This window comes from Erinaceus europaeus, chromosome 2 (genome assembly GCF_950295315.1).
Source record: "Erinaceus europaeus chromosome 2, mEriEur2.1, whole genome shotgun sequence".
Lineage (NCBI taxonomy): Eukaryota > Metazoa > Chordata > Mammalia > Eulipotyphla > Erinaceidae > Erinaceus > Erinaceus europaeus.
The window spans coordinates 118,081,495-118,151,792 of record NC_080163.1 but is presented as its reverse complement, the minus strand read 5'-3'; the positions used below and the strand labels follow the sequence as shown (position 1 = coordinate 118,151,792).

Here is a 70,298-nt window from a genome sequence, read left to right as displayed (position 1 = left end):
CATGTGGCGCAAAGCGCAGGGACCGGCGTAGGGATCCCGGTTCGAGCCCCCGGCTCCCCACCTGCAGGGGAGTCGCTTCACAGGTGGTGAAGCAGGTCTGCAGATGTCTATCTTTCTCTCCCCCTCTCTGTCTTCCCCTCCTCTCTCCATTTCTCTCTGTCCTATCCAACAACGAACAACATCAACAATGGCAATAATAATAACCATAACGAGGCTACAAGGGCAACAAAAAGGGGGGGGGGATGGCCTCCAGGAGCGGTGGATTCATGGTGCAGGCATCGAGCCCAGCAATAACCCTGGAGGAAAAAAAAAATCTACAAATCCCACACCCACTAGCCTTATGGTATTGTGAAGGAGCTGGCAAAATAGCTCACCGAATAGTGTGCTGTGGGGGCTGGGCAGTGGCACACCCAGTTAAGCGCACCTAGTATGAAGCGCAAAGATCCTGGTTTGAGCCATCTGCAGGAACAACAACCCGCAAGCAATGAAGCAGGTCTACAGCTGTCTATCTTTCTATTTCCCCCTCCCCTCTCAATCCACCTCTGTCCTATTTAATAAAATGGAAAAAAGAAAATGGCCTCCAGAAGCAGTGGATTCACAGTGCGGGCACCAAGCCAAAGCAATAACCATGGAGGCAAATATATATATGAATGAATTCTTCAGGAGTTAGGCGGTAGCGCAGCGGGTTAAGCGCTCGTGGTGCAAAGCGCAAGGACTGGCTTAAGGATCCAGGTTCAAGCCCCCGGCTCCCCACCTGCAGGGGAGTCACTTCACAGGCGGTGAAGCAGGTCTGCAGGTGTCTATCTTTCTCTCCCCCTCTGTCTTCCCCTCCTCTTTCCATTTCTCTCTGTCCTATCTAACAACAGCCACATTAATAACAATAACTACAGCAACAATAAAAGACAACAAGGGCAACAACAAGGAAAATAAAAAAGAAATTAATTCTTCATTATTTCCAAAACAGAAATTTATGATTTCAAAATCTTACACAGTTCCTGAATGAGAAGAGAGGAAACGATTTCCTACTAAAAACCTTTAGCAGGGCCAGACAGTGGTACAACTGGGTAAGTGCACATGCTACAGTGCACAGGAACCCAGGTTCAAAACCTGGTCCCTACCTACAGGGGGAAAGCTTCATGAGTGGTGAAGCAGAGCTGCATCTCTCTCTCTCTCTCTCTCCCTTCCTTCTCAATTTCTCTCTGTCTCTATCCAATAATTAATTAATTAATTAATTAAATACATAAAAACTTTAGGTCAGAAACCAGCTTTACCACAATTGAAAAATGAATAAGTCTATCCAAGCTTTCTGCAGGGCTGTATATTTGCTGGAAGTCATCCTAATATTACCAAATGCTTGGTAGGCCAGATCCTTTAAAACTGTGGGACTTAGCAGCAGGTGAACTCACCAGCATCATGATTATGAGAACAGCAATTACATTATGCAACATTTCAAAGGCTTTGAAGACCCAGGGGCATGTGGAAGCAATAACACTTTTAAAAAGTGTAAGAAACGGGAGTTGGGGGCTAAGCACACATAATGCAAAGTGCAAGGACCAGCTCAAGGATCCTGCCTCAAGTCCCCAGTTCCCCACCTGAAGGGGAGTTGCTTCACAGGCGGTGGGTGAAGCATGTCTGGAGGTGTCTGTCTTTCTCTCCCCCTCTCTTGTCTTCCCCTCCTTTCTCCATTTCTCTCTGTCCTATCCAACAACGACGACATCAACAACAATAATAACTACAACAATAAAAACAAGGGTGGGGCCAGGTGGTGGCACACCTGGTTGAGCACACATTATAGTGCTCAAGGACCCAGGTTCGAGCTCCAGTCCCCACCTGCAGGGGAAAAGCTTCACAAGTTGTGAAGCAGTGCTGCAGGTGTCTCTCTGTCTCCTCTCTCTATCTCCCCCTTCCTCTCAATTTCTGGCTCTTTATATCAAATAAATAAAGATTTTTTTTAAATTTAAAAAAAGATACACCTCTTAAACAACAACAACAACAACAAGGGCAACAAAAAGAAAATAAATAAAATATTTTTTTAAAAAGTTTAAGAAACAAATAGGGGTCAGGAGATGACTCATTGAGTAGAGTCACACCTTACTATGCCTCAGGCCCTGGGTTTGATCCCAGCACCACATGGGAGTACCATGATTCTGAAGTAATGTTTTGGTGTTTCTCCTTCTCTCTCTCTCTCCTTCAAAACCCTTTTCTCTACCTCTCACTCTCAAAATAGGGGGTGAGGAGGATGCAGCAGTTTGGGAAATGGTTAATTGGCAAAATATCAGACTTTCATGCCCGAGGTTCTTCATTCAGCTGTGATTGGAGAGATGGCTCTCTCATTCAAATGCTCCCTTTGCTATGTACCAGGACCTACTTCAAGTCTCAAATCACTACATGGAATCATCACTCAAAGAAGAAACTTTGTAAGTGATGAAGCAATGCTGTGTTGTCTCTCTTATCTCTCTCCCTCTCTGTCTTTCACCTCTATCTTAAAACAAACCAAAATCACTGGGAGCAGTGTAATTGTGTGTGTGCAGAGCCTTAGCAATATCAGGAATAAGCCCTGCAGGGCAGAGGAGATAGCAGAATGGTTGTGTAAAAAGAGGCACCCGAGGCATCAAAATTCCCAGGTTCACTCCCCACCACCACCACTAGAGCTTCCATCTTCCTACTCCCTCTCTCCTTTTTTTTAAAATTATCTCTTTATTATTATTATTATTGCATAGAAACAGTCAGAAATCGAGAGGGAAGTGGATGATAGAGAGGAAGAGAGAGAGAGACAATGGTCCAGGAGGTGATGCAGTGGATGCAGCACTGGACTCTCAAGCATGAGGTCCTGAGTTCAATCCATGGCAGCACATGTGCCAGAGTGACGGCTGGTACTTTCTATCCTCCTATCTTCATGAATAAGTACATAAAATCTTAAAAGAGGAAGAAAGGAAGAAACAAAGAAAGAAAGAAAGAAAGAAAGAAAGAAAGAAAGAAAGAAAGAAAGAGAGAGAGAGAGAAGGGGTTGGGTGGTAGCACAGCGGGTTCCAGCCCCCAGCTCCCCTGCTGCAGGGGAGTCGCTTCACAGGCGGTGAAGCAGGTCTGCAGGTGTCTATGTTTCTCTCCCCCTCTCTGTCTTCCCCTCCTCTCTCCATTTCTCTCTGTCCTATCCAACAATGAATGACATCAACAACAACAATAATGACCACAACAAGGCTACAACAACAGGGCAACAAAAGGGGGGGGAAATGGCCTCCAGGAGCAGTGGATTCATGTGCAGGCACTGAGCCCCAGCTATAACCCTGAAGGCAAAAAAAAAAAAAAAAAAAAAAGGCCACCTGCAGGGGAGTCGCTTCACAGGTGGTGATGCAGATCTGTAGGTGTCTATCTTTCTCTTCCCCTCCTCTCTCAATTTCTCTCTGTTCTATCCAACAACGATGGCAACAATGATAACTACAACAATAAAACAAGGGCAATAAAAGGGAATAAATAAATAAATATTAAAAAAGAGAAGTTCAGATTAAAAAAAAAAAAGAGGGAGAGAGACACCTGCAACGCTGCTTTACTACTTGCAAAGCTTTCCCCTGAAGGTGGGGGGTGGGGACTTGAACTCAGGTCCTTGTGTATCATGATGTGCACTCAATCAGGTGTGCCACCACCCTGCCCCTTCATCTTTTTCTTCTTCCCTCTTCTACTTCTACTTCTGCTCCTCCTCCTCCATCTTTCTTTTTTCCTTAGAGCACTGCTCAGTTTAGGCTTATGTGGGTGCTGGGGATTGAACCTGGGACCTCAGATTCTTGGATATTAAAGTCTCAAGTAACTACTGTTCCTCTAGCCTGAAATTAAAAAAAAAAAATTTAAATAGCAGGGGCTGGGTGGTGGCACACCTGTTTGAGCATACATGTTACAGTGTTCAAGGATCCGGGTTCAAGCCCCTGGTCCCCACCTGCAATGAGAAAGCTTTGTGAGTGGTCAAGCAGGGCTGCAGGTGTCTCTCTGTCTCTCTCCCTTCCTATCACCCTCATCCCTCTCAATTTATGGCTGTCTCTTTCCAATAAATGAATAAATATTAAAAAAAATTTTAAGTTAAATAGTTGAAGAGTTGGCAAGATAGTATATTGGTTATGCAGAAGACTTTCATGCCTAAAGCACTGAGACCCCAGGTTCAATCCCAAACACCACCATAAGCCAGAGCAGTGCTATGGTCTCTCTCTCTCTCTTTTAATTAAAAAAAAATTCAAATACTTTTACTTATTTATTTTGGATAGATATAGACATTGTGAGCAAAGGGGAATATAGAGGAGAGAAAGATACCTGCTTCACTGCTTGACAAACTTCCCTCTGCCTTGCAGGGGTTTGAACCTGGGTCTTTACATACTATGATATGTACACTCAACTAGGTGCACCACTACCTGGCCCCTTTTATTTATTTTTTTTTTCCAGAGCACAACTCAGCTCTAATTTATGGTGGTATATGGAGGACTAAACCAGGGACTTCGAAGCCTCAGGAACAAGAATCCTTTTGCATAACCATTATGCTATATCCTCACTCTCTGTGTATCTCTCTCATTAAAATAAAATTTTAAAAGAAATAAAAATATGGAGTCCGGTGGTGGCGCAGCAGGTTAAGCGCATGTGATGCAAAGCATAAGGACCGGCAGAAGGATCCTGGTTTGAGCCCCCGGCTCCCCACCTGCAGGGGAGTCACTTCACAAGCGGTGAAGTAGGTCTGCAGGTGTCTATCTTTCTCTCCCCTTCTCTGTCTTCCCCTCCTCTCTCCATTTCTCTCTGTCCTATCCAACAACAATGACACCAATAACCACAACAATGTTAAACAAGGGCAACAAAAAAAGCAAAAATAAATAAATATAAAAAATTTTAAAAAAGAAATAAAAAGTTAAGTAACAGTTGATCTGAGAGGTGGCTCAGTTAATAAAACATTAGACTCTCAAGCATGAAGTTTTGAGTTCAGTTCTCAGTATTGCATATGCCAGAGTGAAGCTCTTGATATATATATAACACCTTTAGATGTTTAGATCTTAGTAAGTTAGTTTGTTAAGGATCAAATAATTATTTTGTTTGATATTAATAAGGAAGTCTACATCTTTTTATTTATTTATTTATTCATGGGAGAGAGAGCCAGAGCATCACTCTGGAAAATGCAACGTAGGGATTAAATTGGGGACCTCATGCTTCAGAGGCCAATACATTATCCACTGTACTACCTCCCATGCTGCTAGATCTTTTTTTTTTAATCCACTGCTCCTAACATCCATTTTTTCCTTTTCCAAGATTTTATTTATTTTTTGCCTCGAGGGTTATCGCTGGGGCTCATTGCCTACACTACGAATCCACTGCTCCTGGAGGCCATTTTTCCCATTTTGTTGCTCTTGTTGTTACCCTTGTTATTGTTTTTGTTGTTGTTTTTGTTGTTGCCGGATTTCACAGAGAAATCGAGAGAGGAAGGGAGACAGAGAGGAGTGAGAGAAAGATAGATACCTGCAGACCTGTTTCACTGCCTGTGAAGTGACTCTCCTGCAGGTGGGGAGCCGGAGGCTTGAACCAGGATCCTTACGCCAGTCTTTGTGCTTTGCGCCATGTGCGTTTAACCCGCTGTGCTACTGCCCGATTCCCAGATTTTATTTATTTATTAATGAGAAAGATAGGTGGAGAGAGAGAGAGAGAACTAGGTATCACTCTGGTACATGTGCTTCTGGGGATTGAACGCAGGATCTCATGCTTGAGAGTCTAATGCTTTATCTACAGTGTCACCTCCCAGACCACTTCCTTTTTATTTTATTTGATAGGACATAGAGAAATTGGGGGGGGGAGATAGAGAGACACCTGCAGACCTGCTTCACCTCTTATGAAACATCCCCCTTGCAGGTAGGGAGCAGGGGCTACAACCCAGGTCCTTGTGCATGGCACTATGTGCAATCAACCAGGTGAGCTGCCACCTGACCCTACTAGATCTTTTTTTAAAAGATTATTTATTAATGAGAGAAAGAGGACCAAAGCATCACTATGATATATGGTGCCAAGAATCAAACTTGGGACCTCATGCATACAGGTCCTATGCTGTACTGCAGTGCAGCCTCCCTGGCCACAGCAAATCTAAATCCTAGAACCAAAAAGACAGGCTGGAAAAAAAATATCTTACTTGGATAGTGTGCTGCTTTGCAAGCTCACAAACTAGGTTTGAGACCAGCCCCTACTGCACTGAAGAAAGGCTTGGTGTTATTCTTTCTGCCTCTGTCTGGGGAAAAAAATTGTTTAAGAGTCAGTTTCTTTTTCTTTTTTGCCTCCAGGGTTATCGCTGAGGATCAGTGCCAGCACTAGGAATCTACTGCTCCTGCTGCCATTTTTTTTTTCCAGTTTTGGATAGGACAGAGAGAAATTGGAGCGGGGGGGAGATAGAGAGGGAGAGGGAAAGAGAAATGCCTACAGACCTGCTTTACTGCTTGTGAAGCATCCCCCGTGCAGGTGGTGGTGGGGAGGTCTGGAACTTGGATCCTTGCACAGGACCTTGTGCTTCATACTATGTGGGCTTAACCAGGGCACCACTGCCTGGCTCCCAGAATCAAGTTCTTTCTATAGTAATAGCTCCTGCTGCAGTTTACAGACAAGGTGACTGAGAGGCATTCAAACAGCACTTTTCCTGATGTCTCTCAGCTGGCAGTGAGTAGAAGAACTCAGGATTCCTTCACATTAGGGAACAAAGGTGGACCCAGAAATGAGAGCTCATTATCTCACTCGGCAACTAACACCTCCTGGGTGTCATGAATCTAGAAAGGTTGACTCCTGGTGTCAGGGTAGCAATGCAGAGATGCATGCCATGCAATGACCAAACCAGGAGTTCATTGTGACATTGCCTCTGAGAGAACTGATTGTTAATGGAAGGAAGCCTGGAGCTAAAAACCCTGATTACAGAGATCAGTGTGCAGAGGAAGTACTCAAGAGAAGTGAAGAAGTCAAGTAAAGGACTATGGCAGAGGAGGGGAATGACCTAGAGGGCCAGGAAAAATCCTGATCGGAAGGAGCCCCCCTCCCCCCCAAAAAAATGTGATGGAGAGGAACCTTCTGTAACCAGCTCTTCTAGAATCATCTTCTGGGGGTCCAAGCCATAGATATCTGATCTTCAAGGCCACATGTATTCTTGCTCTGTCACCATAAATGTGGGAACAAAGTCAGCCTGGCTCAGGGTCACCACTCACCTCTCACCTGAGGCCTGGGACACAGCCAGCCTTCAAAGCACAATACTGCATCTAAATAAATGTGTCAAGTCTGTTTTCCCAGGACTTCACTTTCCATGAAGTTCTAGTAATAACTCCTGGGTAGAAATGGCTTCTCATTCAAAAGTGAATTTCACATGCTTCATCACATTTTATCTTTACAATACTGTGGGAAACCCAAGGCTGATATTAGCCTCACTTTGCAGATAATTATCCCTGTTTTACGATGAGAAGATTGAGGCTTGGAGAAGTTAAGAACTTGGCTCCAGGTCACAGGCTAAGTGTGTAAGCTGGCGTTCTTTCCCCAGAAGATGGCTCCTCATCATAACCCTGAACTGCTTCAGACAACAACAACACTTTTATTTCAAACAATAGGGTTACATCTTATTCTGTTCCCAAAACACATTCAAATATATTAGAGTCCTTGAGTCACATAATGTCTGAATGAGATGAGGAGGGAACACAGGGATAAGGGTGGGGGGCTTGGTCACTTCCCGTCACAGTTGTTACACAAGGTCACAGTTGTTACACAAGTTTCTTTTTTTTTTTTAATCTTTATTTATTGAATAGAGACAGCCAGAAATCAAGAGGGTGATAGAGAGGGAGAAAGACAGAGAGACATCTGCAGCACTACTTCACCACTCGCAAAGCTTTTCTCCTGCAGGTGGGGACCGGGGGCTCGAACCTGGGTCCTTGCGCATTGTAACATGTGCGCTCAACCAGGTGCGCCACCATTTGGCCCCTACCACAAATTTCTATAAGGTGTAAAAAAAATCTCATTTTGTGGTCTAGGAGATGGCTCAGTGGATAAAGCACTGAGCTCTCAAGCATGAGGTCCTGAGTTCAAGCCCCAGCAGCACACGTACCAGGGTGATATCTGGTTCTTTCCCTCTCCTCCTATCTTTCTCATTAATAAACAAAATCTTAAAAAAAAAATCTTATTCAGACACAGTCACAGGACTGGGCTGGAGAGACAGAGGGTAGGATCCAGCAAAGTAGTGGGGACAAAGTGGGCAAGACTATTTGACCAGGGAAAGAGAACAGCATAGATGGAAGATAGGAAGGATGAATAGAGTGTGAAGTAAAATTGAGAACATGAGGGAAAAAAGGAAAGGCAATCAGCATAGCAATCACTGGCAGCATTATTTTGGAACTGTTCCCTTCACAAACCAGCCCCAAGCTCCCCCCCAAAAAAAAAAAAACACATAGAATCTCTGCAGAAGCACCCAGTTGCCTCAGAGCTGAGAACACATTACTAGAACCAATAAAAAAAAAACTTAATTATTTATTCATGAGAAAGATAGGAGTAGAGAAAGAACCAGACATCACTCTGGCACATGTGCTTCGGGGACTGAACTTGGGACCTCATGCTTTAGAGTCCAATACTTTTTCCACTGCGCTACCTCCCGGATCATACAAGAACCAATTAAAAAAAAAAAAAAGCATTCCCAAAACTTTGTTTGGCAGGGAGAAGGGCTGTACAAATTATTCCTGGGTAAAGCCCCACCACCCAGTTCTGAAATACTGTGCCATTTTTTTTTTTTTGCCTCTAGGGTTATTGCCAGGGCTCAGTGCCTGCACCACGAATCCACTGCTCCTGGAGACCATTTTTTCCCCTTTTGTTGCCCTTGTTGTTTTTATTGTTGTTGTTGCTGTCGTTGGATAGGACAGAGAGAAATCGAGACAGGAGGGGAAGACAGAGAGGGGGAGAGAAAGATAGACACCTCCAGACCTGCTTCACCACCTGTGAAGCGACTTCCCTGCAGGTGGGGAGCCGGGGGCTCGAACCGGGATCCTTACTCCCGTCCTTGTGCTTTGAGCCACATGCGCTTAACCCACTGCGCCACCACCCGACCCCCAATCAATGCCATTTAAAAAAAAATTATTTTCCCTTTTGTTGCTCTTGCTTTATTGTTGTTGGATATGACAGAAATGGAGAAAGAATGGGAAGACAGAGAGGGGGAGAGAAAGATAGACACATGCAGACCTGCTTCACCGCCTGTGAGGTGACTTCCCTGCAGGTGGGGAGCCAGGGGCGCAAACCGGGATCCTTCTGCCAGTCCTTGTGCTTCGCGCCATATGCGCTTAACCTGCAGCACTACTGCCCGACCCCATTGCCATTGTTTTTGTTTTTTTTTAATTGCGGAATTAATGTTTTACATTCAACAGTAAGTACAATAGTTTGTACATGCATAAAATTCCCCAGATTCCCATATAACAATACAACCCCCACTAGCTCCTCTGAATCCTTCTTGGACCTGTATTCTCCCCACCCCAGAGTCTTTTACTTTGGTGCGATCCATTGTTTTTTTTAATTGCCACTAGGGTTATCACTGGGGGTTAGAGCTGGCACTATGAATCCATCAGTTCCACTGGCCATTTTTGTCTTTTTTTCATTTTCCTAATTTTTTCTTCTTCTTTTTTTTTTTTTTTTTTACAAATATATTTTATTTTTATCAACAAAGATGGGATGCTTGGGATCAGTCTTCAAGCCTTAAGACTACGGCCATTGTAGTCCTGGCCACTTTCCCTTCTCAGCTTGGTTCCTTTTGGTTCTCCTTTTCTGTATTGCAGAGTACATCCTAGGAGCAGATGAAGATTGCTTTACTGGTAACAGATCTTTCTAAAAAGCAAAACTCTAGCAATTGCTAGCAATTGGCCTGTCACAATCTTCAGTATTGACACTGCCAGGAAACCTGTTGAAGAAGTTCAAATTTCTTACACTCACTCCACCCGAAACTGGTGAAAATCCAAGAGAAAGTTATCAAAGCATATGTTGTGAAATATAGGAAAGTTGAGTGGCAGCTACAGGTATTATGCTGACCTGTGCTGTCAAAGTCTCTCCAGGTTATTCTTGCATGCAGTTGTTTTCTTCTTTTTTTAATTAGGACAGAGAGAAGTTGAGAGAGGAACGGAAGATGGAGAGAAAGGCCTGCAGACCTGCTTCATAGCTCCTGAATGGGACCCCCTGTAGGTGTGGAGCAGGGGCTCAAACCCTGGTCCCTGTGCTTGGGAATATGTCTGCCTCGCCCCCATCAGTTATTATTATTATTTTTAAATCGAAGCACTGCTCACTATGACTTTAAGTGGTGCTGGGAGGGGCGGTGAAGCAGCTCACTTGGACACTGCGCTGCTTTGTCAATCCTGGTTCCAGCCTGGCTCCCACCAACTGAAGGAAGCTTCCATACTGAGGCCTCACTTTCTCCCTCTCTCTAAAAAAATGGTAAAACAGGGAGTCGGGCGGTAGCGCAGCAGGTTAAGCGCACGTGGCGCAAAGCACAAGGACCTGAGTAAGGATCCTGGTTCGAGCCCCCGGCTCCCCACCTGCAGGGGAGTTGCTTTACAGGCGGTGGAGCAGGTCTGCAGGTGTCTTTCACTCTCTCTCTCTGTCTTCCCCTCCTCTCTCCATTTCTCTCTGTCCTGTCCAACAATGATGACATCAAGAATAATAACTACAACAATAAGAAAAACAACAAGGGCAACAAAAAGGAAATAAATAAATATTTTTTAAAAAAGTAAAATAAAAGTGAAGCTCGCTATTGAACCTAAGAGTTCAGAGCCATCAGCATGAAAGTCAATTTAAAAAATTTTTAAAAAATATTTATTTTCCCTTTTGTTGTGCTTTTTTTTTTATTGTTGTTATAGTTATCATTGTAGTTGTTATTGATGTTGTCATTGTTAGATAGGAAAAAGAGAAATGGAGAGAGGAGGGGAAGACAGAAACTGGGAGAGAAAGACAAGATACCTGCAGACCTGCTTCACCGCCTGTGAACAACTCCCCTTAAGGTGGAGAGCCCGGGGCTCGAACAGAATTCTTAGCCGGTCCCTGCACTTAGCGCCATGTACGCTTAACCCGATGCGCTACCTCCCGACTCCCGAAAGTCAACTTTTTATTTATTTATTTATTTATTTATTTATTTATTTATTTATTTATTTATTTATCTGTATTTGTTAGATACAGCAGAAATTGAGAGGGAAGGGAGGGACTGAGAGGGAGAGAGAGACAGAGAGACACCTGCAGCCCTGCTTCACCACTCATGAAGCTTTTCCCCTGCAGGTGGGGATCGGGGGCTCAAACCTGGGTCCTTGAGCGTTGTAACATTGCACTCAACCAGGTGCGCCACCACTCGGCCCAAAAGTCAATTTTCATAACCATATTCTGTGCTCTTGGGCTTTCTAGACAAAGAGAGCATAATGGCTATGCAAAAAGGCTCTCATGACTTAGATAGCATAATGATGCAAAAGATTTCCAAGCCTGAAACTGAAGTATCAGGTTCAGTCGCCACAACCACAATATGCCAGAGCTGAGCAGTGCTCTGGTAGAAATAATAACATTAGGGGCCAGGTGGTAGCCAGCAGGTTAAGTGCACATGGCACTAAATGCAAGGACCAGAGCAAGGATCCGGGTTGGAGCCCCCAGCTCTCTACATGCAGGGGGGTCGCTTCACAAGCACTGAAGCAGGTCTGCAGATGTCTTTCTCTCCCCCTCTGTCTCCCCCTCCTCTCTCCATTTCTCTCTGTCCTATCCAACAATGACAACAATAACAATAACAACAAAGATGTTGAAAAAAAGGCCGGGAGTCCGGTGTTAACACAACGGGTTAAGCGCATGTGGCGCAAAGCACAAGAACCGGCGTAAGGATCCCAGTTCGAGGCCCCGGCTCCCCACCTGCAGGGGAGTCGCTTCACAAGTGGTGAAGCAGGTCTGCAGGTGTCTGTCTTTTTCTCCCCCTCTCTGTCTTCCCCTCCTCTCTCCATTTCTCTCTGTCCTATCCAACAACGACATCAGTAACAGCAATAATAACTACAACAATAAAACAAGGGCAACAAAAGGGAATAAAAAAAAGAACAAAATAAAAAAAAAAAGACTATTATCACTTTACCATTCCTTAGATTGTGGTATAAATACAAGTCCCCATAACCCATTTCTGTCATACATCCACCCAGACTATGTGTTTTGTTTCTCTTCACAAGCTTTTCAGTAGTGAGCAGCGCAATCCGAGAGAGCACCAGACCCCAGAAAGGCCTGGAGACAGAACTAAGACCCCACCCCACCCCCAACTCCTAGGTCTGCCTTGCCACCTCATCACTTCCCAAGATAGCCACTGCATGTCCCTAGATCAAGGTCCCTATCACCAGGGTGGAATGCCACAGATGAGTCAGTGCCTCTGGGAGAAAAGTGCTGTTTGGAATTTAACATCTACTGGACCGGTCCAAGGTGCTGAGCTCCCTCCTCCAAACAGGCGGTGTGCAGGACCTCTGGACTCCCGCCTTCTGCCTTGCGCAGCTAGGACTCAGCTAGTGCAAAGACTGCGAAGTCTGGGCTGGGTCGGGGTCCAATGCAAGACTGGGCCAGAGTTTGTGTCGAGCCAGGACCGGGTTCGGCTTGGCTCCGTATCGAGGTTAGGGCGGTCTGGGTCGGGCGTGAACCAGAGACGGCGGACAGTCTTACACTCTTGCGCCCCTCAGCCGGGCGTGGCCCCTGCGTGAACCGCATAAACCCACTGTGTCGATCGCGGTTTTTCTCACGAAAGCAATTTAACAAACTATGGAGAAGGCAATCGGACCGAAAGTGTCGGCAAAACGTGGAGTCCACAAGCAAAGTACTGGGAGCTGAGCCTTGGCGGCTCCAAACGCGCAGGCGTAGGAGGAGGCACAGACTACGCAGGCGCCGCCCGTCATCTCGTTATCCCAAGCTAAATCGCGCATGCGCTTGAGAAAGTCCAAGCGCGCACGCGCAGCTGCCGGGCCGACATGGCGGCCTCTATGTTGTTGCTTCGCGCCTTGCTTCGGGGCACCGGGCCTGGGCGGCTACGGGGCCAGTGCTTCCGCTGGAGCCCAAGCCTCTCTGCCGAGGCATGCAGAAGGTGGCTGTCCTTAGTCCACACACCTTCCAAAGGTCCCGCTGGGGCTGGAGGCCGAGCCCTACAGGTAACCCCCTGGCCGGCGTCCGGACACTTGCAGTGCAGTCCATTCTACGGGGACCCCCAGCAGCCTCACTGCACTTCTGTAGGACCCCTGCATCTGTAACTTAGATAGAAACTCACTGGCCTCTTGCGTGAAAACTGTTCTACTCTGCTGATGGTAGCCATTTAATCTGACCGTAGTTCTGGGCCTTATAGCTGATTCTTCCTCCCTCCTCCCCCCCCCCCCCCTTAGAAGCTCAACCCTTGAAATTTAGGCGATAATATTACCTTTTACTGTAACTTTAAAGCCAATTAGTATTATACACCTACTCTAGATTACTGGACACCTAGCCAGACCATGAGAACAACTATTACACTTATTTTCTTCTTATTTATTTATTATTTTAGAGAAAAACCAGAGCACTGCTCAGCTCTGGTGTATAGTGGAGCCTCAGACATAAAAATCTTTTGCATAACCATTATTCTGTCTCCACAGCCCAGCAACTATTACACTTCGCAAAAAATTTTTTTAATTATGCTTTATTTATTTATTTTGGCTTTTTAGTTGTACATAAAAGGAAAGGGTATTGAGTAAGGTGGCACGTTTTCCCCACAGCAACAGCAGAACAGGTGCGCTAAGGAAATAATTAAAAACAAGTGAAGAAATTGCCAACATAGGTAGAAACAATTAAATTAGACATTGACTTTAAAAACATAAGATGATCAAGTTGAAAGACGCTCATCTCATCTGAAGGTGGAACTTTGGAAATACAGACTACTAACTTCTATAGTTCCTGGGAGTATCTCACTAGCAGGAGCAGAGGACCCTGCAGCACTGCAGTCTGTAGTCTGTGGGAAGTGATGTGCTTGTTTCCTGAAGGAGAAATATGAACCTTGGAGCATGTAATAAGGACAAGTCAGCCTTTGACTTTTTTTCTTTTCTTGTTAGCCTTTGACTTTTTTTTTTAATGTTTTTTAAATATTTATTTCCTTTTTGTTGCCCTTGTTTTTATTATTGTTGTTGATGTCGGCGTTTATTGGATAGGACAGAGAGAAATGGAGAGAGGAGGGGAACACAGAGGGGGAGAGAAAGATAGACACCTACAGACTTGCTTCACTACCTGTGAAGCGAACCCCCTACACTTATGGAGCCAGGGGCTCGAACTGGGGCGCCGGTCCTTGCGCTTTGCGCCAAGTGCGCTTAACCTGCTGTGCTACTGCCCGACTCCCTTAAATATTTTAAATATTTGTTTATTCCCTTTTGTTGCCCTTGTTTTATTGTTGTGGTCATTATTATTGTTATTGATGTCGTTGGATAGGACAGAAAGAAATGGAGAGAGGAGGGGAAGACAGAGAGGGAGAGAAAGAAAGACACCTGCAGACCTGCTTCACTGCTTGTGAAGCGACTCCCCTGAGTTGCGGGACTGGGGGCTCGAACCGGGATCCTTATGCCGGTCCTTGAGCTTTGCCACTTGCGCTTAACCCGCCGCGCTACCGCCCGACTCCTTAGCCTTTGACGTTCTAACTTGCATTAGTGTTTTGATATTATGTTAAAGGGTTGCAGTGATGTTCAGACTACTACAACAAATTTTAAGACACTGCCATCAGTCTGTGTGGCATTCATGTGCTATGGCATCCAAGTGACTGATGCTTCATGTTGTCCTTTGTGTTTCAGAGTTTGCAGTTGCGACTGCTAACCCCTACCTTTGAAGGCCTCAGCGGACTTTTGTTGAAACAACATCTAGTCCAGAATCCAGTCAGACTGTGGAAACTTCTAGGTGTGTAATTACTGACAGAGTGAAGGCAGGGCCTAGGGTGTTTGTGACAAATTAGTGTAATGAAGGGGCCGGGTGGTGGTGCACCTGGTTGAGTGTACACATTGTCATGCACAAAGACCCTGGGTTCAAGCCCCGGGTCCCTATCTGCAGAAGGAAAGCTTCATGAGCAGTGAAGCAGTGCTGCAGGTGTCTCTCTCCTCTATCTTCCTCTCCCTTCTTGATTTCTGTCTATCCAATAAATAAGTAAAAATATACGTATATATATGGTAATGATGCTAGTTTGACACTGAAAGAAAAATAATTTAGTAAGAGGATCTTTGACTTCTATTGTGAGTTCTTGAAGTTCTAAGTTCCTTATTCTGAGTCATTTTAAAAAATCAAGTATACAGGGAGTCGGGTGGTGGCGCAGTGGGTTAAGCGCACGTGGCACAAAGCGCAGGGACCGGCGTAAGGATCCCGGTTCAAGCCCCCGGCTCCCCACCTGCAGGGGAGTCGCTTCACGGCGGTGAAGCAGGTCTGCAGGTGTCTGTCTATCTTTCTCTCCTCTCTCTCTCTGTCTTCCCCTCCTCTCTCCATTTCTCTCTGTCCTATCCAACAACAAAGCAACGTCAACAATGGCAATAATAACCGCAACGAGGCTGCAACAACTAGGGCAACAAAAAGGGGGAAAAATGACCTCCAGGAGCAGTGGATTCATGGTGCAGGCACCGAGCCCAGCAATAACCCTGGAGAAAAAAAAAAAAAAATCAAGTATACAGCAATAATCAGACTGCTTAACAAACTTTTTTTGGGGGGTGTCTGGCGGTGATGCACTGAATTTAGCTCACATAGTACAAAGTGCAAGGACATGTGCAAGAATCCTCCTTCAAGCCCCCAGCTCCCAGTTCAAGCCTCCAGCTCCCGACCTGCAAGGGGGTTGCTGCACAAGGGGTGAAGCAGGCCTTCAGGTGCTTCTCTTTCTCTCTTCCTCTCTATCTTCCCCTCTTCACCTCCTCTCAATTTCTCTCTGTCCTAGTCTATTAAAAAAAAAAAAAGATGGAAAAAGTGGACTCCAGGAGCAGTAGATTCTTTTTTCTTTTTTTTTTTTGTGGGAGAACACACACCAATTTTATTGGGGGGGAGGAGTATTTACAGGGGAGTCAGACTGAATGGGAGAAGGGAAGAGTCCAGGGACAAGGCAGGCGAGGGGGTACAGGACCCCGGCCCCTACCCAAGCTGGAAGGGTGGGAGAGCAGCTGGGCCCTGAAGACGGCTGGGAAGGATGGCAAAGGGTCTGAGCCCCTGGGCTGGGGAGCTCAGGGGCTTGTAAACATTAACCACTCTCAGAAGGGGATGGGGGGTGGGAGAGGGCTCCTCTATATTTCTTCACAGGGTTAAGGCCTCTCTAGGCTCAAGGGGCCCCAAGTTCATCAGTCTCTTTAGCTGGGGGGAGGGGAGACAGGGCAGAGCATCCCACTCCCCTGCATTGGCTGCGGCAGGAGTGGGGGCATTACAGTCAGGGACAACAGTGTCCCCCCGCCTCCAGTGCCCAGGAGCAGTGGATTCATAGTTCCAGCACCTAGCCTTAGCAATAACCGTAGCAGCAAAAGAAAAAGAAAGAAAGAAAGAAACCTTTTTCAATGTTATTAGCCAAGTCCAACAATTTTTTTTTTCCTTTTTTAAATAATTTTTGAAGGATCCCGGCTCAAGGCCCCGGCTCCCCACCTGCAGGGGAGTCGCTTCACAAGCTGTGAAGCAAGTCTGCAAGTGTCTGTCTTTCTCTCCCCATCTCTCCCTCCTTTCTCCATTTTTCTCAGCCCTATCTGGCAACAACATCATTAACAACAATAATAATAACCATAACAATGATAAAAACAAGGACAAGAAAAAAGGAAAATAAATAGATAAATAAAATATTTAAAAAATTGGGGGGGACCAGGTAGTGGTGCACCTACCTGATTGAGCACACATGCTACCATGCACAAGGACCTGTGTTCAGGCCCAGTCCCCACCTACAGGGGGAAGCTTTATGAGTGGTGAAGCAGTGCTGTAGGTATCACTCTGTCTCTCTCCTTTTCTCTCCCCTTTCCTCTTGATTTCTGGCTATCTCTATCCAATAAATAAGGATAATAGGATGGGGGGTAGATAGCATAATGGGTATGCAAAGAGACTCTCATACTAAGGCTCTGAAGTCCCAGGTTCAATCCACTGCACCACCTTAAGCCAGAGCTGATCAGTGCTCTAGTAAAAATAAGTAAATAACATTTTAAAACTCAGAGTTCCTTTAAAATTAATAAATTTTAATATTCATCTTATTTGGATAGAGACAGAAAGAAACTAAGATGGAAAGGGAAGATAGGGTGTGGTCCAGGAGATGGTACAGTGGATAAAGCATTAGACTTTCAAGCACGAAGCCCTGAGTTCAATCCCCGGCAGCACATGTTTGATGTTTGGTTGTTTCTCTCCCCTCCTATCTTTCTTTTTTTTTTTTTTTTTTTTTTATGGTAGGAGGGGTACAACTCCACAGAATTCCCGCCACCCAATCTCCATAACCCACCCCCTCCCCTGATAGCTTTCCCATTTTCTATCTCTCTGGGAGCATGGACCCAGGGTCATTGAGGGTTGCAGAAGGTAGAAGGTCTGGCTTCTGTAATTGCTTCCTCGCTGAACATGGGCGTTGACTGGTCGGTCCATACTCCCAGAGTGACTCTCTCTTTCCCTAGTAGGATGGGTCTCTGGGGAAGCTGAGCTCCAGGACACATTGGTGGTGTCTTCAATCCAGGGAAGTCTGGCCGGCATCCTGATGACACCTGGAACCTGGTGACTGAAAAGAGAGTTAACATACAAAGCCAAACAAATTGTTGAGCAATCATGGACCCAAAGCTTGGAAAAGTGGAGAGGAAGTATTAGGGAGGTACTCACTGCAAACTCTAGTATACTTCTGCTTTCTTACTTTGGTGCCATACTCCAAACTCAGTCAATTTCTGCTTTGCGTTTCTACTTCTTTTTTTTTTTTTACATGCATAAGATTCCCCAGATTCCCATTTAGCAATACAACCCCCACTATTTCATTCATCATTTTTCATGGACCTGTATTCTCCCCACCCACCCATCCACCCCAGAGTCTTTTACTTTGGTGTAATATTCCAATTCCATTTCAGGTTCGACTTGTGTTTTCTTTTCTAATCTTGTTTTTCAACTTCGGCCTGAGAGTGAGATCATCCCATATTCATCCTTCTGTTTCTGACTTATTTCACTCAACATGATTTTTTCAAGGTCCATCCAAGATGGGCTGAAAACGGTGAAGTCACCATTTTTTACAGCTGAGTAGTATTCCATTGTGTATATATACCACAACTTGCTCAGCCACTCATCTGTTGTTGGACACCTGTGTTGCTTCCAGGTTTTGGCTATTACAAATTGTGCTGCCAAGAACATATGTGTACACAGATCTTTTTGGATGGATGTGTTGAGTTCCTTAGGATATATCCCCAGGAGGGGAATTGCAGGGTCATAGGGTAGGTCCATTTCTAGCCTTCTGAGAGTTCTCCAGACTGTTCTCCACAGAGGTTGGACCAATTGACATTCTCACCAGCAGTGCAGGAGGGTTCCTTTGACCCCACACCCTCTCCAGCATTTGCTGCTGTTACCTTTTCTGATGTGTGACATTCTCACAGGAGTGAAGTGATATCTCATTGTTGTCTTGATTTGCATTTCTCTGACAATCAGAGACTTGGAGCATTTTTTCATGTGTTTCTCGGCCTTTTGGATCTCTTCTGTGGTGAATATTCTGTCCAATTCCTCCCCCCATTTTTGGATGGGGTTATTTGTTGTCTTGTTGTTGAGTCTGGTAAGCTCTATATATGTTGGTTATTAAACTCTTATCTGATGTATGGCATGTAAAGATCTTCTCCCATTCTGTGAGGGGTCTCTTGATTTGGGTAGTGGTTTCTTTTGCTGTGAAGAAGCTTTTTAATTTGATGTAGTCCCATAGGTTTATACTTGCCTTAGTCTTCCTTGTAATTGGATTCGTTTCATTGAAAATGTCTTTAAAATTTATGCGGAAAAAAGTTCTTCCAATATTTTCCTCTAAGTATCTGATAGTTTCTGGTCTAACATCCAAGTCCTTGATCCCCTTGGAATTTACTTTTGTATTTGGTGAAATACAGTGATTCAGCTTCATTCTTCTGCTTGTTTCAACCCATTGTTTCCAACACCATTTGTTGAAGAGACTCTGCTTTCCCCATTGAATAGTCTGGGCCCCTTTGTCAAAGATTAGATGTCCATAGGTGTGGGGCCTCATTTCTGGGCTCTCAATTCTATTCCACTGGTCAGTGTGTCTGTTCATGTTCCAGTACCAAGCAGTTTTGATGACAATGGCCCTATAATATAGTTTGAGATCTGGCAGTGTGATGCCTCCGGTTCTGTTCTTTTTTCTCAAGATTATTTTGGCAATTCTAGGTCTTTTCTGGTTCCAGATAAACATTTGTAGCATTTGTTCTATTCTCCTAAAAAATGTGCTTGGGATCTTGATGGGGATAGCATTAAATTTGTAGATGGCTCTGGGTACCCTCCTATCTTTCTAACTAATAAAATATATATATAAAAAGGGGAAGCTAGGGAAGGAGAGACACCTGCAACACTGCTTCACTGCTTCTGAAATTTTCCTCCCACTGCAGGTGGGAACCAAAGGCTTGAACTCAGTTGTTTGGGCATGGTGACATGTACTCAACCAGGTGTGCCCACTATCCAGTCCTTTTTTTCAATGGACTGGGACCATGATTTCACTGCTCCAGGATGCTTTTTGATGTTGATAGACAAAGACATATGCACTGGAGCTGCCCCGGCACTCTAGCACTTCCATGTAGTGTTAGGACTCAAGCCTGAGCTGCACATGGCAAGGCAGATACTCTAATCAGAAAACTATTCCTGGCCCCTGTCAACATTGTTTTGCAAACACCTACAAAGTGGCTCTCTACGTTTTATTTATTTATATATTTATTTATTTGCCTCTAGGGTTATCAGTGGGGCTCAATGCCTGCACTAGGAATCCACTGCTCCTTGTGGCCATCTTTTTTCCATTGTTGTTGCTGCTGCTGCTGAATAGGACAGACACAGAGAGGAGGCAGAGACGGAGGAGAGAAAGATAGACACCTGCAGACCTGCTTCACTACTTGTGAAGCGACCCCCTGCAGGTGGGGAGCTGGGAGCTCGAACCGGGATTCTTCAGCTTCACACTATATACGCACTTAACCTGGTGCGCCACTGCCCAACCCCCCTACATTTTATATCCAGACACTAAAGTCTCTGATATGATGCACACAGAGAGTAGAAACCTGTGACACCCGATTGTTCCTCTCAACCTTAGGTCAAAGATCTTGAGATTGAATGAGTATCTTCACCCAGCAGGGACAGGGTAGAGGAAGATCTTCCCATTCAGCATGCACATACAGCTAGGTGGGCACCCATTCAGGGTTAGAAAGAGCTCAGATTTGGTAACAGCTACTTCTGTCATCTGTACTTGCCCTTCTGAACTCACCATCCACCAGCAGCCTCCATGTGCCCATTATGGTGTTTTTGTTATTATTCTGTGAATGTCTGAAGAAAGGTGCAGCTGGGTGAAGGTCATGGGACTCATTCCCCCCACTTTTTCTTTTTTTCCTCCTCCAGGGTTATTGCTGGGCTCGGTGCCTGCGCCATGAATCCACCGCTCCTGGAGGCCATTTTTCCCCCCTTTTGTTGCCCTTGTTGTAGCCTCGTTGTGGTTATTATTATTGCCCTTGTTGACGCAATTCGTTGTTGGATAGGACAGAGAGAAATGGAGAGAGGAGGGTAAGACAGAGAGAGAGGGGAGAGAAAGATAGACACCTGCAGACCTGCTTCACCGCCTGTGAAGCGACTCCCCTGCAGGTGGGGAGCCGGGGGCTCGAACCGGGATCATTACACCGGTCCCTGCGCTTTGCGCCACATGTGCCCAACCCACTGCGCCATCGCCCTCCCCCCTCCCCCCACTTTAAACACTGATTTGTTCAGACTTTGGACAAGAGCCTTTTTATAAGGGGTGTTCTAGTGATGGTGGCTGGATGGCTGCCAAAGCCACGTGTGCTATTTAATTGTTGAGATTCAAGTGAGTATGTATTATAGAGCTAGTTCTTCAAGAAACTCAGGATACTTTTTGAACTCTATGTTCATAACTGATCTTTATTCCCTCTCATTAGGTAATTTAAATTACAATTATATTTAATTTGTAAGTTGAAGTAGTTTTTGACTATAATTAGTAAGTAGTAAACATTTCAAAGTTGTGAGTCTTCATGACTGTGGATTTTCAGACAGTTTCTGTAGTGGTTTGGCTGTATGTAGGAGGACTATTTATTATTATTATTATTATTATTATTATTATTTTGACATCAGGGTTATTGCTGGGGCTCTGTGCTGGCACTATGAATCTACTGCTCCTGGCAGCCATTCATTTTATCCTCTTTTTTTCTTTTTTAAGATTTTATTTATTTATTCAAGAAGAAGATAGGCAGAGAGAGAGAAAGAATCAGACATCACTCTGGTACATGTGCTGCCAGGGATTGAATTTGGGACCTCTTGCTTGAGAGTCCAGTGCTTTATCCACTGCACCACCTCCCAGACCACCCTTTCTATTTTTTTTTTTTAATTTATATTTTGAACTGCTTAAATAATTTAAGTTCAAGGTATGACTTCAATCAGTTTACAAATTTTACACATTACATGCTTAGTCTAAAGAAATATATACTCAGATTAAAATGTAAGCGGTTACAGAACTTGAAGTATTTTTTTCACCCTTTCTATTTTTATTAGATAAAACAGAGAAATTGAGAGGAGACAAGATATATAGAGAGGGTTGGAGTAGATAGCATAATGGTTGTGCAAAGAGATTGTCATGTCTGAGGCTCCAGAGTCCCAGGTTCAATCCCCTTCACCACCATAAGGCAGAGCTGAGCATCGCTGTGGTAAAATAAATAAATAAAAAATAAATAAATAAAGTTCCGGGAGATGGTGCAGTCATAAAGCATTGGACTCTCAGGCAGGAGGTCACAAGTTCAGTCCCTAGCAGCACATGTACCAAAGTGATGTCTGGTTCTTTCTCTTTCTCATTAATAAATAAATAAAGTATTAAAAATAAATAAAAAAAATACCTACAAATTTGCTTCACCATTTGAGAATCATCCCCCCTGCAGGTGGGGAGCAGGGGCTTGAACCCAGGTCCTTACACATATTAACATGTGCTCAACTGGGTGCACTACTGCTCACCCTCCTGTGAGGATAAACTCCTATCTACCTGCTAATCAATGTTCTTCTTCCTTGTAGGCGGTACTTACTATTTTAAAACCTCGCAGACGCAGCAGAAAACTAAGGGTAATGATCAGTCTAAAGGGAGGCCTCCTGAAGATGATGAAGGTATACCTATTTGATTTCATTTTTTGAGTTTTTGTGTTTGCTTGTTTTCACCAATGCATTGCTCAGCTGTGGTTTATGGTGGTGTGGGGAGGACTTACGGTGCTTCAGGCATGAAAGTCATTTGCACTTAACTATTGTGTTATCTTCCCCACATCTCTGTCCTCAGTCTTAAAGTTGTATTTATTCTGGTACATAGGTGCCAGGGAATGAATTTAGGACTTCATGCTTGAAGAGTACAGTGCTTTAATCCACTAAGGCACCTCCTAGGCAGCACTAGATTTGTTCTGTTTGTTTTTGTTTTTCTTAATGTCATGTCAGGGTCTGAATGGACAATCTTAGACATACACAGTATCACTGAGCGGCCTCACCAGCCCAACTTACTTCTTCTATAGAAAGGAGGGAGCGGGGGTCGGGCGGTGGCGCAGTGGGTTAAGCACACGTGGCGCAAAGCGCAGGGACTGGCGTAAGGATCCCGGTTCGAGCCCCAGGCTCCCCACCTGCAGGGGAGTCGCTTCACAGGCGGTGAAGCAGGTCTGCAGGTGTGTCTATCTTTCTCTCCCCTCTCTCTCTGTCTTCCCCTCCTCTCTCCATTTCTCTCTGTCCTATCCAACAACAAATTGCGTCAACAAGGGCAATAATAATAACCACAACGAAGCTACAACAAGGGCAACAAAAGGGGGAAAAAAAATGGCCTCCAGGAGCGGTGGATTCATGGTGCAGGCACCGAGCCCAGCAATAACCCTGTAGGAGGAAAAAAAAAAAAAAAAAGAAAGGAGGGAGAGGGAGGGAGTTGGGCGGTAGTGCAGCAGGTTAAGCTCAAGGACCAGCGTAAGGATCCTGGTTTGAGCTCCTGGATCCCCACCTGCAAGGGAGTCGTTTCACAAGTAGTGAAGCAGGTCTGCAGGTGTCTCTCTTTCTCTCCCCCTCTCTTTCTTCCTCTCCTCTCTCTATTTCTCTCTGTCCTATTCAACAACGACATCAGTAACAACGACAATAATAACTATAATCAATAAAGCAACAAGGGAAACAAAAGGGTATAAATAAAGAAATATTTAAAAAAGAAAGAAAGAAAGAAAGAGTGGTCTGGGAGGTGACGCAGTGGATAAAGCATCAGACTCTCAAGCATGAGGTCCTGAGTTCAATCTCTGGCAGCATGTGTACCAGAGTGATGTCTGGCTCTTTCTTTCTCCTCCTATGTTTCTCATTAATAAATAAATAAAATTAAAAAGGGAGAGGGAGGAAAAACATCAAAGTAATACTCTGTCATCCACGGAGCCATTTAAGAAATATTTATTTATTTATTTATATTTATTAACATAATAATCGTTGTTGGATAGGACAGAGAGAAATGGAGAGAGGAGGGGGAGAGAAAGATAGACACCTGCAGACCTGCTTAACCACTTGTGAAACCCGCTGCACTACTGCCCGACTCCCATCCACAGAGCCTTTTCTTGCTCACTTTCTTCTTCTTCTTTTTTTTTTTTTTTAATTACTTTCTTCTTAAAGTTGGCAGGCAAACAGACGCTCCCCCAACCCTGTCCACTAAAAGAGGACATGAGGGGCCAGGTCGTAGCTCACTTGGTTGAGAGCACAATACAGTGCACAAGGTCCCAGATTCAAGCCCCTGGTCTCCACCTGCAGGGGGAAAGCTTTGCGAGTGGTGAAGCAGTGTTGCAGGTGTCTCTTTCTCTCTCCCTTTCTATCTTCCCCACCCCTTTCAATTTCTCTCTGTCTCTACCCAATAAATACATAAGGATAATAAAATTTTTTTAATATTTATTTGTTGCCCTTGTTGTTTTATTGTTGTAGTTATTATTGTTGTTGTTGTTGTTGGATAGGACAGAGAGAAATGGAGAGAGGAGGGGAAGACAGAGAGGAGGAGAGAAAGATAGACACCTGCAGACCTGCTTCACTGCCTGCGAAGTGACTCCCCTGCAGGTGGGGAGCCGGGGTTCAAACCGGGATCCTTATGCCGGTCCTTGTGCTTTGCGCCACCTGTGTTTAACCCGCTGCGCTACAGCCTGACTCCCCAAAAAATTTTTTAAGTAAATAAGAGGACAAGATAGTTTCCTGACCAGAATTTTTATTTTATTTATTTATTAGATAGAGACAGGCAGTGAAGCAGAAAGAGAGTAAAAGAGACCATAGCACTGGGGCCAGGCAGTCGCGCACCTGGCAGGGTGCACATGTTACAATGCACAAGGACCCAGGTTCAAGCCTCTGGTCCCCACCTGTAGGGGGAAAGCTTAGCAAGTGAAGCAGGGCTGCAGGTGTCTCTCTGTCTCTCTCCCTCTCTCTTTCTCCTTTTCTCTCCATTTCTGATCGTTTTTTTTTTTAATTTTTTTTTATATTTATTTTATTTTTTCCCTTTTGTTGCCCTTGTTGTTTTATTGTTGTAGTTATTATTGTTATTGATGTTGTTGGATAGGACAGAGAGAAATGGAGAGAGGAGGGGAAGACAGAGAGGAGGAGAGGAAGATACACCTGCAGACCTGCTTCACCGCCTATGAAGCGACTCCCCTGCAGGTGGGGAGCCGGGGTTGGAACCAGGATCCTTATGCCGGTCTTTATGCTTTGCGCCACCTGCGCTTAGCCCGCTGTACTACAGCCCGACTCCCCTTCTGATCGTTTCTATGCAATAAATAAAGATAATAAAAAATTAGAAAATAAATAAAAGAGGGACCATAGCACCAAAACTCCCTCCAGCATAGCAGATACCAGGCTACAACCTGGGCCATGCACATGGCACAAACAGCTCACTGTCCAAGGGAGCGATTTCACTGGCCCTCTGGACCAGATTTTGTAACTTCTGGGAGAGGATTTTCTTTAAACTTTTTTTTATACTTTTAAAAAAATATTTATTTATTGGCTAGGGACAGAAATCAAGAGGGAGGGGGTGATAAAGAGGGAGAGAGACAGAGAGACACCTGCAGCCCTGCTTCACCACTTGTAAAGCTTTCTCCCTGCAGGTGGGGACCGCGGGCTTGAACTGGGATCCTTACTCTGGTCCTTGTGCTTCGTGCTACGTGCGCTTTACCCGCTGCACTTCCACCCGACCCCCAATTGAGAAACATTTTCAGGGTGTGAGACTATGATTTGATGGGTCATGAATAAGGTGAGTCAGCCCCAGAACTAATTTTATGGTGAAATCCCCCTCAGTGCTCCCTGATGTACCGTATTCCTACCATTGGTTCCCCTGCTTTTGGTAGAACAGAGCTATACATTTTCATTTTAGTGCTCTTGGAGCCTATCCCTAACTTCCAGAACCGACTTCTATAGCATGGGTTGAGTTCAGGTTTGCTATTCCTGGGATCAGATGACCTAGTAGTAGAACTGATAGGCCCTTGTTGGCCAATGATGATACAGTTCTCTGGTGACTGACCATCCTGTCCAAAGATTCTAAACCTTAATACATGCTTCTTTTGGGCTGCTTCAAAGTTTTTCCCTGGTGTTCTTAAACTTTGGACAACGTGTTTTCCTCCCATACACAATGTCAGTGTTTCTGTTATTGTCCTTTTAATACATGTCTTACAGATTTTCTTGCAAGTTTTACTTCCTCTACCTCCTAGGGAATGTAAAGTTGATAATTTCCACTTTAACATAGACTTTTAAAAAAATTATTTATTATTGGATAGACACAGAGAGAACTGGAGAGGGGAGCAGGAGATAGAGAGGGAGAGACAGAGAAACACCTGCAGCCCAGCTTCACCACTTGTGAAGCTTCCCCCCTGCAGCTGGGGACCAGGGGCTTAAACCCAGTTGTTTGCACACTGTAATGCGTACACTTAACCAGGTGTGCCACCACCTGGCCCTTTAACATAGATTTCTAAGCAATTTTTGCTGGCTAGAAAATACCAAGAAAGGGGGCTGGGCAGTAGCACAGCGGATTAAGTGCACATGGCGCAAAGCACAAGGACTGTTGGAAGGATCCTGGTTCCAGCCTCCAGCTCCCCACCTGCAGGGGGGTTGCTTCACAAGCAGTGAAGCAGGTCTGCAGGTGTCTTATCTTTCTCTCCCCCCTCTGTCTTCCCCTCCTCTCTCCATTTCGCTCTGTCTTGTCCAACAACGACGACATCAATAACAACAACAATAACAACAACAATAAAAAAGCAACAAGGTCAACAAAAGGGAATAAATAAAAAAAATATTTTTAAAAATTGAAAGAAAATATACCATAATAATCTCAAGGTTGAGTTTCTTTCTCTCTCTCTCTAAAGATTTTGTTTATGTATTTATGAGAGAGAGAGAGAGAGAGAGAGGAGAGGAGAGAACCAGATTATCACTCTGGCACATGTGTTACCAGGGGATTGAATTTAGGACTTCATGCTTGAGATTTCAACATTGTCCTCTGTGCTACTTCCTGGACCACCAAGATTGAGTTTTTGAAAAAAAAATTTTTTTTATTATCTTTATTTATATATTGGATAGAGGCAGCCAGAAATCTAAAGGGAAGGGGGAGATAGAGGAGAGAGACAGAGAGACACTTGCAGCCCTGCTTCATCACTCATGAAGCTTTCCCCCTGCAGGTGGGGACCAGGGGCTCAAACCTGGGCCCTTGCACACTGTAGCTTGTGCGCCCAACCAGGTACGCCACCACCTGGCCCCAAGATTGAGTTTTAATGGAGGAGCTGCCCCACTCTTATCCAGGCTCAGCTGTATATACTAAAGTGTTAAAGTGAAAATTCAGGCTGTGAAAATAGCTCACTTACATAGTACACTGGTTTGCCATGTGAACAACCCAAGTTCAAGTCTGGTCTCCATTGCACTGAAGAAAGCTTCAGTGCTGAGATCTCTTTCACTCTCTCTGCCTCTCTGTCCTCATCTAAAAGAAAAGTAGTGAAAATTCATCATCTCATCCATTGTGCTTGGCTTTAGTGATAATAACGCTAGCTTATCATGAAGTCATTGTGTTCAGACCTAAAGCTGAGGTTTGCACTTGCTTATTTTTGAACATGCTTATTTTCATGTTCTAAAAATTGTGATTTATTTGGGGGCTGGGTGTCGACGCACCTAGTTGAGCACACATATGGCAGTGTATAAGGACCCAGGCTCAAGCCCCTGGTCCCCACCTGCAAAGGGAAAGCTTCACAAGTGGTGAAGCGGTGCTGCAGGTATTTTCTCTGTCTTTCTTTCTTTCTTTCTGCCCTCTGCCCAATTTTAAAAAAAGAAAAACTAACTAAAATTTATGATTTATTTTAAAAATTTTCAAGTCGGGAGTCGGGCGGTAGTGCAGTGGGTTAAGCACAAGTGGCGCAAAGCGCAAGGACTGGCATAAGGATCCTGGTTTGAGTCCCTGGCTCCCCATCTGCCCCATCTGTAGGGGAGTCGCTTCACAGTCGGTGAAGCAGGTCTGCAGGTGTCTATCTTTCTCTCTCCCTCTCTGTCTTTCCCGCCTCTATTTCTCTCTGTCCTATCCGACAACAACGACATCAATAATAACTACAATAATAAAAAACAAGGACAACCAAAGGGAATAAATATAATTTTTTTTTTAATTTTCAAGTTAGTTTTCTTAAGTAGGGGCTTGATTATTAGAAAACATGAAAGAGGGCGGAGGGTAGATAGCATAATAGTTACGCAAAGAGACTGTTACCTAAGGTTCCAAAGTCCCAGGTTTAATCCCCTGCACCACCAAAAGCCAGAGCTGATCAGTGCTCTGGTAAAAAACAACAACAGAAAGAATGAAGGATTTTGCCCTGGGAAGTAATGTAGTGGATAAGGCATTGAACCTGCAAGCATGAGGTCCTGGGTTCAATCCTCAATGTCTCATGTGCCAAAGTGGTACTCTAATGCTCTTTCTCTCTCCTTCTCTCATTAATAATAACTTACTAACTAAATAAATAAAGCCTTTAAAAAAAACAGAAAAAGAGAAACAGAAAAAGTTAGATGACACAGCAGCAAAGCTTCCTCCAGTTTAGTGGGCTAGGCTCAAACCGGGGTCACATGCATGACAGAACAGGCACACTATTCACATATGCCCTCTTATCTATGAATTAGGAGCAAAAGTGGCACTTCACAGAGTAACAGAAAAGGTGGATTATGTAAAAAAAAAAAAAAAAAGGTTTAGTGCAATAACCTAGTTGCATGAGAAGATTAGCTTCTCATTTCATACACCAAAGTCAATTCTGGGTGAGTTCAGTCATTAAGTTAATAACAAAAGTAGGACCAGCAAAGTAGCTCACTTTATACACTGCTTTGCCATGTGAGTGACCCAGCTTTGAGTCTGGTCCCTACCACATTTGAAGTGATGCTGTGGTTCCCCTCATTCTCTCACCCTTCTGTCTCTATCTAGGGGGAAAGTCATTCCAGAGCAGTGAAGCCTCAGAAATAACACAGCAAACAGACAAAACCTAAAAAAGGATAAGGAGAAAATAAAAGACAGTTTTTTGTTTGTTTGTTTGTTGTTTACTAGACTCTTTCTCAGTAAGGGGAGAAGAGAACCAGAACATCACTCTGGCATGTGCAATCCTGGGGATCAAACTTGGGGTCTCATGCTTATGGGTGAGTCCTTTTTCCACTGTACCACCTCCCATGCTGCAAAAGAGAAAAATTTTATCTTGAAATGAGAAAGGCCTGGGCTAGAGAAATAGCATAACAGTTTATGCAGCAGACTTTGATGCATGAGGTACCAAAGGTTGCAAGTCCAGTCCCCAGCACCACCATAAGCCAGAATTGAGCAGTGTTCTGGTTAAAGAACTAGAGAAAATAGCTAGAGAAATAGCTAGAGAAATAGCATAACAGTTTATGCAGCAGACTTTGATGCATGAGGTACCAAAGGTTGCAAGTCCAGTCCCCAGCACCACCATAAGCCAGAATTGAGCAGTGTTCTGGTTAAAGAAGCAAAGAAGTGGGTGGAGGGTAGATAGCGTAATGGTTATGCAAAGATATTCTCATACCTGAGGCTCCAAAGTCCCAGGTTCAATCCCTCACACCACCATCAGTTAGAGCTGAGCATTGCTCTGGTTTAAAAAAAAAAAGAGTGGTCTGAGAGGTAGCACAGTGGATAAAGCACTGGAAAATCCAGCATGAGGTCCTAAATTCAATCCCTGATCCTTGGCAGCCATGTACCACAGTGATGTCTGGTTCTTTCTTTCTTTCTTCCTACCTTTCTCATTAATTAATAAATCTTAAAAAACAGGAAGGAAGGAAGAAGTAAAGAAGGGGGCGGGAGGTAGCTTAATAGTTATGCAAAGAAACTGATGCCTGAGGTTCCAAAGTCCCAGGTTCAATCCCCAACACCACCAAAATCAGAGCTGAGCAGTACTATGGTTAAAAAAGGAGAAGGGAGCAGGTGGTGGCAGACCTAGTTAACTTGTCACATTGCAGTGCACAAGGACAGAGTTCAAGACCCTGGTCCCCACCTGCAGGGGGAAAGCTTTGAGTGGTGAAGAAGGGTTGCAAATGTATCTGTATTTCTCCCTCTATCTCCCCTTCCATTCTCAAATACTCTCTGTCTCTATACAGTAATAATTAACTTAAAAAAAGAAACTCAGGACCTTTAAAAAAAAGGGGGAGGAGGTTATGGGAGAGACCTATTTAAATGAAAACAAGGTGGAAGGAAGTGCTTTGGAAGGATGAAGGTGGTGGACAGCTTTTGAGTCTGCCTTATGTGTTGTGTTCCATATGCTTGCTCCTGATGATTCTGATTTTTGAAGGAACATTCTTGGCCTCTTCCTCTTCATGGCTCTTTTTGTACAGGCTGAGTACTCAGGTATCTGCTTACCTAGTTTAGTTTTCTTTTTTAAAAAATGTTTTATATTTATTTATTTTCCCTTTGTTGCCCTTGTTGGTTTTTATTGTTGTTGTAGTTATTATTGTTGTTGTTATTGCTGTGGTTGTTGTTGGATAGGACAGAGAGAAATGGAGAGAGGAGGGGAAGACAGAGAGGGGGAGAGAAAGACAGACAACTGCAGACCTGCTTCACCCTTGTGAAGCGGCTCCCTTGTAGGTGGGGAGCTGGGGGCTCGAACCAGGATCCTTACACCGGTTTACATGCACTTAACTCGCTGCGCTACTGCCCAACTTCCACCTAGTTTAATTTTCATGGTAACCTCACTAACTGGTATTGTCAAATGGGTCAGTAGAAGGAACCTGGGTCTCTGCTGCCCTCACTCCCCTGCCTGCAGCTGTGCACCAGCCAGGTGGCCACAGGCTGAAGTGTCTGCATCTCCCTGCCTCCTTCCTTTCATTGTTTTGGACTGAATTATTGCTCTAAGGAAATGGAATGAAGTTCATGCCTTTTAAATTTGCTTAAAAGGGAAATTATTTACTTAGCCAATGATTTTTCTTCTTGTGAATCTGTTCTGGATTTCCCTTGACTCCACTAGTGTGGTTGTGATGGACTCTGTATCCGGATCAGACTAGTGTCTCAACCTCAGATCTACCCCTCAGTGGAAAAAAAAAAACAAACCAAAATGATGCCTCAGTAGTCACTGCTTCACTGCTTAAGTTCCATTGTAGAACATTCTTTTTTCTTTTTTCCAGAGCTGGGATCTCTTGCATGTGTGATTTCACATGTGTGGGCCTGTTTTTATATAGAGAGATACCTCCCATTTGGTGCCAGCACATGGCAAGGTGTGTGCCTTATCCAGTGAGCTATCTAAACAGGCCCCAGTAAAACATTCTCCAAAGACAAGGTTGCAGATGAAGGACAGACTTGTGGTTTTCAGAGGTTTGGAATGGAGGGAACATTGTGGTGGTGGTATTCTTGTGTGTCTTAGCTATTAGTGGACACATGACAGTGTTTACTAGTGTTAAAATTTAACAAAACTGGGTCAGGCGGTATAGCGCAGTGGGCTAAGTGCACGTGGTACAAACGCAAGGACTGGCATAAGGATCCCGGCTAAGCCCCCATCTCCCCACCTGTATGGGGGGTCGCTTCACAAGTGGTGAAGCAGGTCTGCAGGTATCTTATCTTTCTCTCTCTCCCCTCTCTGTCTCCCCTCCTCTCTATTTATCTCTGTCCTATCCAACAACCACAACAACATTAATAAAAACAATAGTAACCACAACAACGATTAAAAAAAAAAAGGACAACAAAGGGGAAAAAAAAGCCTCCAGGAGCAGTGGATTTGTGGTGTAGGCACCAAGCCCCAGCAATAACCCTGGAGGCAAGAAAAAAAATTAGCAAAACCAAACATATATAAGCACATGTGTCATACAGGGACAGTCTGAATTATGTGGTGGACTATGTTAGGGTTGATATCCTGCTTGTTCTGTTGTTTAGTTCTGTGAAATGTTACCATTGGGAGCAACTGGACAAATTAGAGAAGGAGGAGCTTGACTTATTTCTCACAGTAACATCTGAAGCTGAAACTAGGTGTTAGGGTAGCAGGGAGCTTCTGCAGGAGATGGGGTCATGGTCACATAGTTAGGAAGAATAAGAAAGAGTTGCTCAACCCTAAATCAAAATACACCTATTGAAAGGGCCTTTCAAAGGGCCCTTCAGACACTTTGAAAATAGGAAGAGAGGCCAGACAGTGGTGTACCTGATTGTGTGTCCCAGGTTCAGTACCCCGCACCGCCATAAGCCAGAGTTGAGTTGTGCTCTGGTAGAAAGAAAGAAAGAAAGAAAGAGAAAGAAAGAAAGAAAGAAAGAAAGAAAGAAAGAAAGAAAGAAAGAAAGAAAGAAAGAAAGAAAGAGCCAACCAGACTTCCCTGGACAGACAACCCCACCAATGTGTCCTGGAGTTCTGCTTCTCCAGAGTCCTTACCCACTAGGGAAAGAGAGAGACAGGCTGGGAGTATGGATCGGCCTGTCAACACCCATGTTCAGCAGGGAAATAATTACAGAAGCCAGACCTTGCACCTTCTGCATCCCATAATGACCTTGGGTCCATACTCCCAGAGGGTTAAAGAATAGGAAAGCTATCGGGAGGGGTTGAGATATGGAGGTCTGGTGGTGGGAATTGTGCGAAGTTGTACCCCTCTTTTCCTATGGTTTTGTCAATGTTTCTTTTTATAAATAAATAAAAAGGAAGAAAGAAAGAGAAAGAAAGAAAGAAAGAAAGAAAGAAAGAAAGAAAGAAAGAAAGAAAGAAAGAAAGAAGCATATTTCAGTGGTCTGGGAGGTGGCACAGTGGATAAAGCATTGGACTCTCAAGCGTGAGGTCCGGAGTTCAATCCCCAGCAGAACATATACCAGAGTGCTATCTGGTTTTTTTTCTCTCTCTCCTTCTACTTTCTCATCAATAAATAAAATCTCAAAAAAAAAAATCTATTTCAAACATTTGGCTTTCAAACTTATTTGCCAGTTACTAATGGGACAGTTAACATGCTTGGAAACCCCCTTAGAGTGTGAATGCAGCCATCATGGTAGGCAGACCCAAGAGCTTCTAGGATGAGAATAGAAGCACCCTTCCCCCAGTGCAGGAAGGGCCTCTGAAGGGTGGTGATAGGACCTAGGACTGACTCCCTGGCGTCTGCCTGCAGAGGGACGGCGGCGCAAGGAGAGGGAAGACCAGATGTACCGTGAGCGACTACGCACCCTCATTGTCATTGCCATGGTCATGAGCCTGCTCAACGCACTTAGTACCAGTGGTGGCAACATTTCCTGGAATGACTTCGTCCATGAGATGTTGGCCAAGGGGGAGGTGCAGCGGGTCCAGGTGGTGCCCGAGAGCGAAGTGGTGGAAGTCTACCTGCATCCTGGAGCCGTGGTGTTTGGTCGACCTGTAAGTGAAACTGGTCCCTTTGTGGGTGCCTGGAGAGACTGGCATTCCTGTTGGGGGGGGGGGGGCTCAAAATAGGTGATCCCTGGATGGATCAGCATCCCCAGTCTAATGCAGAGGCTTTAACATGGAAGGTTTAACTTGCCAGTGTCCTCTTCATTTTCTTAACATGTTCCTACTAGTGGAAAACAGGAAGAATAACTATTGAAATGTAATTATGTCTGAGAAAAGGAAACCTCTTCAACTTGGAAACAGGTGTAGGATGGTGGACGACAGATACATGTGGAAGCCCTCTGGTAGTGTATGAGGACAGCTCAGGGACCAGCTGTGTGCAGGCCCTCACACTATCTCTGCTGTGTTCTCAGAGACTGGCCTTGATGTACCGGATGCAGGTGGCAAATATCGACAAATTTGAGGAGAAACTGCGGGCAGCTGAAGATGAGCTGAATATTGCTGGTCCAGACAGGATCCCAGTTTTATATAAGCGCACAGGCTTCTTTGGAAAGTACGTCATTCATGTTTGACACCTGAACTACACCACAGTTTTCTACTTTATTTCTTTTTTTATTTTTATCTATTTATTTTACCAGAGCACTGCTCAACTCTTGCTTATGGTGGTGTGGGGTAGTCAACCTGGGAATTTGGAGCCTCAAGCTTGAGAGTCTTTGCATAACCGTTATGCTATCTACCCCAACTCCCTCAACAAGTGTTTTGTGATGTGAGAAACAAGCAAAATCTCACACCGACCTACTAAACTTGCTGCCTTGTGGGAGGCGAGTACCATGCACCTACAAGCTAGGAGCTGTGGCGCCCATGCTGCCTCAGTCCCTTCCTTCACTTGTTTTTGCTGTTTCTTTTCTTTTCTTTTTCAGAACTGCTTCACCACTCATGAAGCTTTCCCCCTGCAGGTGGGGACCAGGGGCTTGAACCCAGATCCTTGCGCATTGTAATGTGTACGCTTAACCAGGTGCACCACCGCCTGGCCCCTGCTGTTTCTTTTCAACTTGTTAGAGTTGCAGGCTGCAGTCAGGACTTTTACTCTTTTACTGCTAGACTCACTGCCTTATAGAATATAGCCCATGTGGGGGTAGATGGCATAATGGTTATGCAGTAAGACTCCCGTGCCTGAGGCTCCAAAGTTCCAGATTCAATCTCTTGTACCGCTATAAGCCAGAGCTGAACAGTGGTCTGATTAAAAAAACAAACAAACAAACGAAAATAGGGAGGCTGGGCTGTAGCACACTGAGTTAAGTGCACATAGTACAAAGCACAAGTGCAAGGACCTCTGCAAAGATCCCAGTTTGAATCCCCACTCCTCCAGGAGCAGTGGATTCATAGTGCCAGCACCGAGCCCCAGTGCAAAAAATGGAAAAACAAAACATAATCCACAGCCTACCTTTGAAAACAGTTTACATATGTGGAAGGCTTGTTTTGTTTTGTTCTTTGTTTTGTTTTGTTTTCAGAGTACTGCCCTGCTCTGACTTATGGTTGTGAGGGGAACCTGGAACTTTAGAGCCTCAGACGTGAAAATCTTTTATGTAGCCACCATGTTATCGGTCCTCACCCCCAAAACTCTTCTTATTGGTCTTCCATTATCTAGGGTCTATATAGCCTTGAGCTCATTAGCAGGTCAGCCATTCTGACTTTTCTTTTTTCATTCAGGCTTTTCACTATAACTTGATACTAGATCTAGTTCCTTGCTCCATCTGAGAAACTATGACAAGAACAGATGATTAGAGAAAAACAGACAGGAAAATTTATGAGACTGTGTCCTCACATTGTGTGGGAGCTGGGAATCACTGTGACTTTGTGTCTGTCAACTGCCCTGGTGGCTGTAACTGAACCTGTAACCATGTTTCTCCAGTGCCCTCTACGCCCTGGGGATGACTGCAGTAGGCCTGGCCATCCTGTGGTACGTGTTCCGTCTGGCTGGCATGACAGGAAGGGAAGGAGCATTTGGTGCTTTTGTAAGTTGTGCAAATCACATGTGAACTTGTAAACTTTCCCATAAACTGAGAATGAGTGGACAGTGAACATTAACCCACAGTAGTGTTGGCTAATAGCTCTTCTTTTTCCTGCTTGCCAACTAGAAGTATATAGTACCCAATATTCACTGCCACTCCTCTTTGCTTGTCCAGTGGGCTGCAAACTGCCACCCCTTTCTCTCTTTTTTAAAGATATTTATTTATTCCTTTTTGTTGCCCTTGTTATTTTATTGTTGTAGTTATTATTGTTGTTGGTATTGATGTCGTCGTTGTTGGACAGGACAGAGAGAAATGGATAGAGGAGGGGAAGACAGAGAGGGCGAGAGAAAGAGAGACATCTCTTCACCACTTGTGAAGCAACTTCCCTACAGGTGGGGAGCTGGGGGCTCGAACTGGGATCCTTAAGTCGGTCCTTGCACTTCATGCCATGTGTGCTTAACCCGCTGTGCTACCACCCAACTCCCCCTTTCTCTCTTTTTAACAAAATTAAAAAGTGTTATCTTTATTTATTGGCTAAAGAGAGCCAGAAATTGAGAGGGTAGGAGGAGATAGAGAGGGAGACAGAAACAGAGACATCTGCAGCCCTGCTTCACCACTTGCAAAGCTTTTCCTCTACAGGTGGCGACTGGGGTTTGAACCTGGGTCCTTGTGCACTGTAACATGTGTGCTATCAACCAAGTGCATCACCACTAGCCACCTCTCCCCCCTTTCTCTCCACCTGGCAGGCTGACTGGACCCTGGAATTCATGTGTCACTTGTTCTGTACTTTTCAGTGTTAGAGACATGACAGCTTTTTTGTATCCTTTCCTAGCTAAGATCCTGAGACATTTTGAAGTTTTATTTATTTATTTACTTACTTTATTATTTTTTTAAAAAGATTTTATTTATTTATGAGAAAGGTAGGAGGAGAGAGAAAGAACCAGACATCATTTTGGCACATGTGCTACCGGAGATCAAACTCGGGACCTCATGCTTGAGAGTCCAAAGCTTTACCAGTGTGCCACCTCCCGGACCACAGTTTTATTTACTTATTATCAGGTAGAGACAGAAACTGAGAGGGAATAGAGAGGGAAAGAGACAGAGAAACATCTGCACTCCTACTTCACTATTTATGAAGCTTTCCCCCTGGTGCTAGGGACTAGGGGGCTTGAACCCAGTTCCTTGTGCACTCTGTTATGTGCCTTTAACCAGGTGCACCACCACCTGGCCCCTCTGAGACATTTTTAAAGGCTGCCTTTAAATTAACCATAATACACTTTAAAGACATCCTATTGTGATGGCTGTCATGCTCCAACTTCTCTGCCCGTCAAGCAGATTTACTGACCAGCTATGTTAGTAAGGGACTGGAAAGTGGACCAGAATAAGTCTGCAGGAACACTTCTTGGCCCCACCTTAACCCCAAAACGGGTTCCTCTATTACTACTAAGCCTGAGGCTGAAGTCTTTCTCACTTGCCACTAAAATGGCACCATGATTCATCATGGAGTTGAACCAATTATACTCAACTAATTTGATTGTTCTTGCTTATTTGGGGCTATTTATTTTTAGTGATATTACATTTAAATACAGTGTGATTAATTCCATGTATGCTTGTCTCCTGAGTGTTTATTTAGTAACTTACCTTCCCAAATTCAGTTTGGCTGTTGTTGATACATTCCCTGTGTTGATATATACATTTTTAAAAAATATTTTATTTATTTATGAGAAAGATAGGAGGAGAGAAAAAGAACCAGACACCACTCTGGCACATGTGCTGCTGGGGATCGAACTTGGGACCTCATGCTTGAGAGTCCAAAGCCTTATCACTGTGCCACCTCCCAGACCACAAGTTGATATATATATTATCTGTCTCTCCCAACTGTTCTCAGGGAATTTACTGAACAACCTCTCTCTCTCTCTTTAAACTTTATTTATTCATTTTTCCCCTTTTGTTGCCCTTGTTGTTTATCGTCTTTGTTGTCATCTCTCTCTCTCTCTTTTAAAAAATATTTATTTGTGTATTTATTAGGTAGGGAGAGAAAGAGAAAATACACCAAAGCATCAGTCTAGCACATGTAATGCTGGAGACCAAATCCCAGATTTCACGCTTGAAGTTTGACGCTGTCCTAGGACATCCAATGAACATTTATACTCAGACTCCCTGAAAATAGTATTATATCACTTATATGGAATAAGAGAAAGACATCACACAGGAGTGGAAAAAAATCACATAGCAAAACAGTCTATGTGGGAGTCGGGGTGGGGGGGTAGTGCAGCGGGTTAAGCACATGTGGCGCAAAGGGCAAGGACCGGCTTAAGGATCCTGGTTCAAGCCCCGGCTCCCCACCTACAGGGAGTGATGTCAGGTTCTTTCTCTCTTTCTCTCTCTCCTCCTGTCTTTCTCATCAATAAATAAAATATATTCAATAATAATATAAAAAAACCATGTAAAAGACTGTTTAAGTTACCTAGTTTGTATGGTGGGGGGAGGGGAGGACCCAGAGCCTCATCTCATGCATACATGGCATCATCACTGTGCAGCCTTCTCGGCCCAACTTTTTATTTTTTAATTTTTTGCCACTAGGGCTATTGGGAGGACTCAGTACCTACACAACTTCACCATTTCCAGTGGTCTTTTTTTCTTTCAAGTTGATAGGTGAGAGATAGAGAGGGAAAGAGAGACAGAGAAGGAGACACCTGAAGCATCGCTCCACCACTTGTGAAGCTTTTCCCCTGCAGGTGGGACTGGAGGTCTGTGTAATGTGTGTGCTCTGCTGGGTGAGCCTCCACCTGGCCCCCAAGTATGGTAAGTCATGTGCTCTACTTTGGGAATTATCTCCTAGCTCTTTGGGGGAAGTGTTGTTTGTTTGTGTTTTGTTTTGCTTTGCTTTTAGATTATACATTTAAGGGCTGGTGAAGAGCTCCCTTAGCTAGTGTGCTGCTTAGCCATATGTGCCACTGAGGTTCAAGCCTAGCTCCGCTGCATTGAGGGAAGCTTCAGTACTTTAGTTCCTTTTATTCTCTGTGCTTTTTATCTCTTAAAAAAAAAAATCATTCTGGCATATGTGATGCTGGGGACCAAACCCAGGACTTTATGCTTTTGAGTCCAATGCTTTATCTACTGTGTCATCTCCTGGGCATAGGGTGGAGGAGGTGTTTTTTTCTTTTCTTTTTTATTTAAAAAAGGATAAATTAACAAAACCATAGGATAGGAGGGGTACAACTCCACACAATGCCCACCACCCAATCTCCATATCCCATCCCCTTCCCTGATAGCTTTCCCATTCTCTATCCCTCTGGGAGCATGGACCCAGGGTCATTGTGGGTTTCTTTTCTTTTTTTTTTTTTTTACCAGAGCACTACTCAGCTCTGGCCTATGGTAGTTTAGGGGATTGAACCTGGAACTTTGGAGTCTCTTTGCATACCCATTATGCTATCTGCCTCCACCATTCCTTTTCTTTGTTTTTTTTTTTCTTCCTCTTCTTCCTTCTCTCTTCTCTCCCCTTCCTTTCTTTCCTTCTCTTCCTCTCTTTCTTTCTCTCTCTCTCTTTCCTTTTGCCTCCAGGCCAACAGTATGAATTCACTGCTCCTGGGGGCTATTTTTCCCATTTTGTTGCCCTTGTTGTGGTTGTTATTGTTGTTATAGCTGTTGTTGTTGTTGGATAGGACAGAGAGAAATCGAGAGAGGAGGGAAAGACAGAGAGGAGGAGATAAAGAGAGACACTTGCAGACCTGCTTCACCACTTGTGAAGCTACCCTCCTGCAGGTGGGGAGCTGGAGGCTCAGACTGGAATCCTTTGCACCATGTGTGCTTAACCCAGTGCACTACTGCCCAGCCCCCCCTTTTCCCTTTCTTTAAAGAGACAGAAATTGAGAGGAAGGGGATGGTGGAGATGGGAGGGGGGGAAGAGAGATTTACCTCTCTCCTTCACCACTTATGAAGCAATATGGACTTGAACCTGGGTCCTTACACACTAACACGTGCATTCTACTGGATGTGCCACCAGCTGGCTGGCTTCTCTGGAGGGAGCAGTTTTTCTTGAAGACAAATTTCTATTAGAAAACTTTATTGCTACAAAAGATACTGGATAACCCCTTCTGTACCTCTGTGTCCCTAACTGCCTGTCTATCATTGGGCTGTGGGAGATGCTCTTCTTCCCTGCTCTTTGTATTTTCTGCCCAGAATCAACTTAAAATGGCTCGTTTCACGATTGTGGATGGCAAGACAGGGAAAGGAGTCAGCTTCAAAGATGTGGCAGGAATGCATGAAGCCAAGCTGGAAGTCAAAGAGTTTGTGGACTATCTAAAGGTGAGCATGTGTTGAATTAATCTGTGTTGAGCCTCCCTGTGGGAAGGCTGTACTGATCAGACTGTCCCCTAGCAGAAGGGTCGACAGTCCCTTAAGATTGCACCCTGAGCTGGTCTAATGTGAGTTATCTCTGGAAAAGCCCCAGAGACTCCCTGTGCTGAATATCCTCATCTTCTTCCAGAGCCCAGAGCGCTTTCTCCAACTTGGTGCCAAGGTCCCAAAGGGGGCACTGCTGCTTGGCCCTCCTGGCTGTGGGAAGACACTGCTAGCCAAGGCTGTGGCTACAGAGGCTCAAGTGCCCTTCCTGGCAATGGCTGGCCCAGAGTTTGTGGAAGTCATTGGAGGTAGGCTTGCCTGACCATTTATTCAGAATGACTTTCTTTTCATCATCCTCCCCAGGTGACCACACTGATGAGGAGGTAGGGGTGGAGGAGTTGGAGATGGAGAAGCTGGTACAGGAACTGGGTGATGTCCGTCCCACTACAGCAGGGGTCCAGGCCATTTGTGGGCTGAGGACTGTGTCAGTGGAGTGTTAGCTGAGTTACAGTGGAGTTCATCTCTACTGACCAATCCGTTTTGGGTCTCTTGTGCCCCTCAGGCCTTGGTGCTGCCCGTGTGAGGAGTCTTTTTAAGGAAGCCCGTGCCCGGGCACCCTGCATTGTGTACATCGATGAGATCGATGCTGTGGGCAAGAAGCGCTCCACCACCATGTCCGGCTTCTCCAACACGGAGGAAGAGCAGACACTTAACCAACTCCTGGTGGAAATGGATGGTCAGTGCTGCATGCCCAGCCACAGGCTGTGCAGGGGAAGATGTCTGACTCTCAGAAGGTTGTTTCTCAGGTGGTTCATGGTGCTGCTGTTCCAGTGTGCTCTCGTGTTCAATTTCCTTTTTTAAAAAAATCTTTTTAATATTTATTTATTTATTTATGAGAGAGAGAGGACACCAGAGCATCACTCTGGTACATGAGGTGCTGGGAATCACACTAGGGACCTCATGCTAAAGAGTCCAGTGTCTCATCTACTGCTCCAAAGAAAGAGAGAGAGGAACCAGGTGGGTTCATCATCTTGCTTCACTCAAGGACTCAGCTTATAGTTTAAAAAAATTCAAGGCCAAAGTAAAACAGAAAAATGCTAGCAGTATAAGGATCAGGTAAGATGGTGGTGGTGATGTTATGATTTTATTTTTTCCTTTTTTTTTAAAATTTATTTCTTTATTGGGGAATTAATGTTTTAAATTCAACAGTAAATACAATAGTTTTTTATGCATAACATTCCCCAGTTTCCCATTTAACAATACAACCCCCACTATGTCATTTATCATCCTTCATGGACCTGTATTCTCCCCACCCACCCACCCCAGAGACTTTTACTTTGGTGCGATATGCCAATTACATTTCAGGTTCTACTTGTGTTTTCTTTTCTGATCTTGTTTTTCAACTTCTGCCTGAGAGTGAGATCATCCCATATTCATCCTTCTGTTTCTGACTTATTTCACTCAACATGAATTTTTCAAGGTCCATCCAAGATCGGCTGAAAACGGTGAAGTCACCATTTTTTACAGCTAAGTAGTATTCCATTGTGTATATATACACCACAAATTGCTCAGCCACTCACTGTTGTTGGACACCTGGGTTGCTTCCAGGTTTTGGCTATTACAAATTGTGCTGCCAGGACCATATGTGTACACAGATTTTTTTGGATGGTTGTGTTGGGTTCCTTAGGCTATATCCCCAAGAGAGGAATTGTAGGATCATAGGGTAGGTCCATTTCTAGCCTTCTGAGAGTTCTCCAGACTGTTCTCCACAGAGGTTGGACCAACTGACATTCCCACCAGCAGTGTGGAAGGGTTCCTTTGACCCCACACCCTCTCCAGCATTTGCTGCTGTTACCTTTTCTGATCTATGACATTCTCACAGGAGTGAAGTGGTATCTCATTGTTGTCTTGATTTGCATTTCTCTGACAATCAGAGACTTGGGGCATTTTTTCATGTGTTTCTCAGCCTTTTGGATCTCTTCTGTGGTGAATATTCTGTCCAAGTCCTCCCCCCATTTTTGGATGGGGCTATTTGTTGTCTTGTTGTTGAGTCTGGCAAGCTCTTTATATATGTTGGTTATTAAACTCTTGTCTGATGTATGGCATGTAAAGATCTTCTCCCATTCTGTGAGGGGTCTCTTGGTTTGGGTAGTGATTTCTTTTGCCGTGAAGAAGCTTTTTAATTTGAATATTTCCCCCCTTTTTTTAAAAAATATTTATTTAATGCATAGAGACAGCCAGAAATCAAGAGGAAAGGAGGTGATAGAGCAGGAGAGAGAGACAGAGAGACACCTGAAGCCCTGCTTTCACCACTCTTAAAGCTTTCCCCCTGCAGGTGGGGACCAGGGGCTCGAACCTGGGTCCTTAAGCATTGTAATACATGCGCTCAACCAAGTGTGCCACCACCTGGCCCCTGGTGTTATGATTTTATTTTTATTTTTTACATTTTATTGGGGCCTAGTGGTTTGCAGTACAGTTATTGACATATAGGTACAACCTCTCATCTCCCTATGATACATGTCTTGGTGTCTAGAAGGTGATGTTTTTTAGACCCAATGAACTCAGTGGATAGTTATCTTTCTTTCTTTCTCAGTGGATAGTTATATTTCTTTCTTTTATTTTTATTTTTTAAAGATTTTATTTATTTATGAGAAAGGTAGGAGGAGAGAGAAAGAACCAGACATCACTCAGGCACATGTGCTGCCGGGGATTGAACTCGGGACCTCATGCTTGAGAGTCCAAAGCTTTATCACTGCACCATCTCCTGGACCACGGACCACAGTGCTATTTATTTATTTATTTATTTATTTATTTATTTATTTATTTCTCTTTCTTTTCTTCCTTCCTTCCTTCCTTCCCTTCTTTTTTAAAGAATTTATTTATTTAGGGCGGAGGGTAGATAGCATAATGGTTATGCAAACAGACTCTCATGCCTGAAGCTCCAAAGTCCCAGGTTCAATCCCCCGCACCACCATAAGCCAGAGCTGAACAGTGCTCTGGTAAAAAAAAAAAAAAAAAAAATATATATATATATATATATATATATGTATATATATATGTGTGTGTGTGTGTGTGTGTGTGTGTGTGTGTATGTATGTATGTATGTATTTATTCATGAGAAAGATAGGAGGAGAGAGAGAGAATCAGACATCACTCTGATAAATGTGCTGATAGGTATTGAACTTAGGACATCATGCTTGAGAGCCCAATGCTTTATCCATTGTGCCACCTCCCAGGCCACTAGTGCCATTTCTTTTCTTTTCTTTCATTCTCTCTTTCTTTCTTTCTTTTTTTTTTTTTTTTTTTTTACACTAGAGCACTAATCAGCTCTGGCATTTAGTGGTGCTGGGGATTGAACCTGTGGCTTTGAAGCCTCAGGCATGACAGTCTCTTTTCATAGCCATTATGCCATCTACCCCCCCCCCCCCATTACTATTTCTAATTCCTGAGCCTCAGATTGATATGTGGCCCAGCTGGGGCTGAACAGGAAGACCTTGGTGGCTTGTGCAGACATGTGCTGTACTGGGAAAGTTGCTGTATTTGCCACTCCTGAAAAGGACTTCTGGATAAGCTTCCATGTAATTAAATTTTTTTTATTATCTTTATATTTATTTATTGGATAGATACAGCCAGAAATTGAGAAGGAAGAGGATAAATAGAGAGGGAGACAGAGAAAAACGCCTGCAGAACTACTTTCCCATTCACGAAGCTTTGTCCCTACAGGTGGGGACCAGGGCCTCAAAACTAGTTCTTGCACATTGTAATATATGTGCTCAACCAGGTGTGTTTCCACCTGGCCCCCGTCATGTAATTTTGTTGTTGTTGTTGTTGTTATATTTATGGTTTGGATGGAGACAGCCAGAAACTGAGAGGAAGTCCCTAGTTCTGTCCCCGGCAGCACATGTAGCAGAATGATGTCTGGTTCTTTCTCCTTCTCCAATCTTTCTTATTAATAAATAAATAAAATCTTAAAAAATAAAAAGATTTGTCCCAGTGCCAAACCTGGCTCTGGCCCCCACTCACAGCAGCTTATTCCTCCAGTCTGACAAGTTGCCCTCTGGAGCAGACTCCCACCTACCTTCCTTCAGAACAGCTCCATGCCATCTGGGTGTCATCCACACAGCCAGCTCCAGTGACTGCTTCCAGAGGAGGGTTTGGGGTTCTGAAGACATTAGAAGACCCCTCATTTTAAGACCCTTCAGTTTCTTACTATGTGCACTTAACCTGGTGCACCACCACCCGGCCCCCTTCAGTTTTTCTTTTTTTTTAAAATATTTATTTATTTTTCCCTTTGTTGCCCTTGTTGTTTATCATTGTTATTGTTACTGTTGTTGTTGTTGGATAGGACAGAGAGAAATGGAGAGAGGAGGGGAAGACAGAGAGGTGGAGAGAAAGATAGACACCTGCAGACCTGCTTTACCTCCTGTGAAGCGACTCCCCTGCAGGTGGGGAGCTGGGGACTGGAACCAGGATCCTTACGCCGGTCCTTGCACTTTGGGCCATGTGTGCTTAACCCGCTGTGCTACGTCTGACTCCCTTCCCCTTCAGTTTCTGACCACAGGGTCTTTGAGCCCCCCTACACCAGGCCTGCAGGGTATAGGTATGTGGTACTTCATTAAACATGAACTACACCTCTCAGTCCCTGTTCTCAGAATCACCAGGATGTCTCTACCTATTTATATATTTAATGAGACGAGATGTGGGGGGTGGTGGTGAGGAAGGGTGAAGTAGGCCAGACTAGCACTCTGTCATATGTAGTAATAGCTATCAAATTTGGGACCTCATGCTTACAAATCCAAAGCTCTACTGTGACTTACCTCTTGGGCCATACCAGGTGTCTCTGTAGAAAGTGGATGGAATTTACAATATTGAGTGAGTGAATGTGTATGAAAGAGGGGGAGGGAGAGGGAGAGGGAGAGAGAGAGAGAGAGAGACTGACATGAGATAACAAGTTAAATTCCCAGATAGATGCCATACTATCCCTGGGGGCCATTACCAGTCTGCAGCACCTCATAGACTTAGAGAGGACCTATGGAGTTCACATCAGCTCTCCTTCTCCCGTTCATAGTTCCCAGATACAGACGAGAAAACCACTCAGCGTGGCACCTGTGATTCTGTGGTCTGTGTATGACAAGGGATTCCAGGTGATAAGGAGACCAAAGTGGGGATGGCCCCCTGGATTCTCCTATCTGCCACTCAGCTTTGATGACAGCACAGCTCTCTGCTTGTGTTCAGGCTTGGGCTTCAGACAGAGCAGCCTTTGGGTGCAGATTCAAGCCCTACAGGAAGTGGTTCTCAGACACTCTTCCTCAGACGCTCTTCCTCTGAGCCAACCTCTGTGCTGCCTTGAAAGGACTGCTTCCGCCCAGCAGTCCCCACTGAAGGCCTTTGTGGAGTGGGGCCTGCAGCAAACAAGTCTCTTTGTACAGAGACACAGCTGCACATTCGCAACCCCTTACTGTGTCTGAGGGGTCTTTGTTCCTCCCAAGGAAAGCCAGTTTCTATTCATGGCTGTACAGAGGATGGAACTGACACCACAGTAGATGTGAGAAACTCTCTCCCAGGAAGCAAAGTCTTGCCTCCTGGGTCAGCAAAGAGAGCCCTACAGGACTGCTGGCATCACAGAGACAGGCACCTATGAGTGGCTGCTCTGATGCTCTCTAGTCACCTTTGTCCCTCAGGACCGACAGAAAGGGATGACCCATTTTCTGCTCATGGGTAGTACCCTCCAGCTTTGTGAAAGAGAGTCCCTGGAGTCTTGGAAAAGCCCAGCACCCATCACAGGTAAATCTCTGATTCAGGCCAGGAGGTAGCTTAGTGGTAAAATGCATGACCTGCGTTTCTGAGGCCCCAGGTTAAATCCCTGACACTGCATATGCCAGAGCTGAGTGGTATTCTGTTTTCTCACTCGCTCTTATAGAAATAAGTAAAATATCTTAAAAGCAGTGGTTCAGGAAGTGGTGCAGTGGATAAAGCACTGGAATCTCAAGCATGAGGTCCTGAGTTCAATCTCCAGCAGCACATGTACCAGAGTGATGTCTAGTTTGTTCTCTCGCCTCCTTTCTCATTAATAAATAAATAAAATCACTGTGCAGGTGGGGATCCAGGGGCTCGAACTGGGATCCTTGCACTGGTCTCTGTGCTTCATACTATCTGTACTTAACCCAGTGTGCCACCACCCAGTCCCATATATATGTATTTTTTCCCCTTCTCTTCCTTTCCTTCCCACTTCCACCCTCATATTCATGTTCCTTCTTCCTTTTAACCAAAGAATTTCTTTGCTGTGGTTTATGGTGGTACTGGGGATTGAATCTGGGAGCTCTGGTGGGTGCCTCAGACATGAAAGTCCATTGTGCTTCCAAAGTACTGTCTTCCAGCTCACTTCCATTGCCTTTCATCAAGGTGAGACAGTTATAATTGCCATGCAAAAGACTCTAATGTTTGAGGGACCAGTGATCTCAGGTTCACTCTCCAGCACCACTATAAGCCTGAGTTGAGCAGTACTGTGATTTTCCTGTCTATCTTTCGCTAAGAAAAAATAAAATGTTTATTTTAAAACAAAAAAACTTGGGAGTCGGGCGGTAGTGCAGCGGGTGCACGTGGTGCAGAGCCCAAGGACCGGCATAAAGATCCCGGTCCCAGCTCCCCAGCTCCCCACCTGCAGGGGAGTTGCTTCACAGGTGGTTAAGCAGGTCTGCAGGTGTCTCTCTTTCCTCTTCTCTGTCTTCCCCATCTCTCTCCATTTCTCAACAACAATAACTACAGCAACAATAAAAAATAACAAGGGCAACAAAAGGGAAAATAAATAAATAAAAATAAGAAATAAAAAAAAGCTTGCCCAGTTTTACTAGAGAATCTTGCTGTGAATTTGATGGTTTGTCCCACTCTAGAGTGTAGAGCATAGGACATGGATGTCTGATCTCATTCTCTGGGGTTCTAGAGCTATGTCCACGGGAGTAGGATACAGTGTGGACTATCCTGCTGTCCTTTGCTCACTGACCTGGTGGTAGGACTAGGATCTATGCCACCATGGCATGACCATGCAGGAAAATGTTCTTCTTTCCCTCTCCCTAATTCTTCCCTGGGGGCCACTTCATTCTATTGCCACTATTTGTCCCTCCAGGAATGGGCACCACTGATCATGTCATTGTCCTGGCCTCCACCAACAGAGCCGACATTTTGGACAATGCTTTGCTGAGACCAGGCCGTCTGGACCGGCATGTATTCATCGACCTCCCCACACTGCAGGTCAGCTTGAGTCTTGGTGCTGCATGAGTCGGGGGTTTGAACTGGATAGCTGCCTTGAAAGCTGAGAGTAAGGGGTAGCAGCCCAGAAACCTCTTGGCCCCATCAGCTTTCTCCATCTCTGGTTGGATGTCACTGGTAGACAGCCTGAGTGGTAGCCCTGGCTTGGGCAGTAAGGAGAGTGGGCAATAAGAGGAGGACCTGTGGAGGAGATAAGATAAACGTAACAGTTGGTGGTAAGTTGTTAACATTCTTGTAGATTGAGGGAGCAGATCTGTTGCTCAGGGCATACTCAGGGGCCACTTTAAGAAGCAGGGTGCATTGGTGTATTGCACCAAAGTAAAAGACTCTGGGGTAGAGGGGAGGATTCAGGTCTTGGAACATGATGGCAGAAGAGGACCTAGTGGGGGTTGAATTGTTATGTGGAAAACTGAGAAATGTTACACATGTACAAATTATTGTATTTTACTGTCAACTGTAAACCATTAATCCCCCAATAAAGAAATTAGTAGAATAAGAAGAAGCAGGGTACATTTCCTCTTTTCTAATTTTGTAGGAAATGTTTTAATCCTATATGGAATGCACAGTATGCAGTCACATAAGTCAAACAAAATAAATCCTGTTAAGGATGTTATTTCCTACTCTTTGGGCAGGGGTAGATAGCATAATGGTTTTGTAAATGGACACTCATGCCTGAAGCTTTTAAGGCCCAGGTTCAATCCCCCACACCACTATAAGCCAGAGCTGAGCAGTGCTCTGGTAAAAAAAAAAAAAAAAAATTCCTATTCTTTTTCCTTTTTCCCCCCTATTTTATTTACCAGTGAGAAAGAAGGGGAATCAAGAAATATCACTCTGCCACATTCAATGGTAGGGACCTAACTAGGTCCTCATGCTTGAGAATTCAATATCTTATCTACTGTGCCTCTTCTAGAGGCATGTTTGTTTGTTTTTACCAAAGCTTGCTCAGCTCTGGCTTATGGTGCTACCTGGGTTGAACCTGGGACCCCAGAAACTTGGACATGATTTCCTTTTGCATGACCATTATGGTGACTTCCCAGCCTCTTCTCTCCCCTCCCCTTCCCTCCCCTCCTCCCTTCCCCTCTCCTTTCTTTCCCTCTCCTCTCCTCTTCTTGCCTCCAGGGTTATTGCTAGGGCTTGGTACCTACACCACAAATCCATTGCTCCTGGTGGCCAGTTTTGTTTGTTATTATTGTTTTTCCAGTTTTGTTGTTGTTATTGCTGGGTAGGACAGAGAGAAATTAAGAGAGTAGGGGAAGACAGGGAGAGAGAAAGATAGATACTTGCAGACCTGTTTCACTGCTTGTGAAGCAACCCCTCTGCAGATGTGGAGCCGAGGATAAGAACCAGGATCCTTGCACCAGTCCTGTGCTTCGTACTGTGTGCACTTAACCCAGTGTGCTACTGGCCAGGCCCCCCCCCATTTAAAAATTTAAAAAAATATTTATTTTAAACTATTTATTTATTCCTTTTTATTGCCCTTGTTGTTTTATTGTAGTTATTATTGTCTTCGTTGTTGGATAGGACAGAGAGAAATGGAGAAGGGAGGGGAAGACAGAGAAGGGGAGAGAAAGACAGACACCTGCAGACCTGCTTCACCGCCTGTGAAGCGAATCCCCTGCAGGTGGGGAGAGCCGGGGCCTGGAACCAGGATCCTTATGCTGGTCCTTGTGCTTCGCACCACATATGCTTAACCTGCTGTGCTACCACCCGACTCCCCCCATTTAAATTTTTAATTTAGATATTTATTTCATAAGTGATAGGTAGATTGAAAGATGTATAAAAAGAAAGGCCAAAGTAGCATTCTGGCATATGCAGTGACAGTGATCAAACTCAGGACCTTATGCTTTGGAGCCCTACGCTTTATGTACTATACTACTTCCTGGATCTTTTTTTTTTTTTTTTTTTTTTGCCTCCAGTGTTTTCGCTGGGGCTCGGTACCTGCACTATGAATCCACTGCTCTTGGAGGCTATTTTTTTTCCTTTTGTTGTCCTTGTTGTTTATCATAGTTATTATTGTTGTTGTTGTCATTACTGTCATTGTTGTTGTATAGGACAGAGAGAAATCCAGAAAGAATGGGAAGACAGAGGGGGAGAGAAAGACACCTGCAGACCTGCTTCACTGTTTATAAAACGACCACCCCTGCAGGTGGGGAGCCGGGGGCTTAAACCAGGATCCTTCAGCTGGTCGTTGCAATTTGCACCATGTGCACTTAATCCAATGAGCTTAACCCAGTGCACTACCACCCAGGCTCCTTGGATCACTTTTTTCTTTTAAACAAGAGCACTATACAGCTCTTGCTTAAGCTCTTGGTTTTAGGGATTGAACCTGAGACCTTGGAGCCTCAGTCATAAGAATCTTTTGCATAACTACTATGCTATATCCACAACCCTTTTCCTTTTCTTTTTTTTTTGACTTATTTTTTTATTTATTTAAAATATTTGTATTTATTGCTAGACACAGACAGAGAGGCATTGAGAGTGGGTAGAGATAGAGAGGGAGAGAGACAGACACCTGCAGCCCTGCCTCACTACTGGTGAAGCTTCCCCCTTTAGGTGAGAAGATTTTTTTTTTTTTTTTTTGCGTTTCTATTTCTTTTTTCTTTTTTTTTTTACATGCATAACATTCCCCAGATTCCCATTTAACAATACAACCCCCACTATTTCATTCATCATTTTTCATGGATATGAAAAGACTTTTTTTTTTTTTTTCCTCCAGGGTTATTGCTGGGCTCGGTGCCTGCACCATGAATCCACCGCTCCTGGAGGCCATTTTTCCCCCCCTTTGTTGCCCTAGTTGTTGCAGCCTCATAGTGGTTATTATTGCCATTGTTGACGTTGCTTTGTTGTTGGATAGGACAGAGAGAAATGGAGAGAGGAGGGGAAGACAGAGAAGGGGAGAGAAAGATAGACACCTGCAGACCTGCTTCACTGCCTGTGAAGCGACTCCCCTGCACAGATGGGGAGCCGGGGGCTTGAACCGGGATCCTTATACTGGTCCTTGAGCTTTGCGCCATCTGCGCTTAACCCACTGCGCTATCGCCTGACTCCCCCTTTTCATTTTTTTAAAAAATGGATCTTTCTTGAGGAAACAGTGGAAATGTACCCTTGTGACAACAAAAATCCTGTAAAAAAGCATTTTATCAATACAGTGATTAGAGTTGGGAGGGGGAAAAAAAGAAGAAAAAAGAAAATATTTAAGTAGCCCAGGAGGTAGCACAGGGGATGGAACAGTAGACTCTCAGGCATGATTGCTACTCTAGTTCTCTCATAAATCGATAGATAAATATATCTTTATTATTTATTTATGTGAGAGGAGAAAAGAGACAACAGAATTTCACTCTGGCACATACAGTGCTACTAGTAGCTCAAAGTTGCTTTCCCCAGTCATGCATGGTGGCAGATGGTGACCCCTGCAGTGTTAATTGGGACCCTCTGTCTCTGACAGGAAAGACGGGAAATTTTCGAGCAACACCTGAAGAGCCTAAAGCTGACTCGTGCCAGCAGCTTCTACTCCCAGCACCTGGCAGAACTCACTCCAGGCTTCAGTGGTAAGGAGTGGATTTTGGTGTTTGGGGAGATCATCTCCCCAGGTCAGTCTAGCCTGAGAAGGCGTAAACTTGACTTACAGCAGGCAGGATCCAGCACACATCTGTTTTTTCTCCTAAGTAGTAGGACCTCAGTTAATTTGCCTTGTCCTCCCAGTAGTACTAATGGCTCTGCCTCAAGGCCTGTTCCAGTTTTTCAGTTCACCCCAGTCAGACTTGTTACTGGATTACTAGAGTCCTCATAAGCAGGCAGTCACCTCCTTCAGGGTCTCAGTTCTAACTCCCCAGAGATAGGCACCAAAAATTAAGACATTTTTTTAGTGCATTTCATTGTAAAGGGTAATGTAAATAAAAATTGGGGGGCAGGTGGTGGTGCATCCTGTTAAGCACACATAGTACTAAATGCAAGGATCCACACAAGGACCTGGGTTTGAGCCCCTGCTTCCCACCTGCTGAGGGGAAGCTTTTTGAGAGGTGTCTGCAGGTATCTATCTCTCTCCCTCTCTATCTCCCCTCCTCTCTCAATTTCTCTCTATCCTATCAAATACAAGGGAAAAAATGGCCACCAAGAGCAGTGGATTAATAATGTCAGCACCAAGTCCCAGTAATAACCGTGCGTGGAGGCAAAAAAAAAAAAAAATCCATAACCAGGGCAATAATGTAGCAGTAGTGCACCATAGTGTCATGCCTGAGGCTGCAAGGTCCCAGGTTTAATCCCCAACACCATCATAAGCCAGAGCTGAGCAGTGCTCTGGTAAATAAAAAGTAGTGGTAAATAATATTTCTTCATTTTTGATTTTCCAAGAAAAAATCTTTATTAACATGAAAAAGAAAAATAATACTCATGATAGATATGGTGCTAGGGATCAAACTTAGGACTTCATGCTTTCAAGTCCAATACTCTAGCCACTTTGCCAGCTACTGGATCACTTTTTTTTTTTTTGTATTTTATTTGTTCTGGTTGTTTTTTTTTTTTTTTTTTTTGTCTTCCAAGATTTTTGCTGGGGCTCCGTGCCTGCACTACAAATCTACCGCTCCTGGTGGCCATTTTTCCATTTTGTTGCCCTTGTTATTGTTCTGATTGCTGTTGCTGTTGGATAGGACAGAGAGAAATCAAGAGAGGAGAGGAAGACAGAGTGGGGGAGAGAAAGATAGACACCTGCAGACCTGCATCAGTGCTTGTGAGGCAACCCCCTGGCAGGTGGGGAGCCGGGGGCTTGAACCGGAATCCTTGCACGGGTCCTTGCACTTCGCACCATATGCACTTAACCCAGTGCACTACTGCCCAACCCCTGTTCACTTCATTTTTGATTTTTTAATTTTAATGTCCTTAACAAGAATATCTTGGTTTCTATAGATCCTTTAATTTCATATCCATCTGGGCATCTATGGAACATTTGGTAGTATGAGCACAGAAGCACAAGGAAGCACTGCTTCCAGTCATGTTAATGATCAAAGAGATGGGGTGGGGGTTAGAGTGGCTTGAATTTTTTTCCTGGGTTCTGTGGATCATATGAAATCAACTTTTTAAAAAAAAATTTTTTCCCTTTTGTTGCCCTTGTTGTTTATTGCTGTTGTTGTTGTTGGATAGGACAGAGAGAAATGGAGAGAGGAGGGGAAGGCAGAGGGGGAGAGAAAGATAGACACCTGCAGACCTGCTTCACTGCCTGTGAAGCAAACCTCCTACAGGTGGTGAGCCAGAGGCTCGAACCAGGATCCTTATGCTTTGCGCCATTTGTGCTTAACCCACGGTGCCACTGCCTGGCTCCCAAAATCAACTTTCAATCTGAGATTCTGTCCCAGTGCTACCCTCACTTATTCTGCAAGCCCTTCCTCCTCAAGAACCTTTACCCTGTGACAGGTGCCGACATTGCTAATATCTGTAATGAGGCCGCCCTGCATGCTGCACGGGAGGGACACATGTCTGTCCACACGTCAAACTTTGAATATGCTGTGGAGCGTGTCATTGCTGGTATGTGGGACTGAGGCCCTTGAGGTTTCCAACAGAAGGTTGGGTAAAGGGAAAAGGATCAGAGAGCTGTAGAGGTGCAGAACCCTTCAGGGATAAGGGGAAAAGTGAGCACAGATTTAAGAGCTGGGGGTGGGGGGGACTGAGCTGAGGCTCTGAAGGGTGGTTACTTGTTGGGGAATCTATATCCAGTTGTACTGGATGCAGTGAGCACAGGTGCTTTGTTCTTCCAGGGACCGCCAAGAAGAGCCAGATCCTCTCAAAGGAAGAGCAGAAAGTGGTTGCATTCCATGAGTCAGGCCATGCACTGGTTGGCTGGCTGCTGGAACACACAGAGGCTGTGATGAAGGTGAGTGACAACAGATTAGGGGGTCTCTGGTGCTAGTCTAGGTGGTTGTGAACAGCAAGATTGACCAGGAGAGAGAGAGACAGCAGACAGACAGACCAGGGTTATCTCTGGGGCGTGGTAGCATCATAACAATTCCACTGCTCCTGGTGACCATATTTTTCTTCTTTCTCTTTTGTTGCCCTCTATTTTTTATTTGATAGAGACGGAAAAAGGGGAGGGAGGAAGAGAAAAAGAGACAACTGTAGCACTGCTTCACTGCTTGTGAAGTACACCTCCCACCCTATTCACCCACCCCCTCAGGGGTGGACCAGGGACTTTAAACCTGATTTAATTATTTTTTTAAATTTATTTTCCCTTTTGTTGCCCTTGTTGTGTTTCATTGTTGTTGTAGTTATTATTGTTGTTGTTGTTAGATAGGACAGAGAGAAATGGAGAGAGGAGGGGAAGACAGAAGAGGAAGAGAAAGACAGACACCTGCAGACCTGCTTCACCGCTTATGAAGCGACTCCCCTGCAGGTGGGGAGATGGGGGGGGCTCGAACCGAGATCCTTACACTGGTCCTTGTGCTTTGCGCCATGTGCACTTAACCCGCTGCACCCAACTCCCTAAACCTGATTTCTTGTACATGGTAACATGTACACTCCACTGATAAGCTAATACCTGGTCTCTTGCACTGTCATTCTTTCACATGGCTCCTTTGATAATAGAATTCCCTTGTAAAATGGGAAGAGGATAGATGTGTGTAGCTGCTCCAAAATCCTTGGGCAGGAGACTGTCCATTAACAGCCACCTCATCTTCAAGCCTATATCCTGCTAACCAGGGAAAACTTCCTGCAGGTCTCCATTGCACCGCGCACCAATGCTGCACTTGGCTTCTCCCAGATGCTGCCGAAAGAGCAGTACCTCTTCACCAGAGAACAGCTGTTTGAGCGGATGTGCATGGCCCTGGGTGGCCGTGCCTCAGAGGCCATCTCCTTCAACAGGGTCACTTCCGGTGAGGAGCCCTCCCTAGGACCTGGAGCTTCATATCTAATGTCCTATTAGCAGAGGGATTTGAATGTGGGAGGCAGAGGTTCTGAATTCACTCAGAGTGTTGTAAAGATGAGCTGAGGCCACAGGAAATTTGGAACTAAGCAAGCCTTTCAAAATAACCATTACAGAAGCTTAGATGCCTGTGACTACAGATGTCAGCAGTTGTTAGTTGTTGGTAATGGCTGCACAGAATTCCAGCTGCACCCCTGTCTCCAAGCTGTTGTTTTACTGAGATGTGGAGGTAGAAGAGCCACCCATTTTATTCCAAGTGGTAGTGGGGTTACGGCAGACAGGTTTGCCAGTGGAAATTTAGCAGAGACTGTGTACCCCCAGTGATTGTTTACTAAACAAAAGAGCATCTTTCAGAGATATCAGAGTCACTTAGAAAGCTGGAACCAGGTACAAGAGTGACCTTGCCCACTCTGCAGTGATGTCCAGGGACCAGGTGGGTGGGAAGCTCAAAGTCGGGCATTGCACTGTGGGGCTGGGTGCTTTGTGTCCACTCATCAGCCCCAGGCATGCACCGGCGGGGACCCTTGGATCACCTGAACCAGCACCACCCAACAAGAAGCCTCTTTTCTTGATCCCATGTTCCAGGAGCACAGGATGACCTGAGAAAGGTCACACGCATAGCCTATTCCATGGTGAGACAGTTTGGAATGGTGTCAAGTGTGGGGCCCATCTCATTCCCCGATGCCCAGGAGGGCAGCCCAGGCATTGGGCGGCGCCCCTTCAGCCAGGGTCTGCAGCAGATGATGGACCATGTGAGTCTACATATCTTACGGCTACAGGGACTAAGGGGTCTAAGGGAAAGGGTTCCTGTGAGATAGTGGTATCAGGAGCTGACAGTACTCCCAAACCTGCAATTATTTCAGGTGCTCTGTTATAAACATATAGCTTGTTCATTGTCACAGGAGGCAAGACTGCTGGTGGCCCAGGCCTACAGACACACAGAGAAGGTACTGCAGGATAACCTGGACAAGCTGCAAGCAGTAAGTGTAATGAGGGTGGGGGAGGCAGGCCTCAGGGCTCACCTTCCAGAACGTTCCACATGGGCACAGAAGCATGGGGCTAGCACAGTAGCATATGCCACCCCACGTGGGAGTGAAGGAAGCCATGAAGTTGTGCCTATAGCTGTGACCTTATTGACAAGAGGGGCTGCCAGACACACCTGGGACTTGTGCTACACCTCTAGGACCAAATCCAGATATGCAAATTCCCTCCCGAATTATGAAATCCCCTTGCTCTCATGCTCAATTCCTACTTCCTTCTCCACAAATTCCAGCAGCTTTTGCTTTTCAGTCCTCCCTCTCCAATGTACACCAGCAACACCTGTTTAGTAAAAGAAATCAAAATTACCCCTAGATAAGTAGAGATTTGGAAGGGAAGTAGGAAATGAATGAAGCTGGCAGCTGGGAAGCCACCCTCAGATAGAGACAGGGGTTGATTCTTTGCCTGAGGCATACACACTGAGCTTCGCCTTCTTCCTCTGAGAATGCTCTCAAAAGGCTCTTGTCTGCTGTTTGACTCACACTACTCTCACTGTTCTTCCTAGTTGGCAAATGCCCTCCTGGAGAAGGAAGTGATAAACTACGATGACATTGAGGCCCTCATTGGGCCACCGCCACATGGGCCCAAGAAGATGATCAAACCTCAGAGGTGGATAGACGCAGAGAGGGAGAAGCAGGAAGCTGGAGAGGAGGAGACGCCTCCACCACCCCCTCTTCGGGTATAGAGACATCTTGACCCAAATAGGTGGACTTCCATGATGGTGCCCATGGGATGCAGCCCAGTTCCTTTTCACAGACTCAAACCTCCTTCAGCCCTTAATGGCCTTTGCTGAAGGCCTTCTGAAATCCATGTCCCTTCCCCTCCATGATCAGTGAATTTCTTGGTTTTGTTGGACTGCATGGGGAAAACTAACCAGCTTGTTACAAGTGCACATGATGGCACACACAGCCAAAGTCCCTGTTTCCACGGGGTGTTACGGATCCAGGGGCTGCACTATAGTCAGAACCCAAACAGCCTGTGACTCTTTCAGAATGTGTGATGAAAAGAGACAGAGCAGAGTCTCCTAATGCTCGCTCCAATGGGCTTTCAGTTGGATACAGGCATAGTCACACACCTCCTACTGCAGCATGGCCAGTGTGCACCAACCACCCTTCTGTACTAGTTTTGTTATGCTGTGGGCGATACCTTGTTTATTTTTGCTCTGAGAACTGTTGTGATACTTCTTAATAAACTCTAGATGGAGAAACTATCTGTGTGGCTAACTCTGACCCAGAGGGCTTCTGGATTTATCCCCGGTAGGGCCCTTTTTGTAGAATCTAGGACACAAGGCACATTGCTCTCAAATAAGTGCAGACAGTGTGCTTCCCAGGTCCTCTGGGGTGCCTTCTGTATAGCACTTGGAGCTGTTCATTACAGGATGACGAGATTTCTGGTGCAGCTCCCACACTCAGACCCTTAGCTAACACATGCTGAGTGATCCATACATAGGTGAGCTGCCACACACCTGAGGGAGGGGAACCCTTAGAGGCTCAGGGAATTTGATGAGTGGACATTTGTGCCACTTGTGCCTTTACCCTGTATTTATTTATTTATTTATTTTACCAGAGCACTGTTCAGCTCTGGCTTATGGTGGTGCGGGGGGATTGAACCTGGTACTCAACGGAGCCTCAGGCATAAGAGTCTGTTTGCCTAGCCATTATGCTATCTAGCCCCGTCCAATTTACTTATTTATTATTTATTGCCACCAGGGTTAACACTGGGGCTTGGTGCCAGCACTATAAATTCACCACTCCCAGTGGCCATTCCCCCCCCCCTTTTTTTTCTATTTTATTATTATTATTAAATAGCAGAGAGAAATTGAGAGGGGACGGGAAGATAGGGAGTGAAAGATAGACTCCTGCAGACCTGCTTCACCACCTGTGAAGTGGACCCCCTGCAGGTAGAGATGGGATGTTCTTTTTTTTTTCTTTTTTCTTTTTTATTTAAGAAAGGATTAATTAACAAAACCATAGGGTAGGAGGGGTACAACCCCACACAATTCCCACCGCCCAATCTCCATATCCCACCCCCTCCCCCGATAGATTTCCCATTCTCTATCCCTCTGGGAGCATGGACCCAGGGTCATTGTGGGGAGATGGGATGTTCTATCCTTGGTCCTTGCACTTGATAATATGCGTCCTTAATCGGGTGTGCCACCACCCAGCCCCTATTTACCCTGTTCTTCAAATTCATTTCCAAAGTTAGGTATGTGTCTACCCTTGGTTGTCAATTATCAGTAATGCTCCAGTGGCAGACAGGTCAAATTCATCCCCTGCATTTTGCTAATTCAAGTGCCTGTACCCGGACCATTTTCCAAATCTTTTGCTTAGTGTCAGGAGATGCTCTGCCATGAGCAGGGAATAAATGACATGGAAAGAGGCTGTCCTGCTGAAGTGCATGAAATTCAACTCTTTCCCTCTCTGTGGGTACACTGGCCAGTGAGTGATGTCACTTTCATACTGTTCTAGTCTGTAGAAGTGAGTTGTTACAGTTTGGCCCCATAATTGGTTCTGAGCAGTGCTGCTCTTGGCCACATGCTCAGGAAGACCAAGGGGATTGTATCTAGTGTCTTGTGTGGGATGACTTGTTCCCATACATCCTGGAAGTGGAGAACCTTCTCCAAAAACACCATAAGGGTGTCTAGGGCAGTGGTTTAACTGACAGACCATCAAACTTTCTTGCCTGAGATTTCTGGGTGGATCACCAGTGCTACATGTATCAAGTGCCCTGGCTTGTGAATGAGAAAATAACAAGGGAGGTGATGCAGTAGATAAGATTAAAATGCTAGACTCATGTGCAGGAAATGCTGTGTTTGATCCCTGGCATTGCTTGTGCTAGAGTAATGCTCAGGTTTTCTTTTCTTTTTATTTATTTAAAAATTAAAAATATATATATATTTTCCCTTTTGTTGCCCTTTTTTTATTGTTGTTGTTGTTGGATAGGACAGAGAGAAATGGAGAGAGGAGGGAAAGACAGAGGGGAAGAGAAAGATAGACACCTGCAGACCTGCTTCACCGCTTGTGAACGACTCCTCTGCAGGTGGGGAGATGGGGGCTTGAATCGGGATCCTAACGCTGGTCCTTGTGCTTTGTACCACCTGCACTTAACCCACTACACTACCGCCCGACTCCCAATACTCAGGTTTTCTAATCTTATAGAATAGAGATAGAAAGAAATCAAGAGGGAAAGGGCAGGGAGAGGGAAATAGAGATAGGTAGATCAGTAGATAAGTAGATAGATAGACCTGCAGCATCAGTTCATCACTTGTGCAGCTTTGCCCTTGCAGGTGGGAACTAGGGGCTTGGCTGTAGGTCGTCGTACATGGTAAATCAGGTACACCACTCCTGGCCCCCCGGTATGTGTTCTCGTTCTCTCTCTTTTTTCTCTCGCTCTTGCTAATAAGTAAATCTTGAGCTAGTGAAATAATTCACTTGGGTAGTGCACTGCTTTGCTGTGTGCACAACTCAGGCTCAAGCCTGGTCCCCACCAAATTCAAGGAAGCTTCAGTGTTGTGGTCTTTGGCTCTCTGCCTTCTCCCTCTCTCTTTTATTTTTTAAACCAGAGCACGGCTCAGCTCTGGTTTATGGTGGTGTGAGGACTCAACCTGGGGTTTTGGAGACTAGACATGACAGTCTCTTTGTATAACCATTAAGCTATCTACCCCCCTTCTCTGTCTCTATCAAAATAAATAAAAATCTAGGGCTGGAGATAGCACAATGGTTATGCAAAAAGACTTTCATACCTGAAGCACCAAGGTCCCAGATTTAGTCCCCAGCACCATCATAAACCAGAGTTGAGCAGTGCTCTGGAAAAAACAAAAACACAACTTTAAAAAATAAATGAACTGGGGGCCAGGTGGTAGTATAGCAGGTTAAGCACACATGTCACAAAGTGCAAGGACCAGCATAAGGATTCTGGTTTGAGCCTCTGGCTCCCCACCTACAGGGGAGTCGCCTCACAAGTGGTGAAGCAGGTCTGCATGTGTCTTTCTCTCCACCCACCGACCCCCCCCCACCCCACCCCTGTCTTCCTCTCCTCTCTCAACTTCTCTTTGCACTATCCAATATCAACAACAATAACAGTAAGGGCAACAAAATGAAAAAAATGGCCTCCAGGAGCAGTGGATTCATAGTGCAGGCACCTAGCCCCAGGGGTAACCCTGGAGGCAAAACAAACAAACAAACAAATAAATAAATAAATAAATGGGCCAGGTGTTGGCCCACTTGGTTAATGCACACATTAGTGTGCAAGGACCGGGGCTCAAGCCCCTGGTCCCCACCTGCAGGGGAAAGCTTCACAAGTAGTGAAGCAGGAGTGTAGGTGACCATCTGTCTCCCTCCCTAATCTCCCTCTCCCCTCTCAATTTCTCTCTTTTTTTATTTGCCTCCAGGGTTATCGCTGGGTCTCAGTCCCTGCACTACCAATCCACTGCTCCTGGAGGCTAGTTTTTCCTTTTGTTGCCCTTCTTGTTTATCATTGTTGTTATTGCTGTTGTTGAACAGCATAGAGAGAAATAGAGAGAGGAGGGGAAGACAAAGAGGGGGAGAGAAAGACACCTGCAGATCTGTTTCACTGCTTGTGAAGCAACCCCTTGCCAGGTGAGAAGCTGGGGGCTCGAATCTACATTCTTGAGTGGGGTCTTTGCACTTCGCGCCATGTGCACTTAACCTGCTGCACTACCGCCAAGCCCCCTCTTTTTTTTATTTAATTTTTTGTATTATCTTTATTGGAAAGAGACAGTCAGAAATTGAGAGGGAGGGAGTCCAGGGGTAACACAGCGAGCAGGTTAAGCACATGTGGTGAAAAGTGCAAGAATCTGGTTCAAGCCCCATAGCTCCCCACCTGCAGGGTAGTCCTTTCGCAAGTTGTGAAGCAGGTCTGCAGGTGTCTTTCCCCGTCTTCCCCTCCACTCTCCATTTCTCTCTGTCCTATTCAGCAACGACATCAATAACAACAACAATAATAACTACAATAATAAAACAAAGGCAACAAAAGGGAATAAATATTTTTTTAAAAAGTCCACGATTGCTCAACAATTTGTTTGGCTTTGTATGTTAACTCTCCTTTCAGTCACCAGGTTCCAGATGTCATCAGGATGCCGGCCAGGCTTCCCTGGACTGAAGACCCCACCAATGTGTCCTGGAGCTCCGCTTCCCCAGAGACCCACCCTACTAGGGAAAGAGAGAGGCAGACTGGGAGTATGGACCGACCAGTCAACGCCCATGTTCAGCGGGGAAGCAATTAGAGAAGCCAGACCTTCCACCTTCTGCAACCCACAATGACCCTGGGTCCATGCTCCCAGAGGGATAGAGAATGGGAAAGCTATCAGGGGAGGGGGTGGGATATGGAGATTGGATGGTGGGAATTGTGTGGAGTTGTACCCCTCCTACCTGTTGGTATGCTTTTAAAAACCCCTTCTGTTTCATTTGGTTTAAATCCCCCCTGCTTAACATTGCATTCTATTTACATAACCACTGTATTCTATTTACATAACCACTGCCGTCTATTTACATAAATCACTTTTACATTTACATAAAGCATCACCTTCCCTCCAGGGCATTGGTGGTTTAGTGGTAGAATTCTCACCTGCTCCACCCCCTCTCCTTGTCACACCCTGATCCTCTCCTTGTCACACCCTGATTTTCACCAGTCACTTTTCTCTCCACCCTCTCTGCGACACATCCTGTTCACACCCTACTTGGGAAATATATAAAAAGACAACATTGTTCGTGTTTTAGTTAGTTGTTAGTTTAGCTTAGCTCGGCTTAGACTGTGCTGCATCCTGCATGAATAAAGAGATACTGCATACAGCTCAGCCATGAGTCCCAGGTCATCTGTCTCCCATCAATGAAGCTCAGCCCGACACCTACCCTATGGTTTTGTTAATTTATCCTTTGTTAAATAAAAGAAATTTAAAAAAATTAAAAATAAGAAATTGAGAGGGAAGCAGGTAATTCAGAGGGAGACAGACACCTGCAATATTGCTTCATCACCTGCAAAGCTTTGCCCCGGCAGGTGGGGACTGGGGACTGGAACCTGGGTCCTTGCTTGTAATGTGTGTTCAAACAAGTACGCCGTCACCCAGCTGCTCAGTTTCTCTGTCTCTATCCAATTATTATTATTATCCAATAATTATTTATGAAAAAGAAAAAAAATGAAATAAATCTTAAAATGTGATCCAGTGGAGAAAGCATTAGATTCTTAAACATGGGGTCTTGAGTTTGATACTCAATATTTCATAATGCTTTGATTCTCTAATTAGTAAATGTTTTAAAACAAATAGGGGCTGGAGTGAGGATAGATAGCATAATGGTTATATAAAGAAATTCTCTGGGAGTATGGACCGACCAGTCAACGCCCATGTTCAGCGGGGAAGCAATTACAGAAGCCAGACCTTCTACCTTCTGCAACCCACAATGACCCTGGGTCCATGCTCCCAGAGGGATAGAGAATGGGAAAGCTATCAGGGGAGGGGGTGGGTTATGGAGATTGGGTGGTGGGAATTGTGTGGAGTTGTACCCCTCCTACCCTATGGTTTTGTTAATTAATCCTTTCTTAAATAAAAAAAAAAAGAAAGTTAAAAAAAAAAAGAAATTCTCATGCTTGAGTCTCCAGAGTCCCAGGATCAATCCCCTGCACCACCACTGAGAAATGTTAACACATGTACAAACTACTGTATTTTACTGTCAACTGTAAACCATTAATCCCCCAATAATGAAATAATAATAATAAAAAGATATTCAAAGACCAGAGCACTGCAGTTCTGGCTTATAGTGGTGCTGGGGATTGAACCTATGATATTGGAGCCTCAGGCATGAAAGTCTTTTGCGGGAGTTGGGCGGTAGGTAACACAGCAGGTTAAGTGCAGGTGGCACAAAGCGCAGGGACCAGCCTGTGTGAGGATCCTGGTTTGAGCCCCCGGCTACCCACCTGCAGGGAGGTCACTTTGCAAGTGCTGAAGCAGGTCTGCAGGTGTCTATCTTTTTCTGCCCCTCTGTCTTCCCATTCTCTCTCCATTTCTCTCTGTCTTATCCAACAATGACAACATCAATAACAACTACAGTAAAACAACAAGGACAAAAAAAGGGAATATTTTTTTTAAAGTCTTTTGCATAGTAATTATGCTATCTCCCCAGCCCTCCCCCCCATCAATTTATTTGTTTTATTTTTTTAACAAGAGCACTAATCAGCTCTGGATGATGGTGGTGGTGCGGGGAATTGAACATGTGACTCCTGAGCCTCAGGCATGAGAATCTCTTTGCATAACCATTATGCTACCTACCCTGCCCCTTATTATCTTTTTATTTACTGAATAGAGACAGCCAGAAATCCAGAGGGTAGGGAGAGAGACCCCTGAAGCACTACTTTACCACTTGCAAAGCTCCCCCCCAGGCAGGGACGGGGAGCAAACCCAGGTCCTTGAGCCATTGTAGGGTGTGCTCAACCAGGTGCACCACCGCCTGCCCATCCCCCATCAATTTTTTTTTAATTTTTTAATATTTATTTATTTATTCCATTTTGTTGCCCTTGTTTTTTTTATTGTTGTAGTTATTATTGATGTCATCATTGTTGGATAGGACAGAGAGAAATGGAGAGAGGAGGGAAGACAGAGGGGGAGAGAAAGACAGACACCTACAGACCTGCTTCACCGCCTGTGAAGTGACTCCCCTGCAGGTGGGGAGCCGGGGGCTCGAACCAGGATCCTTATGCTGGTCCTTGCACTTTGCGCCACGTGCGCTTAACCCGCTGTGCTACCGTCCGACTCCCCCCCTCATCAATTTCTATCTGTTGAATCTAATAACAATAAAAGAAGGGGAGTGGAGAAAAAATCACCAGAAGAAGTGAATTCATGGTGCAGGCACCCATCCGCAGCAATAACACTTGTGGCAATTAAAAAAAAAAAGTACCTTTAGTAGTACAATCGTAAAGTCTCAAGAGAGATTTTAGATTTATTTTGTGTGACTTAGAGCGTCATAGTAGTGAGAGAAGAAAAAAACGACCCAGTACATGCAGCACCAGCAATCATTCTGGGAGCCTCAGGCGCACAAATCCTGTACTCTACCAGATACGTTATTTCCTGACCACTGAAGAATTTGAAGCTGGATAGTGTACCTGATATGCCAGGTTCATAATCCAGGTTTGAGCCTGGTTTCCCTCTCTTGCCCCCCCCATCTCTCCCTAACTGTTGCTCTGTCTCTATCATAATTTATTTTTTATAATTTATTTATTAAAGAGAAAGATAGGAAAGAAAGAACCAGACATCACTCTGGGTACATGTGCTGCTGGGGATCGAACTCAGGATCTCATGCTTGTGAGTCCAATGTTTTACTATGCCATCTCCCAGTTCACAAAGAATGGGAGAAGATTTAAACAAATTTTTAATTTATTTTCCCTTTTGTTGCCCTTGTTGTTTTATTGTTGTAGTTATTATTGTTGTCATTGTTGGACAGGACAGAGAGAAATGGAGAGAGGAGGGGAAGACAGAGGGGGAGAGAAAGACACCTGTAGACCTGCTTCACCGCCTGTGAAGCTACTGAACCGGGATCCTTACGCCAGTCCTTGCGCTTTGCACCACATGCGCTTAAGCCGCTGCGCTACCGCCCGACTCCCCCCAAGATTTAAAAAAATATATTTATTTATTCCCTTTTGTTGCCCTTGTTGTTTTTTATTGTAGTTATTTTTTATTTTACTACTTTTTAATATTTATTTTCCCTTTTGTTGCCCCCTTTTTATTGTTGTTGTAGTTATTGTTGTTGTTATTGATGTCGTTGTTGGATAGGACAGAGAGAAATGGAGAGAGGAGGGAAAGACAGAGAAGGGGAGAGAAAGACACCTGAGGACCGGCTTCACCACTTGTGAAGTGACTCCCCTGCAGGTGGGGAGCCGGGGGCTCGAACCAGTATCCTTACACTGGTCCTTTTGCTGTGCGCCACCTGCACTTAACCCACTGTGCTACCGCCCGACTCTTTTTTTTTTTTTAAATATTTATTTAATTTATTTATTCCCTTTTGTTGCCCTTGTTGTTTTATTGTTGTAGCTATTGTTGTTGTTGGATAGGACAGAGAGAAATGGAGAAAGTTAGGGAAGACAGAGAGGGGGAGAGAAAGACAGACACCTGCAGACCTGCTTCACCGCCTGTGAAGTGACTCCCTTGCAGGTGGGGAGCTGGGGTTCAAACCAGGATCCTTATGCCGGTCCTTGTGCTTTGCGCCACCTGCACTTAACCCGCTGTGCTACAGCCCGACTCCCCTCTTTTTTTTTTTTAACCACTGCTCAGCTCTGGCTAATGGTGGTATAGGAGGCTGAACCTGGGACTTTGGAGCCTCCGGCATCAGTCTCTCTGCATAACCATTATGCTATCTATCCCCGTCATTATCATAATTTATAAATAAATAATCTTTTTTTTTTTGCTCTAGTCTCTGGTTCAATCCCCTGCACCACCATAAACCAAAGCTGAGCAGTGCTCTGGGAAAAATAATAATAATAAAAAAAGATATTAACCAGAACCCTGCTCAGTCCTAATAACATAAATTCTTTTTTTTAAAATTTTTAAAAAGATTTTATTTATTTATTAATGAGAAAGATAGAAGAGAGAAAGAACCAGACATCACTCTGGCACATGTGCTGCCAGGGATCAAACTCAGGACCTCATGCTTGAGAGTCCAAAGCTCTGGGCAGGGGTAGATAGCATAATGGTTATGTAAATAGACTCTCATGCTTGAGGTTCTGAAGTCCCAGGTTCAATCCCCTGCACTGCCATAAGCCAGAGTTGAGCAGTGCTCTGGTTAAAATAAAAAAAAAAAAAAGAGTCCAAAGCCCTATTACTGCAGACCACATAACTTCTTGCTCCAAAGTCCCAGGTTCAATCCCCTGCACCACCAACAGCCAGAGCTGAGCAGTGCTCTGGTAACAATAATAAAAGGGTCCGGGAGTCGGGCGGTAGTGCAGTGGGTTAAGCACACATGGCGCAAAGCACAAGGACTGGCGTAAGGATCCCAGTTCGAGCCCCGGGAGCCCTGGGCTCCCCACCTGCAGGGGGGGTCGCTTTATAGGCAGTGAAGCAGGTCTGCCGGTGTCTATCTTTCTCTCCCCCCTCTCTGTCTTCCCCTCCTCTCTCCTTTCCTCTGTCTTATCCAACAACAGCGACATCAATAACAACAATAACTACAGCAACAATAAAGAACAAGGGCAACAAAAGGGAAAATAAATAAAGTAAATAAATAAATGGGTCCATAGCATATAATAGTTATGCAAGAGACTTTGAGGTAATGAAGTTCCAGTGCTGCAAAAATTTGTTGAAATACGTGCATTTCTATATTCGAAAGTGTATTTTTGAAATACTTGTTAATGGGAGATACAGAAAGAGACGCCAGAGACTGCTCAATTCTGGCTTATGGAGATGCCAAGGAATTCAACCTGGGACCTCAGAGCCTCAGGTTTGAAAACTCTTTTGCATAACCATTGCGCTTCTTCTTCTAGCGTTTGCCCTTCTTCCGTAGCCAGTCAACAGCGTCAGGTTGAGCCTGATGTAAAGTTTCGAGACCTCCTTTGAATCTGGAGAGGTGGCAGTCGTTGACTATGTGGGTCATAGTCTGTCTGTAGCCACAGGGGCAGTTTGGGTCGTCTCTGGCTCCCCAGCGATGGAACATAGCGGCACACCGGCCATGGCCTGTTCGATAGCGATTGAGGAGGGCCCAGTCATAACGTGCTAGGTCAAAGCCGGGTTGACGCTTGCAGGGGTCTGTGATGAGGTGTTTGTTCTTTACCTCAGCTGACTGCCAACTCTGTTTCCAAGAGTCTGGAATAGAGAAGTTCAGTGTAGGCATAGGGGACCAGATTGGGTGACGAGACGTCAAGTGTTGGACAGGGTGGGCGAAGATATCCGCATATATTGGCAGGTCCGGTCTAGCGTAGACGTGGGAAATGAACTTAGATGATGCCGCATCCCGACAAATATCTGGCGGGGCGATGTTGCTAAGAACTGGCAGCCATGGAACCGGGGTGGAACGGATGGTTCCAGAAATTATCCTCATGGAGGAATATAATTTGGAATCGACCAAGTGGGCATGGGGGCTACAGAACCATACTGGGGCACAGTATTCTGCAGTGGAATAGCATAAGCCAGAGATGATGATCGCAATGTGGAAGCGCTCGCGCCCCATGAGGAGCTGGCCAGTCTTGCAATGATGTTATTCCTTGCGCCCACCTTTGCTGCAGTTTTTATGAGATGTTCGTGAAATGACAGGGTGCGATCGAGAGTAACGCCAAGATAGACTGGCTGGGCTTCATGCCGGATTCTCGTATCGCCAAGCTGCACATTAAGCTCACGCGAGGCTCTATCTCCCCGGCTCTAAATTTAAGTGTTATTTTCTTAAAGCGGTAGCAGGAGTCAAACCCAGGCCTCATGCTTGTGAGGCAGGAGGAACGGGGCGAGAGTGGCACACAGATCCTCCTTAGGAAACTAGCATGAAGGCGCCAGAGTCACTGTAACCACCTCACCACCATGGAACACCTGCAGCAAAAATCTTCACGGGAAGAATGGGCGCCGCCATATCTGCCCGGCTGAGGGGGTTGACGGCACTGTGATGTCACTTCCGTATTCTTCAGCTTCCATTGGCCAAAACTTTATGGGACTTCTGATTGGCTGGGCGCCCCACCATCCCAGGGTCCCTCGCGGCGCTTGCTCCTTTCTGCTGGCTGTTCTCTCCGGAGGAGGTGAGTGTACTTGGGTCGTCCTGGCGGCCATGGCCCTCCATCGCTCGGCATCTAACTGCATCCGCCGGCATCGGAGGGCCCACAGTCGGTGTACCTATGAAGGGGCTGCCAGAGTGTCGGGGCAGGGTGGGCCGGGATGGTCGGCAGGCCGGGCCAAGCGCTGACCCATCGCTTCCCCGGTCCACACCCGGATCCAGCAGGCAGCAGCCATGGCGCCCAGCCGAAATGGCATGATCCTGAAGCCACACTTCCACAAGGACTGGCAGCGGCGGGTGGCTACGTGGTTCAACCAGCCGGCGCGGAAGATCCGCAGGTGCGCGGGTGGGGGTGGGGGGCCCCGATGCAAGGAGACGGGGCCCGGGCCGACTGCTTGGGAGCCGAGCAGTGACTGTCGCCCCCTGTCCACAGGCGCAAGGCCCGGCAGGCGAAGGCGCGACGTATCGCCCCCCGGCCGGCGGCGGGCCCGGTGCGGCCCATCGTGCGTTGCCCCACCGTGCGCTACCACACCAAGGTGCGCGCCGGCCGCGGCTTCAGCTTGGAGGAGCTGCGGGTGAGTGTCGCGGGCGGTCCCCGCCCCGGGCAGCCGCGCTCGGCCACGTGATGACAATTCTCCGGAATCGCTGCGTCTCTGTGATGAAAGCTTGCTCGAACCCTTTTCCATCTGACGGCTGAGCCCTCGTCCCCTGGGGCGGCGCGGGGTGGGACCCGCCGGGCACTCAGGCCGGGTGTCTTCCCGCGTAGGTGGCCGGCATCCACAAGAAGGTGGCCCGGACTATCGGTATCTCCGTGGATCCGCGCAGGCGGAACAAGTCTACGGAGTCGCTGCAGGCCAACGTGCAGCGGCTCAAGGAGTACCGCTCCAAGCTCATCCTCTTCCCCAGGAAGCCCTCTGCGCCCAAGAAGGGAGACAGCTCTGTGAGTACAGCGGGCGAGGCGGGACTGTCCTCCACGCTGCCTGTTCGCGGGCCACTGGGCTGGAAAGGAAGAGTTGACCTGCTCAAAGATCTTGATTTGTGCGGGTCGGGCGGTGGCGCAGCGGGCTAAGCGAAGTGCAAGGACCGGCGGAAGGATCCCGGTTCGAGCCCCCGGCTCCCCACCTGCAGGGGAGTCGCTTCACAGGCGGTGAAGCAGGTCTGCAGGTGTCTATCTTTCCCTCTCTTGTCTTCCCCCTCCTCTCTCTGTTTCTCTCTCCTATCCAACAACAATGATAAAAACAAGGGTAACAAAAATGGGAGAAAAGTGGCCTCCAGGAGCAGTGGGTTCGTGGTGCAGGCACCAAGCCCTTGCGAGGCAGAAAAAAATATTTGTTGGGGAGAGACAGCCAGACACCACCTGCAGCATGACTTCACCACTTGTGAAGCAAGTATTCCTCCTTGGGTGGGAAGTTTAATCCCGGAGCTTTTGGAGAATGCGGGTAGTAAAGCATTGATATGCTGATAGGGAGAGTTCAGAAACACAGTAATGATGAGAGCAGCTCAGATTGGTGCTTTTAATGTTTTTTCCCCCTCCCTCTGGTTGGTGTATGGTAGTGCTGAGGATTGAACTTGGGGCTTCAGGCATAAGCTCTTAGGTTAGGTTATGCATCACCATTGTGATGTTAGTGGCAAGTGTCTCCAGTAGTTTCAGTGCTTTTGGTAAAGCCTGTAGGGCCAGGTTTTTCCCATGTGAATTGAATTGAATCAGTCTTTATCCTGATATGTCACTTGTGTTTCCTGCATATTCTTTTTTAAATGTTTAAAGTTATCTATTAATTAGATAGAAACAGCCAGAAATCAAGAGGGAAGGGGTGATAGAGGGGGCCACTTGCAAAGTTTTCTCCCTGCAAGTGGGGACCAGGGGCTCGAACCCTGGGTCCTTGCACATTGTAACACGTGCGCTTAACCAGGTGCACCAACAGCCGGCCAGTTTCCTGCGTATTCTTTACCTCTGTTATGAGATGTACAGAACTGGAACGCTGCATAGATTCTTGAAGTTGTGCCGCCAGCTACTTAGAAACTTTTGGGGTGGTTTCCCTTAAGAGGGTATTTTGAGCCTACTTGACTCTGCATTCTATTAACCAACAGGCTGAAGAGCTGAAATTGGCCACTCAACTGACAGGACCAGTTATGCCCATTCGGAACGTAAGTGAATGGTGGGGGTTTGAATGCATGAATTACTTAAATTCTGGGGTAATTGAAAAGAAATCTGAAGCTTCATTTTCTAAACCAAGGCATAGGTCATTTGCAGTGGTGTAAGAGAAGGGGTGTTGGGCCTGGACCCCTCCTGTGTAATCCACAGGTGCAGTTCTCCTTTTTGGAGTCTTTATCTTGCTGTTTGGAAATTCTAGACACAAGCAACCCTCCTAGGCCATGTGTGGTGATCCTATAATCTGCCCAGCTAGAGACTGGTTTCTGGCCCTCTGAAATGGTGGTGGGGGGAAAGGCTGCATCCCCCTATATATCTGAGGAACATAATCTGGTCCCCACTGCTTATTTCTAAATGCCATAGAGGGTTCCCCCCTTGGGGCAATCTAGCTATATTCTTAGAGCTGAGTAGGCTTCATCTCCCACAAAGGCCTAAGCATACACTGTTCTTGCTCATCTTTAGTTGTGGAATTTGTCTTCATTGGACCAAGGGTTTGATGTCTGTGTTACTTTGTAGGTCTACAAGAAGGAGAAAGCCAGGGTCATCACAGAGGAGGAGAAGAACTTCAAAGCCTTTGCCAGTCTCCGCATGGCCAGGGCTAACGCCAGGCTTTTTGGCATCAGGGCAAAAAGAGCCAAGGAGGCTGCTGAGCAGGACGTTGAAAAGAAAAAATAAAACATACTTTTGGTAGCTTGTGCAAATGGTGGTCATTTTGTAGAGACCTGAGAAGGATGGGATGGAAGGGGGCACATGGGTGTTTTCAAGGGTGGCAAATGCTTAATATCACTTTTTTTTTGCCCATTTAGAGCTTACCCATGTTGAAACTTCCATGTATGGTGTCAGTTGATGCCCACAGGAGGACATAATCACTCTACCCATGTTATCTTCTGGAATGTTTGTTGGTGTTCAGGTCTTTCTGACACTCCATTCTGAGCTGACTAAAGGAGGGAAAGAGGATACCACTGAAAGTTTTTAATATTCCCCTTTGTTGCCCTGGTTGTAGTTATTATTGTTATTGATGACATTGTTGGATAGGACAGAGAAGGGAAAGACACCTGCAGAGACCTGCTTTGCTGACTGAAGCAGCTCCCTTGCAGGTGGGGAGCCGAGGACTTGAACCAAGATCCTTATGCCAGTCCTTGTGCTGCGCTACTGCCCGACTCCCACCACTAAAATTCTAAATGCTAGAGCACCGAAATCAACCTCATTGAGTCCAAGTCATTCTCAGGCCTATACACCTGCCAGGAGACTGTACCTGGTGATGACAGCTCAGTCCTTTCTGACATACAGGTGGTAAGATTTTGGGTTAAGGGGTCATGTTCAAGCCTCTCTATGAACCTGCAGAATGAAAGCTTTAAATGGAGTTAAGTAGGGAGTTGGGTTAAGCACATGTAAGGATCCTGGTTCAAGACCCTGGCTCCCTACCTGCAGGGGAGTTGCTTCATAGGTGGTAAAGCAGGTCTGCAGGTGTGTCTTTTCTCTCCCCCTCTCTGTCTTCCCCTTCTATTTCTCTCTGGCCTATCTAATAACAATGACAATGAAACGAGGGCAACAAAGGGGAAAACAAATTAAAAAATGGAGTTAAGTAGTGCTGCAGGTGTCTCCATTTCTGTCGTTATTCCACACAAGTAAAGCCAAGTTTCTGGGCTGAGATATTTCTAAAAATAAAGTTACTGATAACCAAGTTCATAGATTTGAAAATGTACCTAGACACCAAAGAATTTGAGCCACTGAGTGGAGACAGGAACCTGGGGCATGTCACCGCAGTATCCAATTTGACCCTGGTGTACTGCTAGGAACTGTAATGCTGAATTTTTAAAGATTTATTTCATATGTGAGAGAAAAGACAAAGTCACTTTGGTACATGTGTTGACAGATTGAACTGGGAACCTAGGATATGCAAATTCTGAACTCAATCATGTCCCCTTGAAATTAACATAACCTGGATTTTAGTATTTATTCCCT

General features: G+C 45.3%; 2 protein-coding genes, 1 non-coding gene and 1 pseudogene across 8 annotated transcripts; 3 read left to right on the top strand and 1 right to left on the bottom strand.

Annotated features, from left to right (window-relative positions):
* Positions 1-9,995: 9,995 nt before the first annotated feature.
* On the bottom strand, positions 9,996-10,117 carry LOC132537380 (small nucleolar RNA SNORA44; annotated as a pseudogene).
* Positions 10,118-12,937: 2,820 nt separating this feature from the next.
* Positions 12,938-55,704, top strand: SPG7 (SPG7 matrix AAA peptidase subunit, paraplegin). Of its 5 annotated transcripts, XM_007531832.3 has the most exons (17): positions 12,939-13,145; positions 14,796-14,898; positions 22,216-22,305; positions 32,737-32,978; positions 33,341-33,480; positions 34,840-34,942; positions 39,122-39,247; positions 39,429-39,591; positions 39,846-40,019; positions 46,407-46,531; positions 49,995-50,097; positions 51,956-52,066; positions 52,297-52,412; positions 53,250-53,406; positions 54,042-54,208; positions 54,359-54,436; positions 55,000-55,704. In XM_007531832.3, exons 1-17 carry the CDS (start codon positions 12,969-12,971, stop codon positions 55,177-55,179), a joined length of 2,355 nt encoding a protein of 784 aa, XP_007531894.2. In that variant the 5' UTR covers positions 12,939-12,968; the 3' UTR covers positions 55,180-55,704. The 5 variants fall into 5 exon arrangements, 4 of the variants coding, with proteins under 4 accessions (XP_060040974.1, XP_016047373.2, XP_060040975.1 ...); XM_060184991.1 differs by lacking the exon at positions 54,359-54,436 and having other exon boundaries at positions 12,938-13,145; XM_016191887.2 differs by lacking the exons at positions 46,407-46,531; positions 49,995-50,097 and having other exon boundaries at positions 12,938-13,145.
* Positions 55,705-66,187: 10,483 nt separating this feature from the next.
* Positions 66,188-69,290, top strand: RPL13 (ribosomal protein L13). 2 transcript variants are annotated; one of them, XM_007531265.3, is made up of 6 exons: positions 66,188-66,209; positions 66,410-66,522; positions 66,618-66,759; positions 66,951-67,124; positions 68,273-68,329; positions 68,850-69,290. In XM_007531265.3, the coding sequence occupies exons 2-6, from the start codon at positions 66,419-66,421 to the stop codon at positions 69,006-69,008; spliced, it is 636 nt and encodes a 211-aa protein (XP_007531327.1). In that variant the 5' UTR covers positions 66,188-66,209; positions 66,410-66,418; the 3' UTR covers positions 69,009-69,290. The 2 variants fall into 2 exon arrangements, with proteins under 2 accessions (XP_007531327.1, XP_016047157.1); XM_016191671.2 differs by having other exon boundaries at positions 66,190-66,209; positions 66,407-66,522.
* Positions 66,808-66,890, top strand: LOC132537366 (small nucleolar RNA MBII-202). The gene has a single exon (XR_009548808.1). It is a non-coding gene; the product is annotated as a small nucleolar RNA MBII-202 (small nucleolar RNA).
* Positions 69,291-70,298: the final 1,008 nt, after the last annotated feature.

Excerpts from the sequence above, each read along its gene's own strand:
- SPG7 (XM_007531832.3), top strand. The coding sequence starts at position 12,969 with ATGGCGGCCTCTATGTTGTTGCTTCGCGCCTTGCTTCGGGGCACCGGG. Across the intron at positions 13,146-14,795 it reads CTGGAGGCCGAGCCCTACAG|AGTTTGCAGTTGCGACTGCT; the intron begins GTAACCCCCTGG and ends TTTGTGTTTCAG. Across the intron at positions 52,413-53,249 it reads ACACAGAGGCTGTGATGAAG|GTCTCCATTGCACCGCGCAC; the intron begins GTGAGTGACAAC and ends AACTTCCTGCAG.
- RPL13 (XM_007531265.3), top strand. The coding sequence starts at position 66,419 with ATGGCGCCCAGCCGAAATGGCATGATCCTGAAGCCACACTTCCACAAG. Across the intron at positions 66,760-66,950 it reads TCAGCTTGGAGGAGCTGCGG|GTGGCCGGCATCCACAAGAA; the intron begins GTGAGTGTCGCG and ends CTTCCCGCGTAG. Across the intron at positions 68,330-68,849 it reads CAGTTATGCCCATTCGGAAC|GTCTACAAGAAGGAGAAAGC; the intron begins GTAAGTGAATGG and ends GTTACTTTGTAG.